Below are 72,089 nucleotides of genomic sequence, written 5' to 3' on the forward strand. Positions count from 1 at the left end.
CGCCAGGGGGGCCTGGCGCGCCCTAGTGGGTTGTGCCCCCCTCGGGGCACCCACCAGGTGCTGCTTTGGCCCATCGGGAGTCTTCTAGCCCATAAAAAATCCACAAAAAGCTTCGCGGTGCTTGGACTCCGTTTGATATTGATTTCCTGCGATGTAAAAAAACAAGCAAAAACAACAACTGGCACTGGGCACTGGGTCAATAGGTTAGTCCCAAAAAATGATATAAAGTTGCTATAAAATGGTTGTAAAACATCCAGGAATGATAGAATAACAGCATGAATACTTCATAAATTATAGATAAGTTGGAGACGTATCAGTGTTCCGCGCACACCCAACAGGGATGCCACGCGCACTACACTACGCCGGGGACTGCGCCGCCCGCCGCGGTGTAGCCTCCCAGCTGGAGCTGTCCTCTGATGACGGCGGAGTGGCTAAGCAACAACGACGGACCAGTGCCATTGGCGATTGTGGGAGAAGCAGACGAGATAAGCTACAGGGAGGGAGGGGAAATGCGACGCAGGACTCGCCTGCCATGAGGGTTTTCATAGCAGGCCGGTAAGCATTGGGATTTTGGGGGATTTCACTGAGTCGGGCGGGAAGCTTGCGCGAGAACCTGCAAGGTTGCGCGGGAACGGGCTCACCGACGATTCATTGGCTTCACCTTTTGGCCAAAAGAACGCCTCCGCGCGCTGCGCAAGCTTGCGCTGTAAGCCGTCTACGGCAGCAGGGTGACAAGACGTGCGAGAGGAGGACGAAAGGCCACGTACACATACGGTTAATAAAAATACGTTTGCGATTTAATGACCTACTATACCCCCGTCCTGGTTTAGAACTATGATTTAACTAATAAAATACGAATGCATGTCACCAAAGATTATATAGTTGGATTCGTATTTGAACATAGTTTCCAATTCTATAATTTTTATAACATGCATTAACATTTTCTGATTAAATTTGAGGGCAAAGTATGGCACAGAATATAAATGGGACTATAGACTAGACGGAGGTGGTAGCACACGACCGCTCTCTACGCAGTGACACAACTGTCGGCCGGTGATACGTCCATTTTGCATCATGCTTTTATATTGATATTTATTGCATTATGGGCTGTTATTACACATTATGTCACAATACTTATGCTTATTCTCTCTTATTTTACAAGGTTTACATGAAGAGGGAAAATGCCGGCAGCTGGAATTCTGGGCTGGAAAAGGAGCAAATATTAGAGACCTATTCTGCACAACTCCAAAAGTCCTGAAACTCCACGGAAGTCATTTTTGGAAATAATAAAAATATTGAGCGAAGAAAATACCAGAGGGGGCCCACACCCTGGCCACGAGGGTGGGGGCGCGCCCTACCCCCCTGGGCGCGTCCCCTGCCTTGTGGGCCCCCTGGCAGGCCTCCGGTGCCCATCTTCTGCTATATGAAGTCTTTCGTCCGAGAAAAAATCAGAAGCAAGCTTTCGGGATGAAACACCGCCGCCACGAGGCGGAACCTTGGCGGAACCAATCTAGGGCTCCGGCAGAGCTGTTCTGCCAGGGAAACTTCCCTCCGGGAGGGGGAAATCATCACCATCGTCATCACCAACGATCCTCTCATCGGGAGGGGGTCAATCTCCATCAACATCTTCACCAGCACCATCTCCTCTAAAACCCTAGTTCATCTCTTGTGTCCAATCTTTGTCCCAAAGCCTCAGATTGGTACCTGTGGGTTGCTAGTAGTGTTGATTACTCCTTGTAGTTGATGCTAGTTGGTTTATTTGGTGGAAGATCATATGTTTAGATCCATTATGCATATTAATACCCCTCTAATTTTGAACATGAATATGCTTTGTGAGTAGTTACGTTTGTTCCTGAGGACATGGGAGAAGTCTTACTATAAGTAGTCATGTGAATTTGGTATTCGTTCGATATTTTGATGAGATGTATGTTGTCTTTCCTCTAGTGGTGTTATGTGAACGTCGACTACATGACACTTCACCATTGTTTTGGCCTAGAGGAAGGCATTGGGAAGTAATAAGTAGATGATGGGTTGCTAGAGTGACAGAAGCTTAAACCCTAGTTTATGCGTTGCTTCGTATGGGGTTGATTTGGATCCATATGTTTCATGTTATGGTTAGGTTTACCTTAATACTTATTTTGTAGTTGCGGATGCTTGCAATAGGAGTTAATCATAAGTGGGATGCTTGTCCAAGAAAGGGCAGCACCCAAGCACCGGTCCACCCACATACCAAATTATCAATGTAACGAACGCGAATCATATGAGCGTGATGAAAACTAGCTTGACGATAATTCCCATGTGTCCTCGGGAGCGTTTTCCTTTATATAAGAGTTTGTCCAGGCTTGTCCATTGCTACAAAAAGGATTGGGCCATCTTTATTTACACATGTTACTTGTTACCCGTTACAAATTAACTTATCAGAAAACTATCTGTTACCGATAACTTAAGTGCTTGCAGAGAATACCTTACTGAAAACTGCTTATCATTTCCTTCTGCTCCTCGTTGGGTTCGACACTCTTACTTATCAAAAGGACTACGATAGATCCCCTACACTTGTGGGTTATCAAGACTCTTTTCTGGCGCCGTTTCCGGGGAGTGAAGCGCCTTTGGTAGGTGGAATTTGGTAAGGAAAAATTTATATAGTGTGCTGAAATTTACTGTCACTTGTTACTATGGAAAACAATCCTTTCAGGCTTTGTTCGGGGTATCTTCACCTCGTCCGGAACCACAATTAGCTACCCCTCAACCTACTGAACCTACTGAAAATGTTTACTTTGAAATTCCTTCGGGTATGATAGAGAAACTGCTAGCTAATCCTTTTGTAGGAGATGGAACATTGCATCCCGATTTACACCTAATCTATGTGGATGAAGTTTGTGGATTATTTAAGCTTGCAGGTATGCCCGAAGATGTTATCAAGAAGAAGGTGTTCCCTTTATCTTTGAAGGGAGAGTCATTGACATGGTATAGGCTATGTGATGATATGGGATCATGGAACTACAAACGATTGAAATTGGAATTTCATCAGAAGTTTTATCCTATGCATCTTGTTCATCGTGATCGTAATTATATATATAATTTTTGGCCTCGCGAAGGAGAAAGCATCGCTCAAGCTTGGGGGAGGCTTAAGTCAATGTTATATTCATGCCCCAATCATGAGCTCTCAAGAGAAATGATTATTCAAAATTTTATGCTCGACTTTCTCTCAATAATCGCTCCATGCTCGATACTTCTTGTACTGGCTCTTTTATGATGAAGACTATTGAATTCAAATGGGATTTATTAGAAAGAATTAAACGCAACTCTGAAGATTGGGATCTCGATGAAGGTAAGGAGTCAGGTATAACACCTAAGTTTGATTGTGTTAAATCTTTTATGGATATCGATGTTTTCCGTGAATTTAGCACTAAATATGGACTTGACTCTGAGATAGTAGCTTCTGTTTGTGAATCCTTTGCTACTCATGTTGATCTCCCTAAGGAGAAGTGGTTTAAATATAATCCTCCCATTGAAGTAAAAGTAGTTGCACCTATTAAAGTTGAAGAAAAGACTATCACTTATAATGATCCTATTGTTCCTACTGCTTATGTTGAGAAACCACCTTTCCCTGTTAGAATAAAGGATCATGCTAAAGCTTCAACTGTAGTCAACAAAAGTAATATTAGGACACACAAACCTCCTGAGCAAGTTAAAGTTGAACCTAATATTGCTATGGTTAAAGATCTCTTGGCTGATAATATCGATGGGCATGTTATTTAATTCTGTGAAGAGACTGCTAGAATTGCTAAACCTGGTACTAAAGATAAACATAGACCTGTTGTAGGCATGCCTGTTATTTCTGTTAAAATAGGAGATCATTGTTATCATGGCTTATGTGATATGGGTGCTAGTGCTAGTGCAATACCTCATTCTTTATACGAAGAAATTATGCATGATATTGCACCTGCTGAGATAGAAGATATCGATGTTACAATTAAGCTTGCCAATAGAGATACTATTTCACCAATTGGGATTGTTAGAGATGTTGAAGTCTTGTGTGGGAAGGTTAAATATCCTGCTGATTTTCTTGTTCTTGGTTCCCCACAAGATAGCTTTTGTCCCATTATATTTGGTAGACCCTTCTTGAACATTGTTAATGCTAGGATAGACTATGGAAAGGATGTTGTTACTATTGGTTTGGGTGATATGTCTCATGAGTTTAATTTTGCTAAATTTAGTAGACAACCCCGTGATGAGGAATTGCCTAGTAAGGATGAAATTATTGGTCTTGCTTCTATTGTCGTGCCTCCTAGTGATCCTTTAGAGCAATATTTGCTTGACCATGAATGATATGTTCATGAATGAAAGAAGAGCAATAGATGAAGTATTCTTTAAATAGGGACCTATTCTGAAACACAACTTGCCTGTTGAAATTCTAGGAGATCCTCCTCCACCCAAGGGTGATCCCGTGTTTGAGCTTAAACCATTACTTGATACTCTTAAATATGCTTATCTTGATGAAAAGAAGATATATCCTGTTATTATTAGTGCTAACCTTTCAGAGCATGAAGAAGAGAAATTATTGAAAACTCTGAAGAAGCACCGTGCTGCTATTGGATATACTCTTGATGATCTTAAGGGCATTAGTCCCACTCTATGTGAACACAAAATAAATTTGGAGAAAGACGCCAAACCAGTTGTTGATCACCAACGATGGCTAAATCCTAAGATGAAAGAAGTGGTAAGGAAGGAAATATTAAAGCTCCTTGAGGTAGGTACAATTTATCCCGTTGCTGATAGTCAGTGGGTAAGTCCTGTCCATTGTGTCCCTAAGAAGGGAGGTATTACTGTCGTTCCTAATGATAAAGATGAATTGATCCCGCAAAAAATTATTACAGGTTATAGGATGGTAATTGATTTCCGCAAATTAAATAAAGCTACTAAAAAAGATCATTACCCTTTGCCTTTTATTGATAAAATTCTAGAAAGATTATCCAAACATACACACTTTTGCTTTCTAGATGGTTACTCTGGTTTCTCTCAAATACCTGTGTCAGCTGAGGATCAAGAAAATACCACTTTTACCTGCCCTTTCGGTACTTTTGCTTATAGACGTATGCCTATTGGTTTATGTAATGCACCTGCTACCTTTCAAAGATGCATGATGTCTATATTCTCTGACTTTTGTGAAAAGATTTGCGAGGTTTTCATGGATGATTTCTCCGTTTATGGATCCTCTTTTGATGATTGCTTGAGCAACGTTGATCGAGTTTTGCAGAGATGTGAAGAAACTAATCTTGTCTTGAATTGGGAGAAATGCCACTTTATGGTTAATGAAGGCATCGTCTTGGGGCATAAATTTCTGAAAGAGGCATTGAAGTTGATAAAGCTAAAGTTGATGCTATTGAAAAGATGCCGTGTCCTAAGGACATCAAAGGTATAATAAGTTTTCTGGGCCATGCCAGTTTTTATAGGAGGTTCATTAAGGACTTCTCAAAAATTTCTCGGCCTCTGACTAATCTATTACAAAAAGATATTCCCTTTGTCTTTGATGATGATTGTGTAGAGGCATTTGAAATACTTAAGAAAGCTTTGATTCAGCACCTATTGTTCAGCCACCTGATTGGAATTTACCCTTCGAAATTATATGTGATGCTAGTGATTACGCTGTAGGTGCTGTTCTAGGGCAAAGAGTTGATAAGAAATTAAATGTTATTCAATATGCTAGTAAAACTCTAGACAATGCCCATAGAAATTATGCTACTACTGAAAAAGAATTTTTAGCAGTTGTTTTTGCTTGTGATAAGTTCAGACCTTATATTGTTGATTCTAAAGTAACTATTCACACTGATCATGCTGCTATTAAATACCTTATGGAAAAGAAAGATGCTAAACCTAGACTTATTACATGGTTCTCTTGCTACAAGAATTTGATTTACATATCATTGATAGAAAGGGAGCTGAGAATCCCGTTGCAGACAACTTGTCTAGGTTAGAGAATGTTCTTGATGACCCACTACCTATTGATGATAGCTTTCCTGATGAACAATTGGCTGTCATAAATGCTTCTTGTACTGCTCCATGGTATGCTGATTATGCTAATTACATTGTTGCTAAATTTATACCACCTAGTTTCACATACCAGCAAAAGAAAATGTTTTTCTATGATTTGAGACATTACTTTTGGGATGACCCACATCTTTATAAAGAAGGAGTAGATGGTGTTATTAGACGTTGTATACCTGAGCATGAACAGGAACAGATCCTACGCAAGTGTCACTCTGAGACGTATGGAGGACACCACGCTGGAGATAGAACTGCACATAAGGTATTGCAATCCGGTTTTTATTGGCCTACTCTCTTTAAGGATGCCCGTAAGTTTGTCTTATCTTGCGATGACTGCCAAAGAATTGGTAATATTAGTAGACGTCAGGAAATGCCTATGAATTATTCACTTGTCATTGAGCCATTTGACGTTTGGGGCTTTGATTATATGGGACAGTTTCCTTCCTCTAATGGGTATACACATATTTTAGTTGCTGTTGATTACGTTACTAAGTGGGTAGAGGCTACTCCAACTAGTAGTGCTGATCATAACACCTCTATTAAGATGCTTAAAGAAGTTATTTTTCTGAGGTTTGGAGTCCCTAGATATTTAATGACTGATGGTGGTTCACATTTTATTCATGGTGCTTTTCGTAAAATGCTTGCTAAATATGATGTTAATCATAGAATTGCATCTCCGTATCACCCACAATCTAGTGGTCAAGTAGAATTGAGTAATAGAGAGCTCAAATTAATTTTGCAAAAGACTGTTAATAGATCTAGAAAGAATTGGTCCAAGAAACTTGATGATGCATTATGGGCCTATAAAACTGCATATAAAAATCCTATGGGTATGTCCCCGTATAAAATGGTTTATGGAAAAGCATGTCACTTACCTCTCGAACTAAAACATAAGGCATATTGGGCTATTAAAGAGCGCAACTATGATTTCAAACTTGCCGGTGAGAAGAGACTATTTGACATTAGCTCGCTTGATGAATGGAGAACCCAGGCCTATGAGAATGCCAAACTGTTCAAGGAAAAAGTTAAAAGATGGCCTGACAAACGGATGCAAAAGCGTGAGTTTAATGTAGGTGATTATGTGTTGCTATATACCTCTCATTTATGATTTTTTGCAGGAAAACTTCTCTCTAAATGGGAAGGCCCTTACGTTATCGAGGAGGTCTATCGTTCCGGTGCCATAAAAATCAACAACTTCGAAGGCACAAATCCAAAGGTGGTGAATGGTCAAAGAATCAAACATTATATCTCAGGTAATCCTATAAATGTTGAAACTAATGTTATTGAAACCGTAACCCCGGAGGAATACATAAGAGACACTTTCCAGAACGTTTCAGACTCCGAAAAGGAATAGGTACGTGGTATGGTAAGTAAACCGACTCCAAAACAGTTCTAATGGCAATTTTCTCCGTTTTGGAATATTTAAGAAAATAGGAAAATAAGAAGTAGTCCAGGAAGGACACAAGGCTTCCACGAGGGTGGGAGGCGCGCCCTACCCCCCTGGGCGCGCCCCCCTACCTCGTGGGCACCTCATGTGCTCTCCGGACTCTGTTTTCTTGCACGATACTTCTTTTGGTCGGTAAAAATTCATTGTATAATCTCCTGAAGGTTTTGACCACCGTACCACGCAAATATCCTCTATTTTCGTTTCGAGCTGTTTCTGCCGTAGATTAGTGCAAGATGTCTTCTCAAGAGTCAGTCGGGGAGAGTCGGGTGTCTCATCCGACACCGGGACCAGGAACAAACAGCGATGCTGACCACTTTGGGCCAGCAACGGAGGAAGAGATGGAGGCCGATTTGAAAAGGATAGATGCCACGGAGGAGGATCAAGAGGTCACTTCTCGCTACCGGGCCGGATTCACGATGGGGGAACTACAAAGCTCGGCTATTCCAAACTCGGTTATCCCTTCCAATGTTAGATTTCTTTCTTATGAAAATATGAAGAAGAGTGTTACTTGTTCTCCCGCAGCTATGCAACATCCATGGGTGCAAGGAGCTTTAACCGTCACGGGTAAGCTCCGTAAGGAGATAATGGATCTCAAGCAGCAACTCAATAAACTCGAGGAAGAGAATCATATCCTGAGGAGTATCATCGCCAAGAATATCACGCCACCACCTCCGAAGAAAGAGATATAATCACATGGGTATGGGCACTCCCCTTGGCGACTGCCAAGCTTGGGGGAGGTGCCCCGGTATCGTATCACCATCACATCTCTATCTTTACCGTTTTTCTTAGTTCGATCCTTTTGGTAATATCTTGATCTAGTAGAATAAAGTTTTAGTATGATCTAGTTTTGAGTTTTGCTTTATGATCCTTCTATGTAATCGAGTCCGTGAGCTATATATAATAAAGATTAGTGTTGAGTCAAGGGCTTGATTATCTTGCTATGATCTCGAGGGAAATAAAGAAAAGAGAAAGAATAAAAAGAAATAAAAGAGATCATATTGATCTTATGGAGAGTAATGACTTCACATATAAAGAGTATGATGAATAAAAGTTGTTGAGAGTTGACAAACCCAGTTTTGGTCATCGTTGGAATTAATAGGAAGTAATAAAGAAAGAGAGGTTTTCACATATAAATACACTATCTTGGACATCTTTTATGATTGTGAGCACTCATTAAAATATGACATGTTAAAGAGTTGATGTTGGACAAGGAAGACAACGTAATGGGTTATGTTTTCTTATATCTGAAATAAAGTATATTGTCATGGATCATCCAACATGTTGAGCTTGCCTTTCCCTCTCATGCTAGCCAAATTCTTTGCACCAAGTAGAGATACTACTTGTGCTTCCGAATACCCTCAAAACCAGTTTTGCCATGAGTGTCCACCATATCTACCTATGGATTGAGTAAGATCCTTCAAGTAAGTTGTCATCGGTGCAAGCAATAAAAATTGCTCTCGAAATATGTATGATTTATTAGTGTGGAGAAAATAAGCTTTATACGATCTTGTGATGTGGAAGAAATAAAAGCGACGGACTGCATAATAAAGGTCCATATCACAAGTGGCAATATAAAGTGACGTTCTTTTGCATTAAGATTTCGTGCATCCAACCATGAAAGCACATGACAACCTCTGCTTCCCTCTGCGAAGGGCCTATCTTTTAGTTTTGTCTTATTCCTTATGCAAGAGTCATGGTGATCTTCACCTTTCCTTTTTACATTTTATCCTTTGGCAAGCACATTGTGTTGGAAAGATCCTGATATATATATCCAATTGGATATAAGTTAGTATGAGCTATTATTGTTGACATTACCCTTGAGGTAAAAGGTTGGGAGGCGAAACTATAAGCCCCTATCTTTCTCTGTGTCCGATTAAAACTCCGTAACCACAAGTATTGCGTGAGTGTTAGCAATTGTGAAAGACTAAATGATAGTTGAGGATGTGGACTTGCTGAAAAGCTCTTATATTGACTCTTTCCGATGTTATGATAAATTGCAATTGCTTCAATGACTGAGATTATAGTTTGTTGGTTCTCAATAAAGTTTCTGATTCATACTTGACATTGTGAATAGATTATTACTTGAGCATAAGAAGTCATATGACAATATCCATATATGTTGCTGTTATAAGAATAATCATGATGCCCTCATGTCTGTATTTTATTTTATCGACACCTCTATCTCTAAACATGTGGACATATTTATCGTCATCGGCTTCCGCTTGAGGACAAGTGAGGTCTAAGCTTGGGGGAGTTGATACGTCCATTTTGCATCATGCTTTTATATTGATATTTATTGCATTATGGGCTGTTATTACACATTATGTCACAATACTTATGCTTATTCTCTCTTATTTTACAAGGTTTACATGAAGAGGGAGAATGTCGGAAGCTAGAATTCTGGGCTAGAAAAGGAGCAAATATTAGAGACCTATTCTGCACAACTCCAAAAGTCCTGAAACTCCACGGAAGTCATTTTGGAAATAATAAAAATACTGAGCGAAGAAAATACCAAAGGGGGCCCACACCCCGGCCACGAGGGTGGGGGCGCGCCCTACCCCCCTGGGTGCGCTCCCTGCCTTGTGGGCCCCCTGGCAGGCCTCCGGTGCCCATCTTCTGCTATATGAAGTCTTTCGTCCGAGAAAAAATCAGAAGCAAGCTTTCGGGACGAAACACCGCCGCCACGAGGCGGAACCAATCTAGGACTCCGGCAGAGCTGTTCTGCCGGGGAAACCTCCCTCCGGGAGGGGGAAATCATCACCATCGTCATCACCAACGATCCTCTCATCGGGAGGGGGTCAATATCCATCAACATCTTCACCAGCACCATCTCCTCTAAAACCCTAGTTCATCTCTTGTATCCAATCTTTGTCCCAAAGCCTCAGATTGGTACCTATGGGTTGCTAGTAGTGTTGATTACTCCTTGTAGTTGATGCTAGTTGGTTTATTTGGTGGAAGATCATATGTTCAGATCCACTATGCATATTAATACCCCTCTGATTTTGAACATGAATATGCTTTGTGAATAGTTACGTTTGTTCCTGAGGACATGGGAGAAGTCTTGCTATAAGTAGTCATGTGAATTTGGTATTCGTTCGATATTTTGATGAGATGTATGTTGTCTTTCCTCTAGTGGTGCTATGTGAACGTCGACTACATGAAACTTCACCATTTTTTGGTTCTAGAGGAAGGCATTGGGAAGTAATAAGTAGATGATGGGTTGCTAGAGTGACAGAAGCTTAAACCCTAGTTTATGCGTTGCTTCGTAAGGGGCTGATTTGGATCCATATGTTTCATGCTATGGTTAGGTTTACCTTAATACTTCTTTTGTAGTTGCGGATGCTTGCAATAGGAGTTAATCATAAGTGGGATGCTTGTCCAAGAAAGGGCAGCACCCAAGCACCGGTCCACCCACATACCAAATTATCAAAGTAACGAACGCGAATCATATGAGCGTGATGAAAATTAGCTTGACGATAATTCCCATGTGTCCTCGGGAGCGTTTTCCTTTATATAAGAGTTTGTCCAGGCTTGTCCTTTGCTACAAAAAGGATTGGGCCATCTTGCTGCACTTTATTTACACGTGTTACTTGTTACCCGTTACAAATTACCTTATCACAAAACTATCTGTTACCGATAATTTCAGTGCTTGCGGAGAATACCTTACTGAAAACTGCTTATCATTTCCTTCTGCTCCTCGTTGGGTTCGACACTCTTACTTACTGAAAGGACTATGATAGATCCCCTACACTTGTGGGTCATCAGCCGGCTTGTAGGCGACCATTTCCTGCGTGTTCAACTGCTCTATGCGTGTGGTTGCTTGCGGTTCAGGCGGCCGCGACGCGCTCTGCTCGCGTCCCGTCACGCGCGCTCTGCTCTCGCGTACCTCCGGGCGCTCTGCCCTCATCCCTCCATGCGCGCTGCCAGTGTTTGGGGCCGGCGCACGATCACGCACGTTCGTGTGCATGCGGTTGCGCCGGGCGCGGCGCGACGATGCAGTTACCCGCTGCAAAAACTGCCATGCGGATGCACCGAGTATCCACGCCGCCCGGCCCCCTTTTATTCCTGTGGCCATTTACCTTCATCTCTCGTCTCACACGACACAATAAGCACACCCACGAGGACACATACAGAGAGGACATCCAGCGGTTCCAATGGCGCTCCCCGTGGCTCCAATGGCGCTCCCAGCAGCCGACGACGACAACGGCGAGCAGTTCACCATGCAACACGTCATGGACACCCACGTGAGGGGGAAGGCTCTATGGGTGGTGTAAACGAATGATCCAGTCTCGGTGGAGAGCTCCATCCAAACTATGAAGCAGTTCCTTGCCGAGGACAAGTACCAAGTGGTTGGCTTCGACCTCGAGTACACCATGGGTCGTGCCGGGCACGATCAGAAGGTTGCTGACACCCAGTTGTGAGTGCGACATGACGTCCTCGTCTACCACTACCACCTGGCCACAACGCCTTGCGAGTGTTTCTCCAGGTTTATCAATAGCTCCAACTACAGTTTTGCTGTGGTGGACACCACCAACGATCTAAAAGCGCTCAAGGTTTCGGGCTTGAAATGCCGGAATCTTGTCAACATCCAGTGCCACTACAAGGTCTGGGGCAGCGACAAAAACAAACTGAACTCCCTAGTTGACCTCGCCTCGGCCATCATCGACCCCTACTACATGAAGATGAAGAATGAGAGCAATAAGGACAAGAACGCATGGCACAGTGTGTGGCATGAGAGACTGGATGAACAACATGTCAAGTACGCGGCCATGGATGCGTACACAAGCTATGAGATGTACAGGCGGATCGTTGACATGAGGAACTGTCTTCTTCCTGACCTAGATGAAGGATCGAGCCACATAGCAGTGGCGGGAGCGTCACAAGAAGTAGATGACTAGACGATTGTTTCTCCTACTTTAGAATGCATGCAATTGTTTATTGAGGTGTGTGCGAATGATCTATATAGTCACTTATGTAATTGGATGTTTATTTTAGTTATATATATACATGTTATTCTACTATAGACAGAGCAAATCACACGGCTTATTAGCAGCAATCGTCTGTGTTATTATTGGTCTTCGCACACATTTCTGATTACGGACCTATTTGCCGCGTATCACACACATCTTGTTCAGTTGAACCATTTCCATTGTGTTGCCTAATCACATACAGTTCATCCTAGTGAACCGTATGCTGTATATCGCACACGCCTTCATCTGGCTGCCCGTTTCTTTTGTTCCTCCTCATCCCAAACAGTTAATTGAGTTGAACCGTATGCCCTGCATCGCACACGCAACTAAAATCTGAACAGTGTTTGGTGCATCCGCCATCGCAAACGTTTTGCACCTTTTTTGACGGTTTTTTACACCACCATTTGCGATTATGGCATCGCACACAGTTTTGTCGAAGGGTCTCTGATCATAGTGTCGTGTTTGGACCATCCTGCAGTAGTGCAAATTACTTATGTGCATCTTTGAAAAGAGTAGGCCAATAAAAACCAGATTGTAATACCTTGTTTGCAGTTCTGTCTCCCGCATGGTGTCCTCCCTAAGCCTCGGAGTGACACGTCCATAGGATTTGTTCCTGTTCATGCTCAAGTATACAACGTCTAATAACACCATCTACTCCTTTATAAAGGTGTGGGTCATCCCAAAAGTAATGCCTTAATCAAAGAAAAACTTTTTCTTCTGTTGGTATGTGAAACTAGGTGGCATAAATTTGCCAACAATGTAGTCGTTAGCGTAGTCTGCATACCAAGGAGTACTACCAGAAGCATTTATGACAACTAGTTGTTCATCAGGGAAGCTATCATCAATAGGTAGTGGGTCATCAAGAATACTTTCTAACCTAGACAAGTTGTTAGCTATTGGGCTCTCAGCTCCTTTCCTATCAGTGATATGTAAATCAAATTCTTGTAGCAAAAGAACCCACCTTATGATTCTAGGTTTAGCATCTTCTTTTCCATAAGGTATTTAATAGCAGCATGATCGGTGTGAACAATTACTTTGGAATCAACAATGTAAGATCCAAATTTATCATAAGCAAACATAGCTGCTAGAAATTCTTTTTCAGTGGTAGCATAATTTCTTTGAGCATTGGCCAGAGTTTTACTAGCATAATGGATGACATTTAATTTCTTATCAACTCTTTGTCCTAGAACGGCATCAAAGCATAATCACTAGCATCGGACATAATTTCAAAGGGTAGGTTCCAATCAGGTGGTTGAACAATAGGTGTAGAGATTAAGGCTTTCTTAAGTATTTCAAATGCTTCTACACAATCATCATCAAAAACGAATGGAACATATTTTTTCAAGAGATTAGTAAGAAGCCTAGAAATTTTAGAGAAGTCTTTAATAAATCTCCTATAGAAACCAACATGACCAAGGAAACTTCTTATACCTTTGATATATTTAGGACATGGCATTTTCTCAATTGCATCCACTTTAGCTTCATCAACTTCAATACCTCTTTAGGAGATTTTATGCCCCAAGACAATACCTTCATTAACCATAAATTATGACTTCTCCCAATTCAAGACAAGATTAGGTTCTTCACATCTCTGCAAACTCGATCAAGGTTGCTTAAGAAATCATCAAAGGAAGTTCTGTAAACGGAAAAATCATCCATGAAAACCTCAACAATCTTTTCACAAAAGTCAGAGAATATAGCAGTCATACATCTTTGAAAGGTAGCAGGTGCATTGCCTAAACCAAAAGGCATACATCTATAAGTAAAAGTACCAAAAGGGCATGTTAAAGTACTTTTTTCTTGATCCTCTTGTGAAACTAGTATTTGGGAAAAACCAGAGTATCCATCTAGAAAGCAAAAGTTTGTATGTTTTGATAGTCTTTCCTAGCAGCTTTGTTTAGTTTTCAAAAATCAATTACCATCCTATAACCTGTTATAATTCTTTGTGGGATAATTTCATTTTTATCATTAGGGACAACAATAATACCTCCCTTCTTGGGGACGCAATGAACATACTTACCCATCTACTGTCAGTTATAGGAACCTGCTTCCAGAAGTTTTAATACTTCATTTCTTACCACTTCCTTCATCTTAGGATTTAATCGTCGTTGATGGTCAACAACTGGCTTAGCATCAGGATCCATATTAATCTTGTGCTGGCATAGAGTGGGACTAATGCCCTTAAGATCATCAGGAGTATATCCAATAGCAGCACAGTATTCCTCAGAGTTTTCAATAATCTCTTTTCTTCATGCTCTGAAAGGTTAGAACTAATAATAACAGGATATATTTTCTTTTCATCAAGATAAGCATATTTCAAAGTATCAGGTAATTGTTTAAGCTCAAACAAAGGATCACTCTTGGGTGGAAGAGGATCTCCAAGAGTCTCAATAGGTAAACTGTGTTTCAAAACAGGCATTGTTTAAAGAATATCTCATCTATTTCATTTCTTTCATTAATATGCATGTCATTTTCATGGTCAAGCAAATATTGCTCTAAAGGGTCAGTAGGAAGCATGGCAATAAAAGCAAGACCAATAATTTCATCTTTAGTGGGTAATTCTTTATCACAAGGTTGTCTAAGGAATTTTGAGAAATTGAACTCATGAGACACATCACCAAAATTTACACTAATAGTTTCCTTAGTGCAATCAATTTTAGCATTAACCGTATTCAGGAAAGGTCTGCCAAATATAATGGGACAAAAATCATCTTGTGGGGAACCAAGAACTAGAAACTCAGTAGGGTATTTTATTTTCCCACACAACACTTCAATGTCTTTAACAATCCCAAGTGGTGTGATAGTGTCTCAATTAGCAAGCTTAATAGTAACATGAGTATCTTCTATTTCAGCAGGTGCAATATCATTCATAATTTCTTGATACAAATTAAATGGGATAGCACTCACACTAGCACCCAAATCACATAAGCCATGATAACAATGATCTCCTATTTTCACAGAGACAACAGGCATGCCAACAACAGGTCTATTTTTATCTTTTTCATCAGGTTTAGCAATTCTAGTGGCTTCATCACAGAAATAAATAACATGCCCATATCACCCAAGAGATCTTTAACCATAGCAACATTAGGTTCAACTTTGATTTGTTCAGAGGCTATAGGTGTTATTGTATAACTTTTGCGAACCACAGCTAAAGCTTTAGCATGTTCTTTTATCCTTACAGGAAGGGGGTTTCTCTATATAAGCAGAAGGAACAACTGGATTAACAGTATAAGTAATAGTTTCTTCACTAGCTTCAATTGGTTCTACTATTTTTACTTCAATGGGAGGATGATATTTAAACCACTTCTTAGGGAGATCAACATGAGTAGCAAATGATTCACGGAAAGAAGCTACTATCTGAGAGTCAAGTCCATATTTAGTGCTAAAATTATGAAAAGCATCAGTATCCATAAAAGTTTTAACACGATCAAACTCAAGCTTTATACCTGACTCTTACCTTTGCTGAGCTCCCAATCTTTAGAGTTGCGTTTAATTATTTCCAAAAGATCCCATCTGAATTCAATAGTCCTCTTCATAAAAGAACCAGTACAAGAAGTATCAAGCATGGATTGATCATTATGACAAAGTCAAGCATAAAAATTATGAATAATAATTTATCTTGATAGCTCACGATTGGGGCATGAATATAGCATTGAATTAAGCCTCCCCCAAGCTTAAGCAATACTTTCTCCTTCGCTAGGCCAAAAATTATATATATAATTCCGACCACGATGAACCAGATGCATAGGATAAAACCTCTAATGAAATTCCAATTTCAATCGGTTCCAATCCCAAGCTCTAATATCATCACATAGCCTATACCATGTCAATGCTTTTCCCTTCAAAGATAATGGCAAAAACTTCTTCTTAACTTCATCTCCGGGTAAACCTGCAAGCTTAAATAATCCACAAACTTCAGCCACATAGATTAGGTGCATATCAGGATGCAATGTTCCATCTCCTGCATAACGATTAGCTAGCAGTTTCTATATCATACCCGAAGGAATTTCATAATAAATATTTTCAGTAGGTGCAGTAGGTTGAGAAGCAACTCTTTGTGCTTCCGGTCACGGTGAAGATACCCCGAACAAGCCCCTCAAAGGATTATTTTCCATAGTGACAAGTGACAATAAATTTCAACATGTAATATAATTGTTTCCTTACCAAATTCCACTCACCAAAGGCGCTTCACTCCCCGGCAACAGCGCCAGAAAAGAGTCTTAATGACCCACAAGTATAGGGGATCAATCATAGTCCTTTCGATAATTAAGAGTGTCGAACCCAACGAGGAGCAGAAGGGAATGACAAGCGGTTTCAGCAAGGTGTTTTCTGCAAGCACTGAAATTATCGATAACGAGTAGTTTGGTGGCAAGGTAATTTGTAACGGGTAACAAGTACCAAGGGTAAAAAGGTGAAACAAGGTGTCCCAATCCTTTTTATAGAAAAGGACAAGCCTAGAGGAACTCTTATATAAAGCAAAGCGCTTCCGAGGACACATGGGAATTATCGTCAAGTTAGTTTTCATCATGCTCATAAGATTCACGTTGGTTACTTTGATAGTTTGATATGTGGGTGGACCGGTGCCTGGGTGCTGTCCTTACTTGGACAAGCCTCCCACTTATGATTAACCCCTCTCGCAAGCATACGCAACTATGAAAGAAGAATTAAGATAAATCTAACCATACCATGAAACATGTGGATCCAAATCAACTCCTTACGAAGCAACGCATAAACTAGGGTTTAAGCTTCTGTCACTCTAGAAACCCATCATCTACTTGCTACTTCCCAATGCCTTCCCCTAGGCCCAAATCATGGTGAAGTGTCATGTATTCGACGTTCAAATAACACCACTAGAGGAAAGACAACATACATCTCATCAAAATATCGAACGAATACCAAATTCACATGATTACTTATAACAAGACTTCTCCATGTCCTCAGGAACAAAGTAACTATTCACAAATCATGTTAATGTTCAAGATAAGAGGGGTAACAAATATCATTAAGGATCTGAACATATGATCTTCCACCAAATAAGCCAACTAGCATCAACTACAAGGAGTAATCAACACTACTAGCAACCCACAGGTTCCAATCTGAGGTTTTGAGGCAAAGATTGAATACAACAGATGAACTAGGGTTTGAGAGGAGATGGTGCTGGTGAATATGTTGATTAAGATTGGTCCTCCCACAATGAGAGGATCATTGGTGATGACGATGGCTTCAATTTCCCCCTCCCGGAGGGAAGTTTCCCCGGCAGAATAGCTCCGCTGGATCCCTTGATTGCTTCTGCCAAGGTTCCGCCTCGAGAGCGGTGGCGCTTCATCCCGAAAGCCTTCTGTTGTTTTTTTCTAGGTCAAAACCCTTCATATAGCAGAAGATGGACACCGGGGGCTGGCCAGGGGGCCCACAAGCTCAGGGGGCGCGCCCCCAGGCTTTTGGCCACCTGGTGGGTCCCCTTCTGGTCTTTCTTCACCCAATATTTTTTATATATTCCAAAATAGTTCTCTGTAAAGTTTCAGGACATTTGAAGTTGTGGAGAATATGTATCTCAGATTTGCTCCTTTTCGGTCCAGAATTCCAGCTACCGGCGTTCTCCCTCTTCATGTAAATCTTGTAAAATAAGACAGAAAAAGCATAAGAATTGTATCCTAAGGTCTAATAATTGCCAATAATGCAATAAATATCAACATAAAAGCATGATGCAAACTGGACGTATCAAGAGGGAAATTGTTGGAAGCTGGAATTCTAGACCTAAAAGAGCTACACTATTCTAAGGAGCTCCAAATGACCTGACACTTTACAGAGATGTTTTATTGAATATATAAAAAATATTGGAACAAAGAAATACCAGAGGGGGCACCTATTGCTTACAAGGCAACAGGGTGCGCCCTGATGCCTTGTGGGGCCCATGACAGCCCTCCGGCGCCCCTTCTTCTATATGAAGATTTTTGCCCTAGAAAAATAATAGAAGAAGACTTTCGGGACGAAGCGCCGCAGTCTCGAGGCAGAACCTGAGCAGGAGCAATTTGGCTCTTCGGTGGAGCGATTCCGCCGGGGATACTCTTCCCTTGGGAGGGGGAAATCGAAGTCATCGACATCACCAACAATCCTCTCATCATGGGAGGACCAATCTTCATAAACATCTTCACCAACACCACCCCATCTCAAACCCCAATTCATCTCTTGTATCCAATCTTTGTCCCAAAACCTCAGATTGGTACCTGTGGGTTGCTAGTAGTGTTGATTACACCTTGTAGTTGATGCTAGTTGGTTTAATTGGTGTAGATTACATGTTTAGATCCTTAATTATATTCAATACACCTCTGATCTTGAATATTAATATGATTTGTGAGTAGTTACTTTTATTCTTGAGGACATCGGAGAAGTCTTATATATTGTAAGTAATCTTGTGAAGTTGGTATTCATTCCATATTTTGATGATATGTATGTTGTTCTTCCTTTAGTGGTCTCATGTGAACATCGACTACATGACACTTCACCATACTTGGGCCTAAGGGAAGGCATTGGGGAGTAATAAGTAGATGATGGGTTGCGAGAGTGATAGAATCTTGAACCCTAGTTTATGCGTTATTTCGTAAGGGGCTGATTTGGATCCATATGTTTCATGATATGGTTAGATTTATCATAATTCTTCTTTCGTAGTTGCAAATACTTGCAAGAGGGGGTAATCATAAGAGGGTTGCTTGTTCAAGTAAGAACAACACCTAAGCACCGGTCCACCCACATATCAAATTATCAAAGTAGTGATCATGAATCAACTAAACATGATGAATATGACTACACAATAATTCACATGTGTCCTCGAGAATGCTTTGCTTACTATAGGAGAACTTTTCGGCTTGTCCTTTGCATTAAAAAGGATTGGGCCACCTTGCTGCACCTTTTCTACTATTTTTACTTGCTACTTATTATGAATTACCTTGCTACAAAACTATCTGTTACCGCTACTTTCAGTACTTGCAGAGAATACCTTGTTGAAAACCGCTTATCATTTCCTTCTGCTCCTCGTTGGGTTCGAAACTTTTACTTATCAAAAGGACTATGATTGAACCCTTGTACTTGTGGGTCATCAGTCCTTCGTGGACGTAAGCCATGATGGCATAGACAAGGTTGCTTCTTCATGGACCCTCCGTGGGTGGAGCACTCCGTGGACTCGCGCAACCATTACCCTAAGTGGGTTCAAGTCTCCATCAACGTGGACATATGATAGCACTGCCTATTGGAACCACGAGAAAAATCACTGTGTCCTCAATGTGTTCGATTAACTACAAACCCTTCCTCTACTTTCATGTGCAAAGTCTTTAATTTCCGCTACCACTATATTAGATTTGCATGTGTAGGGTGATACGTCTCCAACGTATCTATAATTTTTGATTGTTTCATGCTATTATATTATCAATCTTGGATGCTTTAGATGCATTTAGATGCTATTTTATATCATTTTTGGGAATAACATATTAACCCTGTGCTTAGTGCCAGTTCCTGTTTTTTTGCTTGTTTTTGGCTTTTCAGAAAATTAGTACCAAACAAATTCCAAACATGATGAAACTTTACATTGATTTTTTCTGGACCAGAAGGTACCCTAGAAGGTTTGGGAGGAGGCCAGAAGACGTACGGGAGAGCCACGAGCTCACAGGGCGTGCCCCCTGAGCTCGCGACTCCCACGCAACTCTATTTGACCTAATTCCACCTCCATAAATTCCCAAATATTCCCAAATCAACAGAGAGCCACCCGAAACACTTTTCCACTGCCGCATGCTTCTGTTCTTCCATGATCCCGTCTGGAGGTCTTTTCGGGTACTCTGCCGGAGGGGGAATTGATTGCGGAGGGCTTCTACATCATCCTTGCTGCCTTCCAATGATGCATGAGTAGTTCACCACAGATCTACGAGTCCATAGCTAGTAGCTAGGTGCCTTCTTCTCTCTCTTTGATCTTCAATACAATGTTCTCCTCGATCTTCTTGGAGTTCTATCCGACGTAGTCTTCTTTTGCGGTGTGTTTGTTGGGATCCAATAAATTGTGGGTTTACGATTAGTTTATTCATTGAAAGTAATTGAGTCTTTTCTGAATTTTATTATGAATGATTGTTATAGCTTTGTATTTCTCTCTAATCTATTCATTTGGTTTGACCAACTAGATTGATTTATCTTGCAATGGGGGAGGTGCTTTGTAATGGGTTCAATATTGCACTGCTCCATATCCCAGTGACAAGACACATATTTGTATTGTTGCCATTAAGGGGAAGACGAAGGGGTTTATTCATATTGGTTGGATTTACTTTGTCCGCATCATGTCATCTTGCTTAAGGCGTTACTCCATTTTCATGAACTTAATACTCTAGATGCATGCTGGATACCCATCGATGGGTGGAGTAATAGTAATAGATGCGGGTAGGAGTTGGTCTACTTGTCTCGGACGTGATGCCTATATACATGATCATTGTCGTGAATACGTCATAACTATGCGCTTTTCTATCAATTGCCCAACAGTAATTTGTTCACCCACCGTATGATATGTGTTCCAGAGAGAAGCCTCTAGTGAAAACTATGGCCCCCGGGGTATACTTTATCATATTATTAATACCAAAAAAATACTTGCTGCAATTTTATTATTTTTATTTTACTTTTATTTTTGTTTATCTATAATTATCAAAATTAATCCTTACAAGTAATGAGTTCAAGGGGATTGGCAACCTTCTTGCCCGCGTTGGGTGCAAGTATTTTCTTTTGTGTGTGTAGGTGCTACTAAAGGGAGTTTGCTTGGTTCTCCTATTGGTTCGATAAACTTGGTTCTCACTGAGGGAAATACTTATCTCTACTGCACTGCAGCTCCCCTCCTCTTCAGGGCATAGGTTGCTAGTAGACTTGCTAGAATTGCTAAAATATGCAAAGAACTAAATTTGGGAAAATGCTAGGTTTTTATTGGCCAAGTAGTCTAATCACCCCCCTCTAGACCTAATTTCGATCCTACAAGTGGAATGAAGCTTTGGTCTCCATTGCTTTTGTTTAAACACCAAGGGGAGTATGACGTCTAGTGAGGGAAATTATCAGTGTAAAGGTCCTTACTTTGATAGTACTAATTTTACTAATTGGAAGCATAATATGAAAATGCATATTCTTGGTCATAATCCCACCATTTGGGCTGTTGTTCATGTTGGCTTGCAAGGTGACTACTTTGAGGATGGAAAAGAAACGGATTGTGAAGCGACCACAGAAGAGTTGAAGAGGTTACAATACAATGCTCAAGTATGTGACATATTGTTCAACGGTTTGTGTCTCGAAGAGTTCAACAAGATTAGCCGCCTTGAGAATGCAAATGAGATTTGGGATACTTTGGTTGATACGCTCGAAGGTATCAAGTCTGTCAAGGAATCCAAGTTGGATGTGCTCTAGAGTCAACTTGAAAAGTTCAAGATGAAGGATGGTGAAGGAGTCATGGAAATGTATTCTAGGCTAGCTCTCATCACAAATGAGATTGCCGGCTTAGGAAGTGAAGAGATGGCCGACAAATTCATCATCAAGAAGATCCTTAGAGCCTTGGATGGAAAGTATGACACAATGTGCACATTGATTCAAATGATGCCAAATTACAAAGATCCCAAGCCAACGAAAGTCATTGGAAGGATTGTTGCTCAAGAAATGTCACTCGAGGAAAAAGAGGAGCTCCACAACAAGTCTAGTGGTGCTTACAAGGTTTCAAGTGATGCTCCAACAACCTCAACTGACAAGCTGGTGCCGACTGAAGAGATTAGCCTTATGGTGAAGACCTTCCACAAATTCTAGAAGAATAGAGGCAAAGAGGCATGCTCCAACTCAAGATACAATGAGAATAGATCTTCAAGTCGTGACCAAAGTTGCTACAATTATGGAAGACCCGGGCACTTCTCAAATGAGTGCACGATACCTCCCAATGAAATATATGAGTCGCCAAGAAGAAAGAGTAGAATATATGAGTCAGCTCGTAGAGAGAGAAGGAGGTTAGAAGATAGATATGAACGAAGACCTTCTCAGAGAGGCAATGTTTTGGAGAGGAGAGACAATTCCACCAAGAGATACGCAAGAAGAAGACCCCAAACTCATGTCGGTGAATGGATATCTGGTTTTGATTTCGACAATCAATTCAAGAGAAGCTATCACTCCAACTCTAACTATAGTCAAGATGAACGTGTTGCTAGACTAGCTCTTGTGTCCTCCAAGTCCTATGATCTATTTGATTCACCAAACATCTCAATGGGTGACTTCCAATGCACAAATTAAGATCATATCTGGTCCCAACACAAATGCATGGTTCTAAGCATTAAGACCTCATACTTGTACGACTGTACCTCTTTTTGTTATAAGTGTTTTATTCCAAGTTGCTTGATTTTGATCCAATCAAAAGCTGGGGTTGTTTCTTTAACAAAAGATTGTAGAGACCCAAGCTTCAAGGGGACCTTCCTCTCACGGGTTCGATAACCCATGTCACTTCTGGGGAAATAGGTGTGGGGTACTTTCTATTCCATTTTTGGATGACTAAAAGGAAGTATCAACTGGAGCAACTGCCACTACCAAGTACTTCAAAGTAATTTCTTTCAGATTTGTAGTTCGCAACACTAAATTCTCACCAGAAATCTAAAATCACCACAATTGATATTACAAGCTATTAAAATGCTAATAAAATTCAGAGATATCCCTCCTCTCTCCTTTGGATTTGCTAGCCCCTTCCCTTTCATCTCAATCTTCTGTTGGGGATGACATGATGCTGCCCTGTGCCCTGTTGGGTACTGGCCGTGAAGGACACGAAGCTAGGCAGTTGGCTATCATTGTGCCATCGCTCGCTGCCATGCTTGCTCAACGCCTACAGCCGCCATCGACCGTCCCCTTGTTCGCATCGTCCTACCCGACCGCCCTACTTGCTTGACCCCTACAACCGTGTTTCCTCGTCCTGCTTAGCCGCCGCCACACTATCTAGGGTTTAGAGAGCTTGAAAGAAGCAGTTGGCTACATACTTGCGTATGTGTGCGTCCCCGGGTGTGCTAGGATGTTGGGCATCCCGTGTGTGTCATGCATGTACTGTGTGTGTGCTAGGGCATCTAGGCGATGGCTCGATCCAGTGGTTCATTGACCAACTGAGTATGTGTAGAGTGGCCCATTATGCAGTGAACAAATTATCCCTCTTTTTAGCAAATTTCTTTCTGATTGAAGTGACGTGAGAGCGAGCGTGCCAGCCGAGAAATGCATATGAGTAGGTATAAAAAAAATATCACTGACTCAAGGATGGCGGCCGCCAGACCTTGCCCACCAGGTCCTCCACTAGTGGCCTTCTGGTCCGAGCGAATATACTAAATGTTTGTGAGTATAGCATTAGGGAATTTTGTGTTCCAACCATCATTAGTTAATACATGGCAAAGCTTCTCCCTTATGCCGCCTATTTGCCATGTGAATTTATTGCCAATATAGATAAAACCATTTAAGTACAATCTTCAAGAGCTTCTATAAATGCTTGCATGTATTGATGTGTTCCATTTCTTTACTCTTCTTGAACATTCAGCTAGCCATTCATCTAGATGTGTCTCCAAAAAAGTATAAAACATCTGTACCTGTTTGCTTCTAGATGCCCAAAAGCGCCCTGACTGTCGTTTCTCACTATAATACCAATTTAAGAGTTTCACTGTGCCTAGTAAACCCCCTTGTCCAAGGTTGTCAATATAGTTAGGATTTCACCATCCCCTTCCCTCTCAATACATTTTTTGTTATTGCACCTTCCTTGGAGTGCTATCACAATTTCATTGGACTGCCCTTTGTTCTCTCCATCTTTGAATTGACCCACAATATGAGCCACCTTTGGTGGAACTTCTTTCAACATAGTAAGTTTACTTCTGGATTCTCCACAAAAAACAAACCCTTACGACTGAGCGAATCCCTATCTGGCATATCCAAATCTTCATACATCCCACAACTACCACCTTTGGCGCCATAGCCTCGAGGGTAGTCATTATACCACTGATCGACAAATCCAAAGCCTCTTATTCCATGACCTATGAAGGGTACATGTTCCCTTGCCATGCCACATCCTGACCACAACCTCTTTCCCTAACTCCATCAACTAGTATAAAGTCTTCCCATTCTAATTCCTTATGCTAGTGTCCCAGTAAACCATAATTACCACATAAAATAGGTATTTTTGTATTTGACCTCATATAACTCATTTGCCACTCTTTGTAATAGAGATGGATCTATTCAGCTTCTTGCTAACATCCTATCATACTCGAATTCTTACGAGCTCACCTATCAAATCTACTAGGAGCTTTATTTTAACCTCAAGAATGGTACACATGGTGCAAGACATACCTTTGATGATAGGAAGCATCAGCACATGCGCCCAAACATCAATTTATCAAGCACCATAATTCTAGGATTCTCAAAACCATAATACCACTTCATCGGTACGACCTGGTTCCAAAAAAGCCAAGACCAGGTAATCATTGCTTTGTTTCATCCCCGAAGACAACCAAACTTAATAGTAATCAAATTATCATTCATTTCCTCCAAGCGACTACACTTGTCGGATTCCATGCTAAACACATATCAAAGAAAAGAGCACAAGGGCTAAATCCCTTTCTCGTATGAACCATCGTTATAGCCAACCACTTATCTTTCTTGGGCGGATCCATGACTTTGTTTTCTCATATGGAGTCGTCAACCTCATACTCATGGAGATTTAGTCTTCCAAGAAGATTTTCAAATGATTCACTTCTCTCTCTCTCTCGCATGCTGGCTTAGTTCTTCCTTACCCCCCATAAGAGATCGCAAACCAGTCAACAACACCTGCAAACCCTAGGTTTCCACACATGTCAAGTCCCGCTAGAAGCGACAACAGACCTTGACGGAGCAACACCCAATAACGAAGAGACTTCGTAGGGGAGGAGGTGTCGCCCAATCCTAACCAAATAAAAACTTCTATATCTTGATCATTTAAGTGCACCATATATCTACTCGAGGCCGCAGATGCCATGAGGATATTGACAAAGGAATCCTAGTCTAAATAAATAATTCTAAAGAATCTCCATTCAACCATGTCGTATGCCTTATGCATATGTAGCCTTACCGCATGGTAACAATCTGATAGGGTAAATGGTCATCGGTGGATAAAATACCCATGTTTTGAACACATCAACTTGAGTAGCACACAGTCATAAACAACTACATATGATCATAATTTATAAACAACGACACATCATAATAGCAGCACAAACTTATAAACAACAAAACATCAAAAATAAAAACACATTCTCACAAATAGCAACATCTACTCGTAGGCAACAATACTTCAAAAAAAATGGGATGCCCACTTGTCGCATTTTATATGGGTACATGGGTACGTGGGTATGGGTCATACGATCCCATAACCGTACCCGCTCTACTGGATGTGTTTGAAATTTACCTATTCATATACCCATGGGTAAATTTTGTCCCATACCCTTACTGTAATAGGGTTTTTACTCACTGAGTATGCTGGTAATGGGTACCCATTGCCATCCTACTAACGTCTCTTCCCCTTCTTCATGTTCTTTTCTATGCATGTTTTCGTAGGAAAGCAAGATATTTTGCGCTATCGGACACCCATGGAAACAAAAGCACTTTGCACAAGATGTGATTTCATCAAACACTTGTTTTAGGGTGAAATCTATCATCTTGGAAATCACTTGATAAAGAAAATTACATAAACTAATTAGGCTATACCGAGATATTACCTCAAGGCACTCCACCTTCGGAATAAAAACAATAAATGTGCCATTCCACCCAAAAGGTATTGACTTATTATTAACATCATCTTGGATCTCCTTCATCAAAAGTTCACCTAATATATGCCAATTTTTTAAACAAAATTGCATGTAGGTCATCCGGACCTGGAACTTTCATGTCTATGATGGAACATAATGCCTCGTTAACCTCACCCACAGTGTACACCTTATTAAGGGCATCGTTCATCTCAAACGTGACATGTGTCATAACATTCTTCAAAAATAGTGGATTTGTATCATCAACCTGAGAGGTAAGAGACCAACAAAATAACCCAACACCATTGGATTTAAGTAAGCGCTGTCCTCAAACCAATTGCCATGTTCATCATTTAAATGCTCAATATTATTATGTTGATGACGTGCATTTGCAAAGTTATGGAAAATTATTGTATTTCTTTCCGCCAAATTGAAGCCAATTAATCTTACTTCACTACACCCAATGCATCTCTTTTACCTCTAACACATTTTCAATTCCTTGTGTTATCCCCTTTGTTATTTCAAATTTCCAGACGATAATCTTCTATTGCACCCTTCCTAATTTCCGCCCCTTGCAGTCTCTTCTTTGTATTTTTTAAAACAACTTTATCCCACCGGCGCAAGTGTGCATGCACCGTGCAAATATTCCCCCAAGATCAACTTTCTAAACATGAGGCTCCAATTATCCTAGGCCTCTAAAATGAACTCATTGACGCAAGCCTCTATTAAACACCTCACATCAATGAAGCAAATCACCACCCCATGTGAATCCTACATTTCTTGCACCTCCATATTCATAAGTAGGGCCAATGGTTCGAGTGACTATACTAAAGATTTTCTAGTATTGCATCAGGAAATTTTGAGTCCCAACCACCATTAGTTAATGCAGGGTTGAGCCTCTCCCTTATGGCTCCTTGCTGCCAAGTAAAATAATTCTTAACATGGCTAAAATCAGTTAACTGACAATCTTCAAGAGCTTCTATAAATGCTTGCATGTATTGATGTGGTCCTTTTCTCTGGACAACTTCCTTGAAATCCATCGTTAGTCTTGTTGTTGGACATTTAGCCGACCACTCATCAAGATGTGTCTCCCACAGAAATAAAACATCCACTCCTCTTTGCATCTGGACGTCCATAAGCGCCCCGACTACCATTTCCCGCCACAGGCCATGGCATTACCAACTTAAGGTTTTCATTTTGCCCAGTCGACCCCCTCGATATAATTAGGGTTTCATCATCCTCATCCTTCTTCGTACATTTTATGTTGTTGCACCTTCCCTGGAGTGCTATTCATCATTTCATTGTTCCTTCCTTTGTTCTCTCCATCTTCAAATTGACCCACAATATGAGCCACCTTTGATGGAACTTCTTTAGACACAATTATTTTCCTTTTAGGCTCCTCCACAAACGCTAATCTCTTACGGTTGAATGAATCCCTATCTAGCATATCAAAATCTTCATACATCCCACAACCACCACCTATGCCATAGCCATGAGGGTAGTCATTATACTTCCGATCGGCAAAGCCGAAGCCTCCTCTTCCATGACCCATGAAGGGTGCATGCTCCCCTGCCATGCCATGTATAGAACCACGACCACGACCTCTTCCCTTGCCTCCATCATCCAATATAAATTCCCCCATTCTAATTTTGTTTCATCATGCTCGCCTGACCGACATTCTTGATGGTAGTGTCCAACTATACCAGAATTACCACATAAAATAGTTTTTTTATTTGACTTGGTAAAACCCCTTCTTGCCACTCTTCATGATGGAGATGAATCTTTTCAACTTCTTGCTAACCTCCTATCTTACTCGAATTTTTAAAAACTCGCCTATGGAACCTCCTAGGAGCATAATTTTAATCTTAAGAACGGTGTCCATGGTGCGACAACATCTTTGATGATGGGGTCATGCAAAGTCTGATAGCTTCACCTCATGCGCCCAAGCATCCAATTTTTCAAGCAACATAATTCTACCATTCTCAAAACCATAATACTCCTTCATTAGGATGGTTTGGTTCTGGAAAAGGCCAACGCCCCATATTCATTGCTTATTCCAATTCGAAAAACAACCAAACTAAATATTAAACCAAATTATCATTGATTTTCCTCCAAGTAACTTACTTGTCGGATTCCATGCTAAATGCGTATTACAGGAAAGAGCATGAGGGATAAAGCCACCTTGGCTATAGCCAACCACTTAAATTTCTTGGGCAATTCCATGACATCGTTCTCCCAGATGGAGTCGTCAACCTCATCCTCATGGAGATTCAATCTTCCAAGAAGATTTCAATTGGTTCTCTTCTCTCTCTTGCTTGTTGGCTCGGTTCTTCCTTATCCCACATCACAAATCAAAATCAGTCACCAACAACCAATCCCTAGGTTTTCGCACGCGTCAAGTCCCGCTAAAGGCGTTAGCGGACCCCGATGGAGCATTGCCCAGGAACGAAGAAGATCAAATGGTCTGGGGGTAGACTACGCTCAGTGGGGGGCTAGGTGGGGTAGCGTGTCCAAGGATGAAAACCCTAACCAAATAAAAAATTCTCAGAACCCATAGCCAACTTTAGTCCTTGGGTTTTGATTTGTGCTGTTTTGATCTAGGTAGGAAATTGGGTTGCCTCTAATTTACCTGGCCCATAGGAACAAGCCCAACTCAAAAATTGAGAAGGCGAGTACTAGGCACCAGCGCGCTGGCCCAAATTTGGGTTGGACGCACCGTGCCCGCCCAATGCGCTGCGTTTCAATCATCATATCAGGGTGTGCTTCATCCTCAAACATGCTTTTTGCCCCCAAATCACATGAGCGCGGTGCGAGACGAGAGCCGGTCTTCGAAGCTCGCCAGGCCATCACCGCTTGCCGGACCACCACCGCTCGCGGGATTGCCGTCGCTAAGCGGGTTGCCGCCACTTGCTAGATCGCCACCGCTCGCCGGCTTGCCGCCCTCGCTACCGTGTTGCATGAAACGTCCTCCTCCCCGGGACCGCCGTTCTAGCAGCCCCGACGACCTTGCAGTGCGCCTTGCCGCGGTGACCCGTCACAGCTCTAAAAAAGCTTCGATTTCACAACTTTGGAATCGCTCGTTCCAGCAAAATTAGATACTGGTTGAAGCAAATTTTCTTGTCCGTTTGTATCAAAACTTGCTCTGCATCTTTGGAAAACATAGGGTCTAGCAAAAAAATCCAATGGCTCCAACAAAAAAAGATGCTGGTTGAAGCAAAACTTGTCGCCGGTTGTATCAAAAATTGCTTGCTGATCCATCCAAGAAAAAAGCCATCACCACCGCCGGTGGATGTAGCAAAATTTGTCTTCAGTCCCAACAAAATCATGTTGTAGCAAAAAAACCGGCTGGAAAGAGACGATGTCATGGAGATGGATGTAGCACAAATCCACAAAACACCGGTAGTAACAAAAACCAAAAAGGGTTGTAGCAAAATGGTTCGCCGATTCTAGTAAAAATTAACGTGGTAGCAGATTTTGGGTGTGGGAGGGTGGTAGCAAATACATGGGCTGGTTCCAGCAAAAAAGCATGGTTGTAGCAAATCCTACTGCAGCGGCCATGGAGAGGAGCGCAACCAGCTGCAGGCGGCCATGGCGATGAGCGCTGGTTGCTGCACGGTCACGCCGGTGGATGGGCGGTCGCTTGCCGGAGCAGCGCGAGGCGGGTGGATAGTGGCCGCTCGCAGGAGCAGCGAGGGCAGGTGGTGGTGGGGCTCGCTGGAGCAAGGATGCGGCGATGCGAGCGAGAGGCAAAGGCGATGCAGGCAAGACGCGAGCGAGAGAATGAATGGATGAGATTTGTGTGGATGGGCGATTGTTGGGATAAGGACGTGGGTGCCTGGGTGGTGCGCGTGGGACCCATGGACACATGTTGTGTGTGCGACACTGCAGCCGTTATGCTGTGCGCGATGAGAGCGGCGCGACCGGCCGAAAGTTCGGCCAACGCGCCGGATACAAGCATTTCCCAATTGAGAAAGGGAAGCCGGTGGTGCACATATAATGAGCAAGCCCCTGACGCCACGATGCTGGAAACAACCCAACCCGCCGCTGTTATTGCGATGGGTACCATACAAAACCCAAAGCTCCCCGTTGGGAGGAAAAAGCAAAACCCTAAATTTTTTTTTGGAAAAAAGACAATTCATGCAGGATTTCTGAAAGGGAAACGATTCCTGCCAGGCGACCGTCTAGGCATTGCGCCGGTTGCACCGACGTCATCTAATCGCACGGAACGATCTGTGCATACACACGTCTGATGGTACGCGTTCCCCTTTTTCAACATGTACACGTGCACTGAGTCCAACCCAACACGACCGACCATCCACACTTTTTCCTTATCCTCTCACATGGGTCGACCTCAACCATTCATTTTTCCCTTTGTCTTTCTTCATCGCCCCCAACAACCACATCACAACTTTCTAGCAGCGAGATATGTGGGTGGGTGGCGCGGGAGCAACAATGTGACGGTCATGTGCTGGGCGCTAGGACAGCACGGTGGTGCCGATGCGCATGGCCATGTCATTGCTACCACCACCATTGTTGATGGAGACGATGGCCACTGGGCACCATCGAGTTGCGCCCCCCCCCCCTCCACGAGAAGTTGTGACCCTTGAACCGAAAAAGGCTTTCGCCCCGTTTTATAAATAAAGCACCCACCAAGCACAAAGTATCAAGGTAACGACAGAACACAGCACACACCCACGCACAACGCCACCGCAAGTCAGGTACCACACATACACGCACAAACAGACACACACAACCCCAAGTTCCGCTGTGGGCACAGCACAACACGCCCAACACAAATGCCCGACGAAACAACCCAAGACGGCGGCGGTGGAGGCGACGACATGACAATCTAATCTGGTTCCGGAGGTGGTGGGGGCAGCGGTGGCGCCAAACGGAGAGCCATTGCACGAAGCTGGGTGATGATGGAGGTGATGGCGTCTCTCTCCCTGGGCCGGCTAAGCGGCCGCCAAAGCTGCAAGTAACCAGACCATTTGAACAAAGTGTCAGTAGCACGACGAAGAGGGATATGCTGAATCACAAGTTTATTCCTAACAGTCCACAGCATCCAGGCCAGGACCCCAATGGTCAGCCACCTAGTGTGGCGCAACGCGGGTGGGATCGCCTGGAGTTCGGCAAAGAGAGCGGGGAAATTGTTATGGTCCCAGTTTCCACCCACAATCTCGTGGAAACAGCTCCAAAGGAACTGCGCGGACACGCAGGTGAAGAAGATATGGTTCAAATCTTCTTCAGGCCCACAGAGCGGGTAGCGCCCATCCCCAGGGCCATTGCGTTTCAGAACCTCAACGCCAGATGGGAGGCGGCCGCGAATCCATTGCCACAAGAAGATCCTAATTTTCAGGGGGAGGCGGATCTCCCAAATGGAGGAGAGCACCTCATGGCCAAGCGGAGGGGCGATGGCCAGGTATAGAGATTTGGTGGAGAATTGCCCAAAAGGCTCTAGCCGCCATCTAGCACGGTCATCGTCCGTCGAGAGCTCAGGTTCGTGGAGTGCAATGCAGTCGAGCAGCTCTTGCCAGTCCTCGATCTCAGCCGGGCCGAAAGGTCTCCGGAACGCTAGTTGCCCTAAGTCAATAAGGGCGGTCTCCACGGAGATCTGTGGCGCAACCGCCATGGAGAAGAGGTCCGGAAAGCGGGCCGCAAGGGGCAAGTCGCTAGCCCACCTATCGAACCAGAACAGCGTGGCGGTGCCGGAACCAATCTCGATCGAGGTTCGATCCGAAGGACAGGGAGGAGCTGAATGATGGACTGCCAGAACTGTGATCCCCCAGAACGCTGGCAGAAGGCGAGAGGCTGACCACGGAGGTATTTCTGCTGAATCATGCGGAGCCACAGTCCACCTTCACCATTAGCGATCCGCCATAGCCACTTAGTCAGAAGGGCAATGTTCATGCGTTTGGAGGACATGATACCCAGACCGCCGTGGTCGCGGGGTTTGCAGATCTCCGACCACCTGACCATGTGGTACTTCTGCTTATCTCCCTCGCCTGCCCAGAAGAAACGCCCCTGGACGGTGGCAATATCATGATGGAGGGTCTTGGGAAGGCTGTAGAAGCTCATGATGAATAACAGTAGGCTGGAGAGGGATGAGTTAATGAGCACCGTGCGGGCCGCTTTCGAGAGCCATCTACCTTGCCACGGCTCGATCTGGTGCTGAAGCTTTCCCACCGTGGGGCGCAGCTCGGCCACCGTAAGCCTGGAGTCGCTAATGGGGATCCCCAGATATGTCGTGGGGAAGCACCCGAGGTGGCAATTAAGCCAATCCGCAATGCTCTTGCACTCTTCTTGGGTGTAGCCCAAGACCATCACCTCACTCTTGTCGAAGTTGATCTTAAGGCCGGCCATTTGCTGAAAGCACGGCAGGAGGAACTTGAGGTTGGAGATATCACTCTCCGAGCCCTCCACCATGATAATGGTGTCATCTGCATATTGGAGGAGGGAGACTCCATCCCCCCCCCCAACCAGATGCGGTACTATTCCCTTAATGTGGCTAGCCGCCTTGGCGTTATCTAGGATGGCCGCCAGGGCATCGACCACCATGTTAAATAGGAACGGGGAGAAGGGGTCGCCCTGACGCACCCCACAAAATGTGGGGAAGAATGGGCCGAACTCCCCATTGATGTTCACCGCTGTGCGACCCGAGGAAACCATCTGCATCACTCTGGTCACCCACCGATCATCAAAGCCCTTACGAAGGAGACATTCCCGAAGGAAGGTCCAACTGACCGTGTCATAGGCCTTGTGGAAATCCAGTTTCAGGAAAACTGCCTTGAGGTGTTTGGAGTGCACCTCATGGAGCGCTTCGTGGAACACCAAGACTCCATCAAGGATATAACGGCCCTGAATGAAGGCTGACTGGTCCGGGTGGGTGATCCGGTCGGTGATAGGGGCCGCCCTAATGGCGTACCCCTTGGCAAGGATGCGGAAGATGACATTAATCACCGTAATCGGGCGAAATTGGCGGATGTCGGACGCCCCAGCCACCTTGGGGATGAGAGTGATTACCCCATAGTTCAGTCGGGCAAGGTCAATGGATCCAACAAAGAACTCGTCAAACAGGGCCATCACCTCAGGTTTGATCACCTACCAGAAAGTTTGGAAGAACTTGACTGGGAGTCCATCCGGGCCAGGAGCCGAGGATGGGTTCATGCCCTTAATTGCCGCCCATACTTCAGCCTCAGAGAACGGGGCCGTGAGGGCCGCGTTGTCCATAGGCGTGACGCAACAGTGGGCCGGCCAAATGTCTTGCGCTAAGGCAAGACCTCCCCGAGGGGAGGCAGAGAATAGGTCTCTGTAAAAGCCGTCTACATGGGCCCGGATCTCCTCAGGCCGCTGAAGGAGGGTCGCTCTGTCCCACAGGAGGGGGATGGAGTGACGGCGTCTGAGGCCATTAGCGATGGCCTGGAAGTAGGCCGTATTGGCGTCCCCTTGAGGACCCAATTCTGCGTACCTCGTAAGCGCCAGTATGCCTCCTCGTCAGGTAGATGACCATGAGCTGATCTTCCAGGTCGTATCTAAGCATCCATTCGTCCGCCGATAGGCCGGCGGCATCAGCCCGCAGGTCAAGGGCCTGGATGCCCTCAAGGAGGGCTTTCTTCCGCTCACAGATATCCCGGCCCACATTGGCGCCCCATCCTTTCATGAATTGTCGTGACCGTTCGGCACAGAAATGCCATGAATCAACGGCGGAGAGGGCCCGGTGGGGGGCATCTCGCGCCTCTCGCCATCTGGCAACCACCACGGCAGTAAATCCAGGTTGGCGTAGCCAGAAGGTTTCAAAGCGAAAGCGGGGCCGTAGGGGTGGGCGTTCATCCTCCGAAGAGAGGAGTAGGGGGACGTGGTCTGAGCCAATCCGCGTAATTGCCCAGAGCGACGCTAGGGGGCAACGAATGTCCCACTCAGGGTAGGCGAAGACCCGATCGAGGACCGAGCGAGTCGGATCAACTTGGCGGTTTGTCCAAGTGAACCTGGCCCCGACTCGATCGAGCTCTCGCAGCCCCATGTTAGCAATGTAGTCATTGAACATTTGCATGCGAGGGAAGTTCACTAAATTATTGCTCTTGTCTTCTTCCGTCCTGATGAGGTTGAAATCGCCGCCCACTACCACCGGTAGCTGGGCGGAGGTTACCTTCCTACGGAGCTCCGCTAGGAAGGCCTCAGACCGGCGGTGATCGGCAGGGCCATAAACTGCAATGATTTCCCATTTGAAATTTAGAGCCCGCTCAAACACCTCCATGCTAACGAAGAACTCTCCCCGGTCCATGCTTCCTACCTCAAAGGTGGCATCTTTCACGCCTAGGAGGATGCCACCTGAGTGGCCCGTACTCCCACTAGAAGGGAGCCAATGCAAAGCGAACAAGTCGAAGCTCAGATGCTCAAGTTCCGACAGGGAGAATTCGGTACGCATCGTTTCTTGGATTGCCACAATGTCGATTCGCTCGGTTCGCATGTATTCTATGAGTTGGCGGCGTCGACCATCTTGGCCGAAACCGCGGATGTTCCAGAAGAGGGTCCGCATCACGCATCCATCGGGGGGCTGCTTGACCCCAAGACACGTGAGGCGCTCTGGGCGTGGAGGGCTGCGATACGCGAGCGGGTGCGGCCCCGGATCTCACCCGGGGCGGCCGCCGCGAGGGAGGCGGCGCTCGGAGCAGCCCCGGAAGGGGCTGCCAAGGAGGGGGGAGACGTGCATGGGCCTCGGCCGGACGACCATCGAGGATTTCCCGCGCACGTATCACCTCGATCTGAACTAGAGAGGGGCAACCTCCCCCCTGAACACTATGGCCGAGTCCGCTGCCACCTTAGCTAGGTGGCCAAGCGGAGCCGACTCCAAAGCAGAGAAGGAACAAGTAGCAAAGGTGGCCGGAATGGACGGGGTACCTGTCTCGAGGTTCCGGGAAGCGGCCCAGAGCGCAGCCCGCTCGGGAATGGGCAGAGCCGGGCTACCCGCCGGCCTGGCCGCCTCAATCTGAGCGCTGCGTCGCGAGGAAGTCACCGGGGTCGAGGTCGACCGGCCCCTCCTGGAGTACGCCGCAGACCGAGGCGGGAGTGGGGGGGCGGCCACCGGGGTGGCCACCACCGCCGACAACCCACCGAGGGCGATGCACGAGGAGGCCGAGGGGCGGGTCGGCAAAGAGGCGGGCGCGGCCGGGACCAGAGCCATCGGCGCCGGGGTCACGTCCAGGACAGGGGGGACGCAGGCATCCCCAGGTCCGCCCGACCCGGGGTGGCGCGGGGAGTGGAATGGGGTCGATCCCCTTCCGGAACCGGCCCATCCCTCGCGGGAGGTGAAGGAGCATCCGGCGAAGGTGGGGTAGCAGGCGAGGAGACGATCCCGGTGAAGAGCTCAGCGGTGATGGAGGGAGGAATACCGTCTGGGGAGCGGGGGGACGACACCGGGAAAATGGCAAGGCTCGCGTCGGAAGCAACACTCCCGTCCGAAGGGGGTGGGGGCCGCCCCGTGGCCGCGGTCGACGCCCGAACCACCCCTGGAAGCTGTTGGGGGAGGAGGAGGATCGCGGGTGCTGTCCTCAGACTCGTCGTCGTCGTCCTTCGATCCAGAGTGCCGGTCATGGTGGGGACCACGATCGCTGCGATGTCCCCCTGGGCCCCCACCATCGGGGCTGCCCAAGAGGCTGTCGTCGGGGATGCGAGGGCGGCCGATGTGGTTCGGCGGCTCGGGAGAGATCCAGAGGTCGAACCCCTGGTCGTTGAAGAACACCCGGACCGTGACGCGAAGCTTGGACGAGTCAAGGCATTTGACCTTGACCCGCACCTCCTCCTCCTTGCGGAGCGAGAGCTCGTCCACCACGACCACCTTACCGAGGAGGCGGGACATGTTCCGAATGACCCGCTCCGAGCGCGCGATGTCGGGGAGGCCGCCGACGAGAATCCATGCCGTGTCCAGGACGGCCGCAGCCAGGGGGTCCCGGACCGGCACAGAGATGTCCACTACCAGCTTGTTGAGCGCGAGGGTGATGTCGCCGCTGCGGGTGCCGTAACTGACAACATCGGGGAAGACCACCGAGAACTGGTTGCCAGATAGAAGAGTGGCCTGCCAGTCCCAAGTGCAGTGGTAGAGGTGGTTGAGCTCGGCCTCGATCATCTCGGGGGACGCCACCCCGTCCCGGACGGTGACGATCGCGAGGAGCGAGGGTGAGGGAGGAGGGAGGTCCGGGACCTCAATGTGGAAGAAGTCGAGGCCCTCGATCCCATGCCCGTACATCATCAACTCCTCCGGCATCGGCCGGTCGGGGCAAAGGGCAGCCAGATGGCCAGGGCCGGTGCAAACGAAGCAACACTGGGGGCGGGAGCATGCCACCTGGGAGTGTCAAGCGATGCCGCAGTTGAAGCACTTGACGAGGTCGGCGGCACGGTCATCGGGGAGGAGGGCGGTCGGCGCGGGGATGGTCGGGTCGCGCGCCCGAGGAGTGGAGGAGGCCGGGCCGGTGCCCCTCCCCAGGCCCCTCTTCTTCTTGCGCTTGGGGCCTGTCTTGCCCCGACCGGCACTGTTGGTGCCCGACGGGAAGCTAGGCTCACCACGAGGGGGCTGGTAGCGGCGCGGCTCCACGAGAGGCGCTGGGGGATGCACACGGGCAGGGGAGCGGGACCGCCCGCTGCGGTGCGGCGAGTGGTCGCCATCACGGCGGCGAGGTGGGGATGGGAGCGGTGGCGCTGAACCCTCCAGTCGGCGGCCTGTGCGGGCGAGCGGGACCGGGAGCGGTCCCTGCGTTCAGCCCGGACCGGCGGAGGCGGAGAGCGATATTCAGAGCGTGAGGGCGAGCGGCGGTCGGAGCGGGGAGGGGAGCGGCGGCCATCTCGAGCTGACAGCTGACGACGGAGATCAGCCTCATGGTGACCCTTGAAGCCGGGAGCTGGAAGCCTTCCGACAACCCACACACCTTCGCGTGGGAGGAGTTGCAACTGCCCATTGGAGGAATTGTAACCGTTGTTTGGCGGAGCTGCAACCGCATGTTGGAGGGCTTGCCACCGCAGAGAGCAGCCTCGCCGGCAAGGCGCGTTTCCCAGTGCTACGAGTGGCCTAGGGTGGTTTATTTCTAGGGCGAGCGGGAGACAGATGCACGTTGTAGCAGATGTTGGCTAGAATTGAGACGAAGGGGAGGCAGACGACGAGAAGGGGCACAGGATCTGATGGCTGTAGGAAGTTTAATCATGCGCTCGCGCGGTGACCGGCCCAAATTTGGGCCGGCTGACCGGCGCCTAGCGCTGCCCTTTCCAAAATACAAAAGACTCGCCGCCGCGCTCCTCCAAAAAGCCCCCCCCCCCCCCCCCCCCCCCCCCCCCCCCCGTCTCTCGCATCTCTCGCGGACTCTCGCATCTCTCCGCTGCGCCGGAACGCAAACCGCACCCTCCGACGCAGGGGATGGACGTAGAAGGAGGAGGAGGAGGAGGATCCCGAGCGGCGAAACGACGGGGAAGGAGGAGGATCCCGAGCGACGACCGGGGATTCACGTCGGCGGTGAGGCCCTGCGACGAAGGGCGCGGCATAGCGGCCGGGAACAGGCCGCAGAGGAACAGGAGGACGGCGCCGGACACCTACCGCGAGCCCAGCTCCGATGATGAGGTGGGGATCTCTCGTTAATCCTTACTTCCGGTGTACTTGTGCGCCACTTCGTGGTTAACGCGCGCGGCGATCGATCGCTCCTCTTCGAGGGTTTAGGATTTGCTTGTAGCGGCACCCATCGCACTATCTTATTCCATTTCATAATTTCCTTCCGGTCCTTCCCGTTGCTGTTCCTATTTTTTGCGATCGGGCGAAGTAGTTTAGCTGATCTGCGATTCATCTCCCTTTCTTTTTTACTTATTTCTGGACAGGTGTTTTGGTTTGGGTTAGATGATACAGTAGATCTCGCCATCTTGGTGCAAGGAAATTGCAGGGATGACCATCTAGGGTTCTACTAGTGTGATACGATTTGCCTTTATATCTGGGCTGAAGATCGTTGTCTTCTTGCCACCTTTTGCAAATATTTGTGATGCTTCCCATTTTGGTCTAATAGACGCTGTGATTTTTCGTTTAGGATGAGCTTTGGTTGGCTAATTTCATTTTACTTTTTAGTACACAGCACTACTGCAGTGCACACGCTAGTAGTCTTCAGCCTTCTGCTGCCGCTTTGGTTGGCTAATTTTGTATGTTGCAAATATAGGATGGTGAGGAACCCGTGAATAATCGAGCTGTTCAGCCTCTGAACATACCCAAGAGAAGTGATGCAGGGGAAAAGAGGGGGGCCAGAAATAAGAAATCAGATCAAGATGGCAGCAAGGCCCACTCCCCAGATGGGCAAAACCACGGTGGAGACAATACGGTAAATTACTTCACTTAGATATGTTTCAAATTTTATTTCTGCAATGGTTTTATGGACATTTTATAATTAACAAGACAAAATTTTGACATTCCTCAGCTATTTCTTTATTTTGTTTTGCAGACTAGCGATGATGAGGATTTCAAGCCTGCAAAGAAACGGCGAAGAAGAGATGCAGCAAAGTGGAAGGGTTCCACCGCAAAAAGGTTGAAGGAAGAGGAAGAAGAATATAAGGTCACATCCTCCAAGAATAAAGTTTCTCATGAAAGATATAATAAGGCAAGCTACTCATTATCTGGCATAAGTTGTTTACGGAATGACTTTATGTATTTATTTTCGTGAGTCTCATGACTTTTGTTGTTTCAATCATCTAGAATGGGAAGAAGATGTTGACCGGGGAAAATGCTCAAATGTGCCACCAGTGCCAAAGAAATGACAAGAAGAAGGTGGTCTGGTGTAAGTCATGCAATAACAAGCGATACTGTGGGAAATGCATCAAGAGATGGTGCGTGCATGTGTGAATATGTCTCCATATTGATTTCTGTTAATGGAAGTGCCAACCATTTACTGCTTTCTTCTGTAGTCCAAATTATATACACCTTTTGGTTAATCTGTAATTTTATCGCGCTAATACTGAAATTAACGCGGACATATGTGGACGCGGCGGAAATGTCCGCCTGCATCTCTATATTGCATGCACCGTTGCTTTTGTGGTATACAAATGTGTGTACCAGTATCTCACAATTTTGATGTTTATAATTAATACTGTTTTTCCTATCTATCATGGCACAACCGAAACTTTGAAATCTTCCCTTCAAATATTTTTATTCCATTGGTGACTCACAGAAAACAGTGGCTGTTGGTCTGATGTATTTCATAACGCTGCTGTTTTTGGGCGTGTAGGTATCCCAATTTGACAGAAGATGAATTAGCTGCAAAATGTCCGTACTGTCGCAAGAACTGTAATTGCAAGGCATGCTTACGAATGATAGGAGTTGAAGAGGTTTGCACTTAGCACATACGCTCTTCTTCACAGTATCTTGTTTCATGTTGATTTTGATTGTGTTCAAATGATTCTATTCTGCTTTTTCCCTCAATGATTTGTTTCATTTTTTATGAACCAGCCTCAACAAAAGGAAATTTCTGAAGAAAATCAAATTAGTTATGCATGCCATATCATGCGCTTGTTGCTTCCTTGGCTAGGAGAGCTGCAAAAGGAGCAGATGGAAGAGAAGAAATTAGAGGCTCGTATACTAGGTATGGTGTTCTAGGGCACAACAAGATAGAATTCAATGTTCATGTAGATTTTCATCTGGTTTTGTTTACAGGAGTTTCGATGGATGAAATGAAGTTGGAACAGATCAAGTGTGGTCCTGCTGAGCGTATCTATTGGTTAGGACGTTTCCATATTTACTTTCAACATGTGACTGTAGAAAGCATCTGATCCTGTTTCATTCCTCTACTGCAGTAACAGGTGTAGAACTTCTATATTCGATTTTCATAGAAGCTGCAAGCATTGTCTCTATGACCTGTGCCTCATCTGCTGCCGGGAGCTTCGCAAAGGTGAGATCCCCGGAGGAGAAGAGGTGGAGAATGTGCAGTATGAGAACAGAGGACAGGACTATATTTTCGGCAAGAATTTTCATTCAAAGGGTGAGAATCGAAGGGACTCTTTGAGGAGGAGGATTGACTCCCCAACTGGTGGTAGCAAATCTTGCTCTCTGGTACTATGGAGTGCAAATAGTGATGGTGGCATACCTTGCCCACCAAAGGAAATGGGGGGATGTGGTGGTTCTGACTTGGACCTCAAATGCATGTTTCCGGAGAAAATGCATGCTGACTTACAAGAGAGAACTGACAAAGTTGTGAGGAGTGACATATTTGAAAAAACAACATTTAGTAGAAGTGACCAGTGCCCTTGTTTTGATCATTCGGGCACGGTAAGAAATGACATAAAGACAGTACGGAAGGCTGCAGATAGGAAGGGCTCAAGTGATAACTACCTTTATTGTCCAGTCGCCACTGGTCTCGGTGATGATGACCTAATTCACTTCCAGATGCATTGGGCAAAGGGTGAGCCAGTTGTTATCTCTAATGTTCTTCAATCAACCTCTGGTTTAAGTTGGGCACCGATGGTTATGTGGCGGGCATTGCGTGAAAGAGCCAAGGGCAAGGCAGAAGATGAGAAGATTGATGTGAGGGTAGTAGATTGCCTTGATTGGTGTGAGGTACCGAACTCTGTCCACATTTTTATTGGATGTCATAGTTGTCGATTTCTTTGATTTATTTTTAGTAGTAAGCAGTGATTGTGCCTTACTCTTGCCATATTTAGATGATGACAGTTGTTTTGCACTCTCGTGTGCTTGCTCTGCTTGCACGTCAGAAGTTCAAGCAGAAATACTCATGTCAGAACTTCAATCAGAAATACTTATGATGATACTTTAGCGATTACTTATAAAATTACAGAACTAATTACATATACGTACTAAGTTCCAGAAGAAACGGTAAATTATGTTTTCCATTTTATAAGGATCATTTTGGTACAGGGGTTTAATCAAGCAATTAGTATTAGAAAAATGACCGTGGTTCCCACACTGTATTATTTGTCAGGAGAGTGAATAGTTAACAAGCCATCAATTTTACATGCATATATCTTATATTTATTTTGAAAGAAAAGTGCACAAAATGTTGGCCTTATATTTTAAATTGGAAGGGGTACTAGTTTTATGGAATTTTATTGATTCATCAGTGAACTGAATTCCCCACTTTGAATAATGATGTTTACCGGAAAAGGCTTTCGCACACTTTATATGTGAGTCCCTTTGAATTTCGAAAATTTTGGTTTAATATTTAGGCGCTTATTGTGCTATGTTTGATGTTGCAGGGGTCACTTAAAATCAGCGAGTTCTTTAAGGGATATAAAAATGGCAGAAGTCATCGCAGGCCTCACTGGCCTGAGATGCTTAAGTTGAAGGACTGGCCTCCTTCTAGTACATTTGACAAGAGATTGCCTCGCCATTGTGCTGAATTTATCAGCGCGTTGCCATTTCCTGAGTACACCGATCCAAGATCTGGTCCACTAAATCTTTCGGTTAAGCTTCCTGCTGGTGTCATGAAACCAGATCTTGGGCCGAAAAGTTACATTGCTTATGGATTTTCCGAAGAGTTAGGCCGGGGTGACTCAGTGACCAAGCTTCATTGTGACGTTTCTGATGCGGTATGTTGCTATTTTTATAACAATAGAGTTTTTTTTTTGCCTCGGATATGGTTAAACTTTTGCCATGAAATGCTGGTCTCTACCTTGACGATCTGCATGCCACTTTGGTTATCTTGATTTCCTAGCAGATTTCCCTGTACTCTCTCGCTGATTGTTGCATAGTTGTTTTCTTATTTGTCTGTTGCTCTGGTTTAACTGTAACAGATGTCTAATTTAACCAGGTAAATATCCAAACACACACTAACGAAGTGCCATGTGAGACATATGATCTTTGTCGGATTAAAAAAGTCCAGGAAAACATGAGAAAGCAAGATCTTCAGGAACTGCGTGGGGATTTGAATTCATGCACTGAGCTTAGGGCACAGCCATCTGTTGATGGATCTTACGAAGCCGCGATGACTTCATGTAGTATGGAAAGTTATAAAAATAGTTCTAATGGTACGTATCATTACTTGTTTTGGGGAAATTGATTTTAGGTTTTTCTCTCATGTCATGTTTGTGTCTTGTAGGTTTGCACATAAATGCTCCACGTCGCGATGCTACAGACGACGTTAAGGATAAAGTGTCACCTCATAAATCTGTTACCAAATCCGATGAGATCCGCAACGGAACTCGTTTGTACTATCAACGTCGCGCTAACAGAAAGGTGCATCAAGATAAAGCCAGTGATCCTCCCATTCCTGGTAAATCTGATGAGATTGGCACAGGAATTCGTCGAAAGGTGCATCAAAATAAAGCTACTGATCCTCCCAAGCCAGTTCCTGAGAAGACAGAGAAAGATAAAGCTGGTGGTGCTTTGTGGGATATATTCCGAAGAGAGGATTCAGAGAAATTACAAGAATATCTACGGAACCATGCCTCGGAGTTTCGCCACATCCACTGCAATCCTGTGAATAAGGTATTTTAAAAGAATCTGTTCCATTCATAGAAGTTACTTTTTGTAGTTTTCCTATCCTACATAACATATTTTGTTATATATTGTGCAGGTTATCCACCCAATTCATGATCAGACATTCTACCTGACAGAAAAACATAAGAAGAAGCTGAAGAAAGAATATGGTTAGTAAACCTTAGGTGTTAAATCTTCCCAAACAGTGTGCCTCATTACTTGTGATGTCATTTCCTTATGTGTTGGCTTGCTTGCTTTAGGTGTTGAGCCATGGACTTTTGAGCAGAAGCTTGGCGACGCAGTTCTCATTCCTGCCGGGTGTCCTCACCAAGTCAGGAATTTGAAGGTATGAAACCTCACTCTCTTTTGAATTTAGCACGGTGCTCAAGACTGTACCCATTTCCTTCTGTGCAGTCTTGCACCAAGGTTGCGATGGACTTTGTTTCCCCTGAAAATGTGGGTGAGTGTGTTAAGCTGACGGACGAGTTCAGGGCACTTCCATCTGCCCACAAGGCTAAAGAAGATAAGCTAGAGGTTAGTAGCACATATTCACGAAAATCATGCTTACTACTCACTCCGTCTCAAAATAAGTGTCTTAAACTTATTTTGGGACGGAGGGAGTATATTGTATGCGAGGAAAATTGATGATTGGTCTGAAATTGGTTTGGTTATTTATAGATCAAGAAGATGGCTTTATATGCGTTTCTCGATGTTCTCGAATTCTTGGGACGGCACGTGGAAGGGTAAGAGACTTAGAGACACTAGCCGTAATATTTTGTTTGTCACTGAGCTTTCAGTCAATGTGTTAATTTGGTGTGTGATGTATCAATCAGGTCAAAGAGCGGGGATGTCCAGCCCAACCAGTCCAGCGATGGTACTGCAGAGGAAAAACCTAAAAGGAGTACCCGCGCAAGAGGTGGCTCTCGGTCTCGGACGTGACTGGTTTGTCATCAGACTGCTCTCTGGGGCTGTGACTGAAACCATTAGAGCTCCTAGTTCAGTTAGGCATCGTTGGTCAGGGTGTCTACTTTGTTTGTAACGAGTAGATACGGGTAACAATTGACAAGTTGACTGCACATGCCGTTGGAGTTTCTTTCACTTAGATTTCAGCTGTGCTGTTGATATTCAGAGATGCAATTTATGGTTGTTTCAGACTTGAAATGATGCCTTATTTAATGCCGTGTGCTAACTATGTGATCCCCAATCCTCACAACTTGTTGAATTTGCATCGCAAATCAGTAGGAGCCTCATGCATAATTTAGCAATAAGACTGTACAATCTTATGCTATGTGTGTCAATTTAGAGCAGATAAACATATTATACAATGGATTATCTCAGTGTTATCTCTAACAATAAATTGTTTGCAAGCTCTGAAACTGGTGGGGCGATTAACAATCAGTAGTGATTTTTTTTTTTTTTTTTTGAGGAAGCACCGGGGGGACGAAAAGCCCCACCTGAATATATTTCTCATAGCTGCATAGCAGCAGGAAAAAAAACCCACGGCGCAGGGGGAACACAAGAGTTGAGTTTTCAGATTACAGAAGAATCACAAGTTCAGGGATTCTAGGTAGGTGACCCAGGCCAGCATGCCTCCTTGTTCATGGTTTTGCAGTCAAAAAGACCAAAGCATAAGATCGGCAGTAGCAGAACGTACAGCAGGGCTGATCACCGGCCTGTTCCCGCGGAAAACGACGCCGTGGCGATGATTCCAGATGGTCCACAGGAGCAGCAGGCGCACTGTGTCCCAGTGCAAGGCCGGCGCCGGCGCAGGCGGCCGGACCTCCCTGATGGAGCAGCAGCTCACACCGTCCCCGACCCCGACGGCGCCGCCATAAGTGGGCGACGCGGCAGCAGTCAAAGAGGAGATGATGCGTTGTTTCCGAGGACCTGTAGCAGAGCTCGCACCGGTCCTCATGCCGGAAATGTTTCCTGAGCAGGTTCGCCGTTGAGTGGACGCGGTCCCGGGCCACAAGTCACCCGAACAGCCGCACTCGCGGGTCGCGGCGGCACGGCGGCCTACCAGATAGACTCCTGTACAGGACAACGCTCGCCGGTGAAGGTAAGAAGTTTGTACACCTGAGGAGGAAGTAGCTTTGCCGTCGATAGACTTGACGAGGGAGCGGTCACCATCCACACCGGCTGTCGCAGTGGCAGCAGCTTCAGAAAGATGGGAGAAAAGTGCCTGTTGAGAGGGCCGCCCTCCGCACACCAGCTATCAACCCAGAATGTTGTCCGAGCCAGTGGCGGAGCCAGGAAATATGTATTAGGGGGGCCAAGTGCTGCTAAAACAAGTAAGGGAGGGCCAAATTATAGCAAAATAGATTTTCAGCAGCAAAAGATTACTAATTATGTCACTGTTCATAGCAGATTAGCAGCAAAATCCGGATGTTAGGGGGGCCACGGCCCCTGCTGGTCTCCCCTGTCTCCGCCACTGGTCCGAGCACCGTCTATGGATGCGAACGCAAGATAGGTCGCAGTAGAGAGGGAGCAGGGTCGTGGGCGCCTTCCAAACGGCCGATGCGAGGGCGCGCTTGTCGTCCACGTTGTGGTATTCTCACCAGAACCACACCGCCCAGGCCGAGCTCCGCGGCTGGTGTAGCCGATGTAGAAGTTTGACAAGCAGGCTGGCATTCTAGGCTGCCAGCTCGCACACCCCAAGACCAGTAGTGATTCTTTTTTGAGTGGGAACATAAAGGTAATGTGTTCATTATATAAGATTTACATGGGTATGACATACTATATTGCACCAGTTGTATCACAAAGTGAGTACCGAATGTGAACCGTGCAAGAATCTGAACAAGCCAGGACGTGTACATAACTGCGATGAAAATGCAAACACAACACATTCTTATTTGGGGTGGAGGTTGACATAATCACCAGGACCATAAACCTCCGACAACTCTGCGAAAAAGCCGTTCTTCCTTCTAGGATTGCACCCCATATCCTTGCATAGTTGGTCGTTGTACCAAATGTTAAGGATTCCAATGCAGGACCTACGAAAGTAGCCACGAGAATAGCGCTTCATGAACTTGTCCCACTCAAGGACATCCCTTTGCATTGCTTGAACAGATGGTAATCTAAAGCCACCATCCATGAAGTGTGTTAGCCACTTGACCCGAAGTTCTGTTGTGTACAGGTTTGCTAAGCTCTCTGAATATCCGATGACTGCGAGCTGCGGAATCTTAGGATGGATGCATTCCCTAAATACCAAAGAAACGAAAAAAAACATTATAAATCTGAAACTCGTAATTCATTAATATATACAGACAAATGTTAATGTGGTAAACAAACCTGTAAAGAGGCACAGTTGTGGATGTTGACCCAATCGCAATCTTCTGAAAGTATTCTGATGTGAACATATCCTTGATCTTCTGATCCCCCTTGAATCCAGTTCCAAAGATCACTATATCGCTTTTTGTCGATGAAGATTCACCTTCAAGAAGCACACCTTCCTTGCAAAAGCTAAAGGTCTTGGACTTCTTGAGAATAATGCTACCTTCCTCTAGTCTCTTGTAGTGATCTTTGGGCGTGATGGCAATCAAGCATGTCACCAACGCCTCAAAAAGGCTATGGTCAGGTACCATGTCATACTTCTTCATTGGAATGGAGTAGTAGCTCTCAGCGAACTTTGAAAATATCCACCGCTGCTCATAGACAACATCTAAGAATTTAGTTGGAAAAAAATGCATAAATTGAATTCAAATAAGAGTGACATGTTCGGTTGCACTACCAATGGAGTCAAGGTGGTGGCCAAGAGGCTCAGGAGGAAACCTTCACCGGGCTTGTGAATAAGGAGTTCAGAGAAGCGGTTCAGATACAACTTTGATATGTGAACACCCCAAGCGTAGTAGTCAGGTATGATCCAATGCTTTGTTCGGACTATCATCGTACACGGTTGCTCCGTGCCTACGGTACCGAGAAGTATAACAAAATTCGTAAAGAACATAAATCGATGTTTAGTTAAGGAAATGAAAAGGCTTAATTTGCACACTCGTACCATTCACTTCTGCACATTCAGCAGCAATGTCGAGTGCTGATTTTAGGTACCCAACTACGGTCACACGCTTGCCCGCGATCATCTCCTTAGCTTTCGTGCTGCCCATTTTGGAATAGTCCATTGAGTGGATCACCTTCCCATCAAATGCTTCTGGACCTCTTCCGGGGGGAAACTCGGGTATGTTGGGCACACCACTAAACCTCCCAATGCAAAGGACCACGAAATCTACAACGTGTGTCTAGAGAAGAGAAAATATTAGGAACAATGTAAATCTAATAACCTTTTTTTTGGGTACTATCCTAGGGTGGGACATATAATTCCAGTATTATATACTCAAAAACCAAGAGGCTAGATTAATTATGTATATGATTATGCTTTGATGTTCAGAGAGTTTGGATCTAAAACTAAGATTATCTATAAATAAGTCCCCAACAGTGAATGTACGTCTGTAGTTTATCTTGATTGTTGAATTCTGTGACAGGTGGCATGCTGCATGCTATTTGTTTTTGTCGAACCCGCTATTTTAAAATCGTGTGGTAACTTGTCACTTTCAACTCGATCAAGTCGTACGTCATCAGATCTAAAATCGCACAAAATAATAGTACTAATAATGTGCAACCCTAAATCTAGAACACGGAAAATTAACATGATTTCTGACATGCAGCTATCTACTCCCTCCGTTCCGAATTACTTGTCGCAGGTATGGATGTATCTAGATGTATTTTAGTTTTAGATACATCCATTTCTGCGACGAGTAATTTGAAACGGAGGGAGTACTACTCCAGCTAGCAGCTACCGTGAAGAACCAACAACCACTAGTAGAAAAAGGGTCTGCCATTCTCGCTGTGTCAAGCTTGTGACTTGCGTTGTATCAGGTTGGTAACAGCTTGTATCTCGATAGGACTGAATGTAGCCAGGAGTTGTCTTAGGTTAGTCTAATGTGCAGAGACGAGAGCGGGGCCCTTTTGAAAATCAGAAATAAAAGGGTGCCACTAGACTCTGACAGAAACATAGCTCCCCATATCACCCATAGCCACCCAAATCTTTTTTTTGCCTCAAACTCTGCTGCCCTATCACTCCTCGATAAGTGTACTTACTCAGGTTGAGATTCAAGTTAGCCCAGTTTGGTTCCTTGGAAAAGCTGTTCAAAGCAAAGGGTTGACGGGTGGTGGAGTCCCATCCCAGGTTTAGTGCTTTTGAGCCGGCACTAATGTGTGCATTAGTGCCGGTTCCAACGGCTAGCCAGCCACTTTCATTAGTACCGGTTCGTAGCCGACCTTTAGCACCGGTTCGTGCCACGGACCGGTACTAAAGTGAGTGGAGGCAGGATGTTGTCAGTCCGGGGCCCCTCCAGCACCTTTAGTACCGGTTCATGGCACGAACCGGTGCTAAAGGTCGTCCTACATAAACCCTTCGTCCACCCGAACTCGCTCTGTTCTTCCCCTTTCCCCTCTCCTCTCTGTTCTTCCCCTCTTTCTCTCGAGCTCATCACACATTTTGCCCAAAATTTGTCAAGATTTGAAGGCCCCCATTCATTCAAATGATCACAAAGGTTAGCAACTTTGTCCTTTCATCTCTCATTGCTAGATTAGCTCTTGCAATGCTTTGTATAGTGATTAATTTATGAGTTTAGTAATTTGGTAGAAAATATATGTGCTAGTATTTGATTTATATGCAATTTGTGGTCAAAACTAACACTTAGTTTGCATATGTAGGTGTGGTTTACTTAGTGCCTTCTAAATCTCCGTCGTAACCACAGTCGATCGCCCGCACCGTTCCGTCGCCGGCACCACCTTTTGGTGAGCCTCTTGTTCATGAATGTTTTACATTACCAAATTGATGTTTGTGTGATTTGGATATATAGTTACTCGTATAATTATCTTACCCGTACGTTGTTTGTTATACATAGTGCCATGGTTTTGATATCCGTCCCCGTCGGCCCTCGTCCTTGTTATGATTCGGATGTGGTATATTCTCTTTTAAAACTAGTTGTTGCATTTCGTGTTTATGACAAATTATGCCCATCAAGTTGACATAGATATTTTTGTCTAGGAGGTTTGTGAACCGGAAATTCCAACCGACCCTATTGTCGAGAGGTTAAATTTAGTTGAAAGAGAAAACGTGTATTTGAAAGAAAAATTGAAAAGAATTGAGGGGGAGAAGATGGAATTGGAGTTGCATGTTGCCGATGTCGTCGATGATCACAAGATCAAGATAGAGAAAATGCGCTTGAAGATTAGAAAGATTAGAAAATATGCCATTGATAGTGAGGCTTGGTATCATTATGTTGTTGGATCAATTGTTACCTTAGTTGCGATCTTGATCGCATTTGTTGTTGCATTTAAATTCTTTAGTTAGAGAGTTATTTGTTTGTTGCATTTAAGTCTTGTATGAACTTGTATTAATTTGGTCTATTCGGTGTTGTGTAATGAAGATGAGCCGACAATGGATGTACGATGACCGATGCTCTCCCGAGTTCATTAATGGCGTGCAAACTTTTCTGCTTGCGGCTGAGGAAAACAAGCGGGCGGATGGTTTTATGCCTTGTCCATGTTTAGTCTGTAAGAATGATCACAATTACTCTACGTCAAGAACCATTCACGTCCACCTGTTTAAGTCCGGTTTCATGCCCGACTATAATGTTTGGACCAAGCACGGAGAAAGAGGGGTTATGATGGAAGACAATGAAGAAGAAGAGGACGACGACAACTATCCTGGCCATGGATTCCCTGAATACGATGATACAACAATGGGGGAAGAAGCTGAGCCGGCAATGCGGGAAGAAGCTGAAGAAGAGGCATCAGATGAGCCCGCTGATGATCTAGGTCGGGCCATTGCCGATGCAAAGAGAAACTGCGCAAGTGATTTGGAGAAGAAGAAGTTGCAGCGCATGTTAGAGGATCACAAGAAATTGTTGTACCCGAATTGCGAAGCTGGCAAGAAAAAGTTGGGCACCACACTGGAATTGCTGCAATGGAAGGCAGAGAATGGTGTATCTGACAAATGATTTGGAAAGTTGCTGGTAATGATAAAGAATATGCTTCCAAAGGACAACGAATTGCCCGAGAGTACGTACGAAGCAAAGAAGGCCGTCTGCCCTCTAGGGTTAGAGGTGCAGAAGATACATGCATGCCCTAATGACTGCATCCTCTACCGCGGTGAGTACGAGGATTTGAACGCTTGCCCGGTATGCGGTGCATTGTGCTATAAGATCAGGCGCGATGACCCTGGTGATGTCGAGGGCGAGCGCCCCAGGAAGAAGATTCCTGCCAAGGTGATGTGGTATGCTCCTATAATACCACGGTTGAAACGTTTGTTCCAAAACAAAGAGCATGCCAAGGCGATGCGATGGCACAGAGAAGACCGTAAGAAAGACGGAAAGTTGAGAGTACCCGTTGACGGGTCGCAGTGGAGAAAAATTGAGAGAAAGTACGGGAAGGAGTTTGCAGATGATGCAAGGAACGTATGGTTTGGTCTAAGCGCAGATGGCATTAATCCTTTTGGGGAGCAGAGCAGCAACCATAGCACCTGGCCTGTGACTCTATGTTTGTATAACCTTCCTCCTTGGTTGTGCATGAAGCGGAAGTTCATTATGATGCCAGTGCTCATCCAAGGCCCTAAGCAACCCGGCAACGACATTGATGTGTACCTAAGGCCATTAGTTGAAGAACTCTTACAGCTGTGGAATGGAACAGGTGTACGTGCGTGGGATGAGCACATGGGGGAAGAATTTGACCTAAAGGCCTTGCTGTTCGTGACCATCAATGATTGGCCTGCTCTCAGTAACCTTTCAGGACAGACAAACAAGGGATACCGCGCATGCACGCACTGTTTGGATGATACCGACAGTATATATTTGGACAATTGTAGGAAGAATGTGTACCTGGGACATCGTCGATTTCTTCCGAGCAGGCATCCCGTAAGAAAGAAAGGCAAGCATTTCAAAGGTGAGGCCTCGCCACCGTACTGGTGCTGATGTACATGATATGGTCAAGGATTTGAAGGTAGTCTTTGGAAAGGGTCCTGGCGGACAACCTGTTCCGAATGACGCTGACGGACGCGCACCCATGTGGAAGAAGAAATCTATATTTTGGGACCTGCCCTATTAGAAAGATCTAGAGGTCCGCTCTGCAATCGACGTGATGCATGTGACGAAGTATCTTTGCGTGACCCTGCTTGGCTTCTTGGGCGTGTATGGGAAGACAAAAGATACACTTGAGGCACGGGAGGACCAGCAACGTATGCATGGAAAAGACGGCATACATCAAGGTCATGCCAGCTACGCTCTTACCAAAGAAGAGAAGGAAATCTTCTTTGAATGCCTGCTCAGTATTAAGGTACCGTCTGGCTTCTCGTCGAATATAAAGGGAATAATAAACATGGCAGAAAAAAAGTTCCATAACCTAAAGTCTCATGACTGCCACGTGATTATGACGCAACTGCTTCCGGTTGCATTGAGGGGGCTTCTACCGGATAACGTTCGATTAGCCATTGTGAAGCTATGTGCATTCCTCAATGCAATCTCTCAGAAGGTAATCGATCCAGAAATCATACCAAGGTTAGAGAATGATTTGGTGCAATGTCTTGTCAGTTTCGAGTTGGTGTTCCCACCATCCTTCTTCAACATCATGACGCACGTCCTAGTTCACCTATGCGAAGATATTAGCGTTTTGGGTCCTGTATTTCTACACAATATGTTCCCCTTTGAGAGGTTCATGGGAGTCTTAAAGAAATATGTTCATAACCGTGCTAGGCCAGAAGGAAGCATCTCCAAGGGCCATGAAAATGAGGAGGTCATTGAGTTTTGTATTGACTTTATTCCTAACCTTAAGCCGATTGGTGTTCCTGAATCGTGGCATAAGGGCAGACTGGATGGAAAAGGCACGCTAGGAGGGAATCAAAAAATATGTATGGATGGACATTCTCGCACTGAAGCACACTACACAGTTATACAGAATTCCGCCTTGGTGGCTCCGTATATGGACGAACACAAGAATTTTCTACGCTCCAAACATCCGGAGCGGTCTGATGACTGGATTACACGTGAACAAACCAGGAGTTTCGCCGGCTGGTTGCAGACACGTACCATGCATGACGACTCTATTGAAGATGACCTGTACTCGCTGTCCCAGTTACCATCTTCGAATATAATGACTTCCAAAGGGTACGAGATAAATGGTAATACATTTTACACGATCGCCAAAGATAAGAAGAGCACCAACCAAAACAGTGGTGTCCGCTTTGATGCAACAACCAAGACGGGAAAGGAAACATATTATGGTTACATAGAGGAGATATGGGAACTTGACTATGGACGTGATTTGAAGGTCCCTTTGTTTCGGTGCAAATGGGTCAATATGACACGATATAGGGTAACGGAAGACCCGCAGTATGGAATGACAACAGTGGATCTCAACAATCTTGCGTATGCAGACGAACCATTCGTCCTAGCTAATGATGTGGCACAGGTTTTCTATGTGAAGGATATGTCTACCAAGCCGAGAAAAAGAAAAGATAAGGAAGCGAATGCATCATATGATGAGCCAAAGCGCCACATAGTTCTTTCTGGGAAGAGAAACATCGTGGGAGTGGATGACAAGACAGACATGTCAGAAGATTATGAAAAGTTTGATGAAATTGCTCCATTCATAGTGAATATTGACCCGAGCATCCAGTTAAATGATGAAGATTTTCCATGGCTACGGCGCAAAGGGACATACGCGAAGAAAAAGTTTCACACCCAAAGATCTGGGATGTGATCGGCTTCACTATCATCAATTTCTTCTGTGTTTCACACCCAGGAGGGAATCTCTATAATAGTTAGGGTAGTTATGTGTTTTGGCATTTGAAACGCGAAGAAATTTTATGTGCAAACAAATTCTTTCATGCATTTACTGATTTTTTCCAGCTAAATGACCCTGAAATTGAAAAGCATTTCAAATGAACTCAGAAAAGGTTGAAAGTTGGCATGGTATCATAATTTCACCCACATAGCATATGCAAAAAAGTAGAGAGGGTTACCGCAAAAACTGGATGCACTTCGTGTATAAAATGGACAATCTTTTTCGAAGTATCAGGGTTTCGGACGAAAACTCATCCGTTACAAAGGGATTTCATTTTTTAAATAACCTAAGCATTACCAAATTGAATATAGTGATAAAACACACTAATATTAAACATAAGAAAAAAAGAATCACTGAAAATCTATTTTCAAAGTTAAGTTATTCACAAACTAGTGATTCACACAAATTTCAAATAATTCAAAATGTAAACTATTCAAATTTGTAAACTACCGGCACTAACAGAAAGTTTGTAATTTTTTGTACCTAAAGCAAAAATATTCCCAAAGAAACTCTAAATATAGCAAAAAACAACTCAAAAATAAATAAAGCAAAAAATAAGAAAATAAAAAAGCCCACCTACTGGGCCAGAGCGGCCTGCATACGACTAGAAACTCAACCTGTAGTTGGGCCAGGATGCAGGCCCGCAAGCCCAGTAGGCCCACAGGCAGAGTAGGAGAGGTAGGCCCAGAAGGCCTGCTATTGAGAGGAGCTCAATGCAGTGCCCACGTCGGGGCTTATAAACTGGTCCTGGCGCTCCTCAAGTAGCGAGGTGGGACTAAACTTCTGCGCCCCTCGCCTGGCAGCGCACACCCTTTAGTACCGGGTGGTGGCTCCAACCGGTACTAAAGGGGGGTCTTTAGTACCGGTTGGTGCCACCACCCGGTACTAAAGGGGTGCGCTTCCCGCCGCTTGGGCTGGCCAAATTTGACCTTTAGTACCGGTTGGTGGCTCCAACCGGTACTAAAGGCCCATCCTATATAAGCAGCACTTAGAAATTTCGTCAGTTTTCATCTGCTTCTTCTCCTCTGCCCCGTCGCCCCCCCCCCCCCCGTCGCCGCCCCCATCGCCACCCCTCGTCGACGCCCCCGTCGCCGCCCCGTCCCCGTCGTCGCCGCCCCGCCCCCGTCGTCGCCGCCCCGGCCGTCGCCGTCCCCGTCGTCGCCGCCCCGTCCCCGTCCCCATCGTCGGCATCCGCGTCATCGCCGCCCGTCGCCGTCCCCGTCGCCTCGCCTCGCCGGTGAGCGCCTGCCCCGGCCGCCATGTCCACACACACACACATTGTTAATTAGTTGTAAAATTGTTAGTAATTTTTATGTTTTTAGTTATAGAAATATTTATAGAAATGTTAGAATTTTTTTTGTTTTTTAGTTATAGAAATATTATTAGAAATGTTAGAAATTTTTCTGTTTTTTAGTTATAGAAATATTAGAAATGTTATAGAAATGTTAGTTATATAGAAATGTTATAAATATTTCTGTTTTTAAGTTATAGAAATATTTATAGAAATGTTAGCAATTTTTCTATTTTTTAGTTATAGAAATATTAGAAATGTTATAGAAATATTAGTTATATATATAAATGTTAGAAATTTTAGAATTAGTTTTAGTTAGATGAATTAGATTAATGTCAAATTGTTAGAATTTGCATGTAGAATTTTAGTTATCACAATCCAATCATTTAAAAAATGTTAGTTTTTGCGGGCATATAGTATTTGTTCTCGACGATGCCCGGTCCGCATCCTCGCCGTCGACCTGTTCGCGACGACGTCCGGCTGACCCATGTCCGGGATCGGGCTCCGCCGGGCTGGCACTGGGAGGTGCTACCTGGAGGGGCGCGCCGCTTGGTGAGGAACCCGGCCTCGGGTCCCGTCGTCGATCCTGATCTCCTTTGGTGGCGTTCGCGTGGGCCACATTCGGTGCAGAGGGAGTCGGCCCCGCCGGAGGTGGTGCGTCGTCGTGTTAGGGAGGAGGACGAGCACGTCCATCGCTACATGGCTGCTATGGACGTCAGGTTCTCCAATACCTGGCAGGTTCTTTGGGCAGATGACCGGAGATATGATCCTGTGATGGTTCCTTGTCTTTGGGTGTCCACCGCCCGCGCCCCAGGAACCGCGAGTGGCCTAGATTCTTCTATAGTATTCGATATTTATTAGCTACCTAGCCAGTGATGTATTCGAGATTATATATTATTCGAGACGATGTATTCGAGATTATATATTATTCGAGACGATGTATTCGAGATTATATATTATTCGAGACGATGTATTCGAGATTATATATTATTCGAGACGATGCATATTATGTACTATATGATTCAGTTTTTCCTTATTGATTGCATCCATGCATTGTAATTTGAATACTAAATTGTTTTGTATTTCTTCTGTATTAGTTAAATAAAAGCTATGGCGGACAATACCGGCAGAGAGGGAGAAGAGGCCCTGTTCGAGATCATACGCAGCCCTAGCAGGCCAGATGATCTGAATGAAGCAAATGGCGGCTCCCAATATCTGAACAATACCGGGGAGGGTGATGATAAGATATTCGATCTCGACGACCGAGCTGATGAAGTCATGAACTACGATTATGATTATGATGACGCAGACAATGATTATGATGACGAATACAATGTTGATCTTGAAATAACAAAGACTACCGGCGAGGTATATTTATATAAGCAGGCATCTAGTGATCATCACATGTTTTTTTTATTTAAAGATATATTAACGAATCGATCTTTCTTCTTTCAGCCCTCCGGATCGAGCAAAATTGCTTCTACAGACAGCAGGACAAAGCGCGGCCCGAGCAAAAAGTTGAAGGAGGGTGTAAAGTACAACATCGATTCCATCAAAGCTAGTGGCGAACCCCTCACGCCTAAGAACATTGCGAGCAAGTTCGTTCGTCAGTGCGGAGTTCTTGTGAAGGACCAACTCCCGATCTCCATTCAAGAATGGAAAGAGCCAAAAACTAAATGCCCAGATGTTACTTGGGTCGACGACAGAGCAAAACAAAAGCTTTGGGAATCTCTGATGGAACATTTCACCCTACCAGATTATTTCACTGATGCAGATGTGCAGAAAGTCAAGGACGCTGCTCTTAAGAAGATGGCAATTGCATTCAACACCCACAAAAAAACTGTATGGGCCAACTACCTCGCTGCAGAAAGGAAGACTCCAGAATTCAAGGGAACACTGGAGAAGCAAAGAGAACACTGGCCCGCTTTCATGAAATTCAAGGAATCAGAATTATCTAAGGAACGGTCGAGAAAAAACAAGGCCAATGCCGCAAAAAAGACGCAGTTCCATAGGCTGGGTCCAGGTGGCTAGCCGGTGGCAATGCCTAAGTGGGATAAGTCTGAGCAAGAGATGGAGGATGCAGGGGTCACTCCGGTTACTAGGAGCTGGCCCCCCAGGTGCAGAACTTGGTTCTATGCGCACGGGAGGCGTTGGACCCGAAGACAGGCCTGGTTTCGAAGAAGGCAAGTCTAAACGGAGCAGAACAAAAGTTACTTGACGCAATAGAAGATGCTTGAATGGGGGTGTTCACGCCCAATAGAGAGAACGACGAGATTACGCGCGCCATGGGAAATCCTGAACACCCGGAAAGAACACGAGGCAAGGGCGTTATTCCCTGGTATGAGGGCTTTTCGGAATGGAACGACGACTACAGGGCCCGTGCAAGAAAGAAGATGGAGGAGGAGAAGAAGAGGAAGCTGGAGGAGGAGCAGAGGAAGCAGGACGCGGAACGCCTTCAAGGCCTAGAAGCAAGGCACGCGGACTTGGCATTCAAATTCCAGCAGCAGCAGCAGATCGACTCACTTAGCCAGGAAAGGGGGTCTCAGCAGCGGCAGCAGCAAGCGGATGATCATCCAGCATTGGATAGCATCGTCCCATCCATGCCGAGAAGCAGCGTTGGTTCCGCCCCGGGCGACGCACTGCTGGATACATACCCTGTGGATGACATCATAGAGAACACTAACTGTGAGCTACACTACAAAATGAAGAACATATCCATGAAGGTGGCGAACGCCGTTGCTTTTACAATTACCCCCGAAGCAACCTTCCATTGCGCCCCGATTCCAGAGGGCTATGCTCGTGTCTTGGTTGATGAGGTGGTGGGCCCATATTCCGGGCTAGAGCTTGACATTTCTGGAGGTGACGACGAGCAAACACTGGGAGAGGCCATACATCGTTTCATCCTATGGAAAAAGGATTGCATCATCATTCGAAGTCCACCGACACCGCGTCTGCCGACTCCTCCTTGAAGTCCGCCACCGTGTCAGCAGACTCCCGCTCCTCCAAGTCCGCCACCATGTCAGGCCACACCTCCTGCTTCAAGTCCGGCACAGCGTCAGGCCACACCTCCTGCTTCAAGTCCGACACCGTGTCAGGCCACACCTCCTGCTTCAAGTCCGGCACAGCGTCAGGCCACTCCTCCTGCTCCAACTAAGCCACGTCAGCCGTCTCCGCTGCCTAAGCAATCGCAGAAGAGACACGCCGCAGCTATGGTGCGTAGCGGTACGAGTCGAGGTAGTACAGAAAGTACAGGCGGAGACAAGCGATATAAATATGGTCCAAGCAGCCTCGCTCCTCTTCCTCAGAGGCCTTACGACATGACCGAGGAGCAAAATGATGCAATAGTGCGGGCTGAAGTGGATGCTCATTTTCGACCGAAACCGGCAACGCCGCCGAGGGAGAAAGTGCCTGAGGAAAAGATTGACCACTTCATTCGTATGGCTAGACCACCAGCTCCCAAGCCTGTTGACTCAGACTATGAGCGCCAAATCAAGAAGGCACATCAAGCACGACTACAGAAAGAAGCGAGCTCGAGCTCGAGCCAACAAGCAGCTGTCAAAAATGCGGGAAAACCGTTCCCCAGCTGGGAGAACAGGCGGCGCAATCACCCCCCTCCCCCCCCGCTTGTTGTGCCAACAACACATGAGAGTACGCACGCCCAATATTATTGTGGGCAAACCGTTTACGTTCCCGAGCTGGGCGATGTGGTAATAACCGAGGAGCATATAATGCAGGCTGAAATGCTCAAGATCACTGTTGGACAACTCCTCGAGATCGAGCCCATGCCTCCTCTTAGAGAGGAGGAAATAAAACGGAAATATGTCCGGGGCCAACCTTTGATCGAGCCCGAGGAGGTCAAGAACCTCCCAACGAGAATGCATGAATTGCATGATTGGTACATGAAAATTACCAAGATTTCCAATCGAGAGTCCCTCATGGTGCAAGTCGAGGAAGATCATTACTTCCATAAAAAAGCTCTGGCCATTGAGTATTCAGAACTATTTCAGTTATTCAATCAAGATGCACTCAACAAATCTATCGTCAGTTGCTATTGTCTGTAAGTGATTTCTTTCTGTAATTTAAGTCTCAAGCTAGCTCTAGTGCTCATTGATTGATCATTAATTACCTGTAATTATATATCCTCACTATATATTCTTTTCTGTTGTATTATGCAGGATGAAGATGTATGAAATGAAAAAAGCTGGACGCTATGGCATTGGGTTCATTGACCCAAATACCGTTAATGAATACACATGGAAATTGGAATGGTGTAGACAAGATGTAGAGAAATGCATGCTAGAGTTCTTGAAGCGCCTCAATAGCAATGAAGATATATTACTTCCTTACAACTTCGAGTGAGTCACACTGTCTTGTATTACAAATTCTGTTTTTGCTTACTAGCTAGATGTTAATAAGTGTATAGGGTTTAGGGTTATAGTTGATTAGTGTTATGCACATGCCCGCTTAATTTATACATGCAAATGTATGCGCATGCAGCTTCCACTGGATCTTGTTAGACATTAAAGTTGACGAAGGAAAAGTTGAAGTACTGGACTCACTACTTAAAAAAATAGTGACTACAGCATCGTGAAGGGAATAGTCGACAGGTTATTTCAATCATTATTAACTATATCTCGGCCTATTAATTCGTCATTTCCTGATATGAACTATTTTAATAACCCCTTTATTAATTTTCTTTGCCGACGGGCAGGGCTTGGGCAAAGTACATCAAGGTGACTCCAGGAAAATGGCGACAAAAGCTATGTTGGTATCGACCCAAGGTAAGTAATTAAGTAGTACTAGCTAGCTAGCTACCATCTCTTTAATTCTTGTTTCAATACCATTAATTAATTAACATGTTTGATTAATTATTATCTGATTAAATTCTATTGTCGTAAAGGCCCTGAAGCAGGCGCCGGGGACTGAAGTGTGTGCATACTACGTTTGCGAGAACATTCGCATGATGGCGTCCGAAATGAGCAGTCTGATAAACAGGTCTGGGTACGTTTGCTAGAACACTATTCACAAATCTTACATGATTGTCGATATCTAGTCACACAACTAATACACATGCATATTGATCTCCTTCTTAACAGTTCAAAGAGGTGCGGGACAAGCTCCTATCAGAGGAGCGCATACGAGCACTTCAAGAGGAAATAGCGGGATTTTTGTTCGACCAGGTCATAGATCCCAAAGGAGAATACTATTACTCGCTACCGCTCCCATGAACCACTTGTCATCGTGCTCCGAAGGCACCAAGGCAACATGTAGGAGAAATTGTATATATATATATATATATATATATATATATATATATATATATATATATATACACACATGTGTATGTGTGAATAATTAATGGTGGTTGTGAGACATTTGATTATATATATGATCGGTTCTACGAGAAAATCTATTTATATATATATGCATAACGTGTACAATATGTAGTATCGTAAAATACCAGCAAACAAAAAAAAATTAAATGGAAAACACAAAATTAATGAAAAAATAAAAATTAAAACCAAAACCCCAAACATTTAGTACCGGTTGGTGCTACCAACCGGTACTAATGGTCTACCAGCACCCAGGCCTGGCTCGTGCCACGTGGTGGCACTTTAGTGCCGGTTCGTGCCGAACCGGTACTAGGGGGGCTTGGCTTTAGTCTCCACTCCATAGTGCCGGTTGCAGAACCGGCACTAAACACCCTTACGAACCGGTGATAAAGGCATGTTCTGCACTAGTGAACAATTAGGATCCTAAGCCGAGAACTAAAAGTTTCCAAGTCAGATTTGTACCTACATGAACCAAATTCTTACCTCGACACCACGCGGTCAGAGTGGTAAGCAATTGCAAACCAACCTCAATAAAAACAAAAATATTACCTCGACGTGGTCATCGCCGCTGGCCACCTTGAGTCGCCACTCGCCATCGCCAGAGCCGAACGCCTCGCCGCTCCCGCCCCACTCCTCCCACGCCGCCAGCTTCTCCTCGCTGACGCCAACGTACTCCATCCCGAGCACCCGGTGGCCGAACCTGACGCAGTCGAGCACACCGAAATGGCGCGCGTAGGCGTCGAGATAGTCCATGACCTGGCGGTGGTCCGGGAAGACCTCCGTCACGGACTCCGGCCACGGGAAGTCGGAGTACTGGTACATGGGCCGCGGCGTCTGCAGCGCGGTGCACTCCGGCGGGTGCGCCCACACGCCGCCCAGGACGGTGTCGGCCTCGAAGACGACCGGCCGGCAGCCGCGCTCCAGCAGGTGCTTGCACGCCGCCAGGCCGCTCACGCCGGCGCCGACGATGGCTACACGCTTTGTTTCCATCGGCTCTCTTGGTCTGTATACGAGCAAGAAGAAGGGAGGTGACTGGCTGACGGCGGTGTGGGTTTTTGATAGGCGAGGTGGGGTACTTATAGCAGGTGGCCAGAGACACAGAGCACGTCTTACTACTCTCTGTCAAATATATTTTTTATATATATAGATGTCAACTCACCAGCTGGGGCGGTTGTAGATAAGTTGCAGAAAACCTCATTATATGTTATCTATGCTATTTTAGGAGATGCCAATCGCTGCATGTTATGCGGGCGTCCAACGTCCAAATTAATTTATCAGAGGCTCATCTCTGCATGTTTTTTTGTTTATACGCGCGCCCAAAGTCCAAACTTCTGGGGGCTAGCTCTGGCTAAGCAGAAGGCCAGAGAAGTAAATAACGTGCATCTCACCCGGACATCTCATGGAGTTTCTACACTTTGAATGCATATGCAACCGGGCAAACAGTAACATCGAAACAAATAGGAAAAAAATAAAAAAAATAAAAAAATTGAGACAAAAATTGTTGAATGTTTTGTCTCAACATGCAAAATTTCATGATGAAAGAACATTCGCGGAGGTCTGACAAAGAAAACAAAAACGATGTTCCAAGAAGAACAACTTTTTAAAGCATTTTGGGACATTGATTTTGGGTTTTTGTACAGACACGATTGTTTTTTCATCACAATACTTTGCAAGCTGGTAAAATATTCAACAATGTTTCTCACAAAATAATCAAAATATTCCTATTTCTCAATATCTACTTTTCATCCCATGTGCATATGCACCAGAGAACATAACAACACTTCCGCACCTCACAGCGTCTTTTTTACGAGTCGTCTAACTTACAATTTGGGGGTAATAGATTCTACATTTTGTCTTTATTGATATTACCTTTTTATTCTTTTTCACCATAGATTGGTGCTTTACTCCACATTTCAACAATTTTTCATGGACTGGAGACTTCAGTCCAGTTTTAAGACTCGTGTCCTGGCCACAAATAGTTTGGAAACTTTTTATAATTAATAACCATGGTTCAAAAAAACCTTAATAACCAGAACCGTTACGCCTGGAAAAAACTCACTTGCTGAACTCTGTATTGGGTTATACTTTGCAAACAAAAAACAACTATGTTGAATATTATAGTGCTATTGAACCTCGTGACTCCCCCCTCCTCCCGCGGTGCTCCCACGAGCGTCCGGGAGGCTAACCCTAGAACCGCTGCCTCCCCTCCCCCTCCCTCGCCGCCGCCAGGGGGCGCAAACGGGCGAAGCCCGGTCGTTGCCGACGGCGGCAGGGCCCCTTCGTCTCCTTGCGCGGGGGGTGCGACGCGGGCCGGATCTTGCATGCCGGGATAAGGCGCTAGATGCCGGGTGCGGCAGCGCGGCGTCGCTCCAGAGCTGACCGATGACGATAGCGTGGTGGCGGTGCGACGGGCGGCATGGTGGTGGTGCACGCCGTATAGTGCTGATGTCGGCGACTGCTTCGTCGCGACGCGTCCGGATCCGCCTCGGCTGTTGCGGGTCGCGGGCGGCCTTCCTTGCCATGGCTCACTAGTGGTGGGGTGGTGGCACGGCAGTGGTGGAGGTGTGCGGTCCCTGTCTAGTCGGGCCCTTGCGGCTGGACGACGGCGCTCCGTGCGGGAGGGCCTCCCTGGTGGTCACCCATGGCTGTGGCGTCGACTATTCTGCCCCCTCCTGTTCAGCATCAGGCGGCTGTCGGTGCTATCCCGCTGGTCCGGCCTTCGGCTTTTGGGTGCGAAACATGGTGGTTTCTGAGGGAAGGCTGGTAGGAGGGACGGGTGTGCCGTCGCGTTGCCCGTCGCCGGCATAGAGGGTGCCGATCGTGGCCGTGTGCCGCTCCTCCCCCTCTTCCTCCCCCCGCCCCCGCGTTTTTGGTCACGGTTCTAGTGTTCTCGCGGCAGGGTGGTCGTCGACGGTTCCAGAGGCGGTTGAGGTCGTGGATCTAGCCAAAGTCGCGACCTTTGGTGGTTCTTGGGGTGGTTTGGTGGTTGGGCGGCGGCCCTGGCGGCGGTCGGAGGCGCATTGGTCGTGGGTGGACTGTGCGGCTCGGATGCGGACGGGCAGCCATGGCCGCTCGAGCAGCATGGCTTCGGGTGGTTGGTGGAGTGGGAATGCGACGAAGGGTGGAGCACCAGGGTACAACACTGGCTCAGTCCTTGCACTGGTTGACGGTGATGGCGTCCTCGTACGTCGTGTTCCTCCTTGCAGGCTCTGTCATGGTGCTCCCACTCCTTTCGTCTTGCTCCGGGTGAAAAGTTGATCTTTGGATCGGATGGTGGCGGAGTGCCATGGTCGTGCCCTTCTTGAAGGCATCGTCTTGGAGTCCTCTCGGTCCGGCGTTGTCCGGCTCACATATCTCCGGGCGATCGCTCATTGGTGTTTGTCTTCATCGGCGCTAAGCGGGTCTAATTTGTGCTTAGTAGTCATTAGGGTTGTGTGTCGTTGCCCGGCATCTTTGTATCTTGCCTTGGGTGTGTGCCTATGAAGTGTGTTTGTATTGGGTTTGTGAATGTAAGTGATGGTTGCTTCGTAATGTAATATAAAGCGGGGGGGGGGGGGGGGGGGGGGGGGTTATCAAATTATAGTGCTATTATTTCAACTTTCGGAGTATTCAAATGCAGTGTTTTAAACTAACTAAAATGTTCTTAGAATCCTCAAAACATACATTTGGAGTTCAATTTTAGTAGTTTCTTACCAAAAAACTATATTCTACATTTATGTTGAGCATGCAATAACAAGACTTTTGATTCTAGCCATTGTCAAAAATGCTTTGTTATTAATTTTTGATTCTAGGCATTGTACTCCATAATAAAATCTACATGTTCATAGAAAAGCAATGCTCATGGAAAACCTCTACAAAATCTTAAACAATGAGAATCTTCCTTAAGTAAACATGATCCAGAAAACATTATTCATCTAAGCTCCTAGGAGAAAGAATGGTGGATTCAAGCTGGTGGAAAGCATATCTTAAACTCCTACCATCTTTAAGAACGACACCTCTTGTAGGGTTGGCATTGGTGGCACAATTAAGCTGGCTTGATTCTTGGATGGACAAAGCTTTGCTACAGAAATTCCGTGAGTTGCATTCTTTTGCTTTGAATGAAAATCTGTGTTTGACACAACTGGTGAATTTTGTGGACATCTTTGAGTTTTTTTCATACCCCACTCTCAACTCAAGCTTTTTCCCAACTTAATGAACTTCAACTCTTACTTGATCATCATACCAAAAGCCAGGCTCAAGATAAATGGATTTCTAAGGGTAATAGCAACAATTACTCCTCTATCTCAATGTATGCACATTTCATGGCTGGAGTAGAAGCACACATTCTTTTCCAATTGATATGAAAGTGTGCTACCAGAGTAAGACACAAAATCTTTTTTTTGGCTGCTGCTCCATGACAGAGTCAACACAAGAAATCCACTAAAGAGGGAAGCTATGCACTTAGAATGCTATGAATGTGTTTTCTACAATAAGAAAATTGAAGAAACTTCTCTACATCTTTTTTGGGATTGCTCCTTTACACAAGATTGCTAGCCACTATCATCCCCTCTAGGCAAAGAGGAATTCCAATTTATGATAACATTCTGCTGGCTCATCAAAATTTACCAAGAGCTATTGCAAGACATCACCATTCTGGGTTGTTGGAGTATTTGGAACCAAAGAAATGGGAAAGTGTTCGGAGAGAAGTGCAATGCAGAAACATCTAGAAATATATGCTCAAGAAAGATCTATCTCTTTTGGAATACAGGATCAAGAAAATCATCTGACAATCTCAATGAGTGGACAGGTGCACATCTTGGATGGTGATACTAGATTCTTAATTTTCTTCTTTTAAGATGATACCCATAACTGAATTTGGATAAACTTTTAGCTCTTTTCTTTTATTTTGTGTGGACATGTTACTTTTATAAATTAATGAAAATATTATAAAAAGTTGTTCTATGGTTTGCCCTTCAAACAAATAATATCTATAAAGATGATTGTACGTTCTACATGCTTGTTTCTGTGATCATCATCATTGTTATCCCTTTTCATCTCTAGTGGTGCCCCTTCTGGACGCTACCGGTAGCCGACATCCATTACAACCTATGTGAGAGAAACTGAGAGTGAGAGAGAGCGTGAAAAAAATCAACACGGTAAAATGAGAGGGGGGAGGGCAGCGTTTTGGGTGCCCAGGAGCATCTAGAGGCGCATGTGAACATTAAATTCAAAAAACAAAATTAAAAAATGGAATCCAAGATGCTCGAGTTTGCAATGAGCATGCAAAGGTTCGTTGAAACGACTTTCGAGGAGCTTTACACAAAAAAGGAACAATATTCGGCTCTCAAAGAAACATTAAAATTTTGGAAACGTGATTTTGGATTATTATTTTTGTGTGTAGAGCTCCTCGGAGGTCCTTTCACCATGAAATTATGTATGCTCCTTGAGAATCTAGCATCTTGGATTGTTGAAAAAGTCTGGATTTTTTTGAAATTGTTTTGTTTATAGGGAGGAAATGAGCATGGGGCTTATCTATGGATTACCGAGAGAATCATATTCCATTGGCGCTGCCGAGGCAATATTTTTTTACATAAAAAGGCATAAAATCTGCCTGAATTTAAATTAATAAACCCAACAAGGCCAATGTCATATACAACACATGTTCTAATTATAGACTAACCAAATGAAAAACATGCAAGTTCCAAACAAGTGAGCAACAAAGGAAATTTAGAGGATCAAAACTCAAGGGGCGTTGCATCTATTGATCGGATGGATGCCCTTGATTTTGGACCGGTCCTGGCTGCGTCAATGTCCATCTTATTCCCTAAGGCACTCCACTACTGAAAAAATAAAGATCATTTGAAGATATAATCAGCAGGTTGGCTATGGCAAGTCCACAATGCTCAAGTTAAAGCTACGAAAGCATGCCAGGCTAACCTACGTTGTTGGTCCTAAGTACTGGCTAATGATAATACGATGTCGTTAAACAATTGGGGGTTCTAGGTGCATCCAAAAAGCAATCTCTAACGTAACTCCATAAGAATCTAGGTGGAGCATAGTGAAAGAAGATGTGGTCGCCGTCTTCAGGATCTCCACACAAGGCGCACATGCCGTTCCAAGGGTTGTCGTGCTTTTGAAGGTTAACCGCGGTGGGGAGAGGGTCTCTGGTAGCTTCCCAGAAGAAGGCACAAATCTTGAGAGGTACCGTTGTGGCCCACATCGCATTAGCAAAGCAGATTTGAGGACCAGGAAATAGTTTCGCATAGGTCAATTTCATCGAGAAGTTACCCGAAGCTTCGAGATCCCAAGTAATAACGTCCCTATTGTTAGATAGCTGGCAAGGCCCCGAATCCCGAAGAAGCGTCTCCACGATGATCTCTTAGTGGGCGAAGATTGCGTTTGAAAGTCATATTGAGGTTGCCGTCAAAAAATGCATCGTTAACCAAGATGTCAGGATCAGAGGCTATAACAAAGAGGTCTATGTATTTGCCAAACAGGCGAAGGTTAAGCACCCACTTGGCTAACCAAAATTTGGTGTTGGCTCCGTTTGCATGCTTCTTCTCTCAGGGAAGCAAGTGGACAACACGAATACATGAAGGCCACCATTTGGTTGTGTTCGGATGCCATGCCATGGACCCTCTTGGGTTTTTATCGCTACTTTAGCTTTTGAGTTTCTACCTTGTTGAGGGCTTGTATTAGTACCTATAGTTTTCTTTCATTTGTTCGTACTTGTTGTAAATTTAAGGGACTTCAGTTCACTGAAGTCAGGCAAGTGCCTCATTTCTAGAAAAACTCAGCACCCACGAGGAAAATGTCTAGTCATTTTTGGATTATTTTCCAGAATTGAGAACCACTTCTTAGTTGGTGCAAACAATGATAAGTTGGGGAAATACTTCGCCCTGAGGATTTGCCCCTGCACTCTCTTCGTTTTCAAGATATTCCAAATCCATTTTGTAAGCAATGCGCGGCACATCTTCTTTGAATTAGTTTTTTTTTTTTTGCAAAATCTTTGAATTAGTAATCGCCAAGCTTCACTTCGATTTTGTTCTCTCTTTCTTGCAAAGATATTACAAAAATATCAGAAATCAAAACAATAATGTAGAAAGTGCTTAAACAAAACTTCGATTATAGCCATTTGTTACACACTGCCAGTCGACGTGATCTATTGCAGCCTATGTGAGATAGCGGACAAAATCGAACTAGTGAAAACGAAAGAGAGGAGAGAGAGTGTAACTTTCCTTAGCCGCCGGACGCCGGCGGTGTAATATACTCTTTCTTTCTTGGTAAAGCCCGGTTGATGCTGACTGTTTATTTAATCCGGCCTGGCATCTCAGCTAGAAACACACTTTGTACATGGCAGGTTGTGATAGTCGTAGCATTTACTCCTTAGAGCATCTTCAACCCATTTTTTCTAAAAAAAAGGTTAAAATTCATGTCTCTGCATCATTGTGCTACACACAATTATTTTTATTAATGATTAAACGGAGTAGATTGTTAAACCTCCTTCTTGTTTAATGAATGGGGCAAATCTTTGTTGGGGAACGTAGCAATAATTCAAAATTTTCCTACGTGTCACCAAGACCAATCTAAGAGATGCTAGCAACGAGAGAGAGGGAGTGCATCTTCATACCCTTGAAGATCGCTAAGCGGAAGCGTTATAAGAACGCGGTTGATGGAGTCGTACTCGCGGCGATTCAAATCGCGGAAGATCCGATCTAGCGCCGAACGGACGGCGCCTCCGCGTTCAACACACGTACAGCCCGGGGACGTCTCCTCCTTCTTGATCCAGCAAGGGGAGAGGAGAAGTTGAGGGAGAACTCCAGCAGCACGACGGCATGGTGGCAATGGGGCTCGTGGTTCTCCGGCAGGGCTTCGCCAAGCACTACGGAGGAGGAGGAGGAGTTGGAGGAGGAGAGGGCTGCGCCAGGGAAGAGGTGCGGCTGCCCTCCCACCCCTCCACTATATATAGGGGCAAGGGGAGAGGGGGAGGCGCCCTAGGGGGCGGCGGCCAAGCAGATTGGATCTCCCTAGGGAAAATCCTAGGGAGACTTGCCCCCCAAGCCAAGCAGGTGGAGGCTTGCCTCCCAAGCCAGGTGGAGGCGCCCCACCTCCCTAAGTAACGTGGGAAAGGGTGTGGGGGGCGCACCACCCCTTAGTGGACTGGTTTGCCCCTTCCCCTTTGGCCCATGAGGCCCTCCAACACTTGCCGGGCTCCCGAAACACCTTTCGGTCATGCTGGCCATAGCCTGATACCCCCGGAACACTTCCGGACTCCAATACCCTTCGTCCAATATATCGATCTTCATCGCCGGACCATTCCGGAACTCCTCGTGATGTCCGGGATCTCATCCGGGACTCCGAACAACCTTCGGTAACCACATACTATTTCCCATAACAACTCTAGCGTCACCGAACCTTAAGTGTGTAGACCCTACGGGTTCGGGAACCATGCAGACATGACCGAGACACCTCTTCGGCCAATAACCAATAGCGGGATTTGGATACCCATATTGGCTCCCACATGTTCCACGATGATCTCATCGGATGAACCACGATGTCGGGGATTCAATCAATCCCGTATACAATTCCCTTTGTCTATCGGTATGTTACTTGCCCGAGATTCGATCGTCGGTATCCCAATACCTCGTTCAATCTCGTTACCGGCAAGTCACTTTACTCGTTCTGTAACGCATGATCCCGTGGCTAACTCATTAGTCACATTGAGCTCATTATGATGATGCATTACCGAGTGGGCCCAGAGATACCTCTCCGTCATACGGAGTGACAAATCCCAGTCTCGATTCGTGCCAACCCAACAGACACTTTCGGAGATACCTGTAGTGCACCTTTATAGCCACCCAGTTACGTTGTGACGTTTGATACACCCAAAGCATTCCTACGGTATCTGGGAGTTGCACAATCTCATGGTCTAAGGAAATGATACTTGACATTAGAAAAGCTCTAGCAAACGAACTACACGATCTTGTGCTATTCTTAGGATTGGGTCTTGTCCATCACATCATTCTCCTAATGATGTGATCCCGTTGTCAATGACATCCAATGTCCATGGTCAGGAAACCATAACCATCTATTGATCAACGAGCTAGTCAACTAGAGGCTTACTAGGGACATGTTGTGGTCTATGTATTCACACATGTATTATGGTTTCCAGTTAATACAATTATAGCATGAACAATAGACAATTATCATGAACAAGGAAATACAATAATAACCATTTTATTATTGCCTCTAGGGCATATTTCCAACAGTCTCCCACTTGCACTAGAGTCAATAATCTAGATCACATCATCATGTGATTAACACTCAAAGTTCACATCGCCATGTGACTAATACCCAAGAGTTTGCTAGAGTCAATAATCTAGTTCACATCACCATGTGATTAACACTCAATGAGTTCTAGGGTTTGATCATGTTATGCTTACGAGAGAGGTTTTAGTCAACGAGTCTGCAACATTCAGATCCGTGTGTGCTTTACAAATCTCTATGTCATCTTGTAGATGCAGCTACCACGCGCTACTTGGAGCTGTTCCAAATAACTGTTCTACTATACGAATCCGGTTTACTACTCAGAGTCATCCGGATTAGTGTCAAAGTTTGCATCGACGTAACCCTTTACGACAAACTCTTTTACCACCTCCATAATCGAGAAAATTCCTTAGTCCACTAGTTACTAAGGATAGGTTCGACCGCTGTCATGTGATCCATTCCTGGATCACTCTTGTACCCCTTGACTGACTCATGGCAAGGCACGCTTCAGGTGCGGTACACGGCATAGCATACTGTAGAGCCTACGTCTAAAGCATAGGGGACGACCTTCGTCCTTTCTCTCTCTTCTGCCGTGGTCAGGTCTTGAGTCTTACTCAATACTCACACCTTGTAACACAGCCAAGAACTCCTTCTTTGCTGATCTATTTTGAACTCCTTCAAAATCTTGTCACGGTATGTATTCATTTGAAAGTACTATTAAGCGTTTTTGATGTATCCTTATAGATCTTGATGCTCAATGTTCAAGTAGCTTAATCCAGGTTTTCATTGAAAAACACTTTTCAAATAACCCTGTATGCTTTCCAGAAATTCTACATCATTTCTGATCAATAATATGTCAAAAACATATACTCATCAGAAATTCTATAGTGCTCCCACTCACTTCTTTGGAAATACAAGTTTCTCATAAACTTTGTATAAACCCAAAATCTTTGATCATCTCATCAAAGCATTCATTCCAACTCCGAGATGCTTACTCCAGTCCTTAGAAGGATTGCTGGAGCTTTGCATACTTGTTAGCATCTTTCAGGATTGACAAAACCTTCTGGTTGTATCACATACAACCTTTCCTCAAGAAAATCGTCGAGGAAACAATGTTTTGACATCCTATCTGCAAGATTTCATAAATAATGCAGTAACTGCTAATATAATTCCAACAGACTCTTAGCATCGCTACGAGTGAGAAAGTCTCATCGCAGTCAACTCCTTGAACTTGTCATAAAACATCTTAACGACATGTCGAGCTTTCTTAATGGTGACACTTACCATCATTGTCTGTCTTCCTTTTAAAATCCATCTTCACCCAATAGCCTTACGACCATCAAGTAGTTCTTCCAAAGTCTATACTTTGTTTTTATACGTGGATCCTCTCTTGGATTTTATGGCCTCGAGCCATTCGTCGGAATCCGGGCCCACCATCGCTTCTCCATAGCTCGTAGGTTCATTGTTGTCTAGCAACATGACTTCCAAGACAGGATTACGTACCACTCTGAAGTAGTACGCATCCTTGTCGTCCTACGAGGTTTGGTAGTGACTTGATCCGAAGTTTCATGATCACTATCATAAGCTTCCACTTCAATTGGTGTAGGTGCCACAGGAACAACTTCCTGTGCCCTGCTACATACTAGTTGAAGTCATGGTTCAATAACCTCATAAAGTCTCCACCATCCTCCCACTCAATTCTTTCGAGAGAAACTTTTCCTCGAGAAAGGACCCGTTTCTAGAAACAATCACTTTTGCTTCCAGATCTGAAATAGGAGGTATACCCAACTGTTTTGGGTATTCTATGAAGATGCATTTATCCGCTTTGGGTTCGAGCTTATCAGCCTGAAACTTTTTCACATAAGCGTCGCAGCCCCAAACTTTTAAGAAACGACAGCTTAGGTTTCTCTAAACCATAGTTCATATGGTGTCGTCTCAACGGAATTGCGTGGTGCCCTATTTAAAGTGAATGCGGTTGTCTCTAATGCCTAACCCATAAACGATAGTGTAATTCGATAAGAGACATCATGGTATGCACTATATCCAATAGGGTGCAGTTATGATGTTCGGACACACCATCACACTATAGTGTTCCAGGCGGTATTAGTCGTGAAACAATTTCCACAATTTCTTAATTGTGTGCCAAACTCGTAACTCAGATATTCATCTCTATGATCATATCACAGACATTTTATCCTCTTGTCACGACGATCTTCAACTTCACTCTGAAATTACTTGAACCTTTCAATAATTCAGACTTGTGTCTCATCAAGTAAATATACTCAGCATCTACTCAAATAATCTGTGAAGTAAGAACATAACGATATCCACTGCGTGTTGGGGATCGTAGCAGAAATTTAAAATTTTCTACGCATCACCAAGATCAATCTATGGAGTCATCTAGCAATGAGAGAGATGAGTGCATCTACATACCCTTGTATATCGCGAGCGGAAGCGTTCAAGTGAACGGGGTTGATGGAGTCGTACTCGTCGTGATCCAAATCACCGATGACCGAGCGCCGAACGGACGGCACCTCCGCGTTCAACACACGTACGGAGCAGCGATGTCTCCTCCTTCTTGATCCAGCAAGGGGGAAGAAGAGGTTGATGGAGATCCAGCAGCACGACGGCGTGGTGGTGGAAGTAGCGGGGATCTCGGCAGGGCTTCGCCAAGCTCAGCGAGAGGGAGAGGGAGAGGTGTTACGGGAGGGAGAGGGAGGCGCCAGGGGCTGTGGTGCGGCTGCCCTCCCTCCCCCCTCCTATATATAGGCCTCCTGGTGGGGCGCCGGCCCTGGGAGATCTGATCTCCAGGGGGGGCGGCGGCCAAGGGGTGGCTTCCCCCCCCCCCCCCCCCAAGCCAAGTGGGGGGCGCCCCCACCCCTAGGGTTTCCAACCCTAGGCGCAGGGGGAGGCCCAAGGGGGGGCGCACCAGCCCACCAGGGGCTGGTTCCCCTCCCACTTCAGCCCATGGGGCCCTCCGGGATAGGTGGCCCCACCCGGTGGACCCCCGGGACCGTTCCAGTGGTCCCGGTACAATACCGGTAACCCCCGAAACTTTCCCGGTGGCCGAAACTGGACTTCCTATATATAATTCTTCACCTTCGGACCATTCCGGAACTCCTTGTGACGTCCGGGATCTCATCCGGGACTCCGAACAACTTTTGGGTTACCGCATACTAATATCTCTACAACCCTAGCGTCACCGAACCTTAAGTGTGTAGACCCTACGGGTTCGGGAGACACGCAGACATGACCGAGACGACTCTGCGGTCAATAACCAACAGCGGGATCTGGATACCCATGTTGGCTCCCACATGTTCCACGATGATCTCATCGGATGAACCACGATGTCGAGGATTCAATCAATCCCGTATACAATTCCCTTTGTTAATCGGCACGTTACTTGCCCGAGATTCGATCCTCGGTATCCCAATACCTTGTTCAATCTCGTTACCGGCAAGTCACTTTACTCGTACCGTAATGCATGATCCCGTGACCAACCACTTGGTCACTTTGAGATCATTATGATGATGTATTACCGAGTGGGCCCAGAGATACCTCTCCGTCATACGGAGTGACAAATCCCAGTCTCGATCCGTGTCAACCCAACAGACACTTTCAGAGATACCTGTAGTGTACCTTTATAGTCACCCAGTTAAGTTGTGACGTTTGGTACACCCAAAGCA

General features: G+C 45.3%; 3 protein-coding genes across 3 annotated transcripts; 1 reads left to right on the forward strand and 2 right to left on the reverse strand.

Moving 5' to 3' along the window:
- Positions 1-31,098: 31,098 nt before the first annotated feature.
- Positions 31,099-34,674, reverse strand: LOC141027752 (uncharacterized). The gene is made up of 3 exons (XM_073505113.1): positions 33,718-34,674; positions 31,995-33,350; positions 31,099-31,863 (listed from the first exon to the last, which is right to left on the reverse strand). Exons 1-3 carry the CDS (start codon positions 34,672-34,674, stop codon positions 31,099-31,101), a joined length of 3,078 nt encoding a protein of 1,025 aa, XP_073361214.1.
- A 2,912-nt stretch (positions 34,675-37,586) lies between these two features.
- Positions 37,587-43,882, forward strand: LOC109751030 (lysine-specific demethylase JMJ27-like). Its single transcript, XM_040399686.3, has 16 exons — positions 37,587-37,851; positions 38,432-38,590; positions 38,711-38,821; positions 38,962-39,092; positions 39,491-39,590; positions 39,712-39,844; positions 39,916-39,979; positions 40,056-40,815; positions 41,472-41,804; positions 42,026-42,242; positions 42,314-42,702; positions 42,791-42,863; positions 42,954-43,039; positions 43,108-43,227; positions 43,372-43,436; positions 43,527-43,882. Exons 1-16 carry the CDS (start codon positions 37,651-37,653, stop codon positions 43,630-43,632), a joined length of 3,048 nt encoding a protein of 1,015 aa, XP_040255620.2. The 5' UTR covers positions 37,587-37,650; the 3' UTR covers positions 43,633-43,882.
- A 1,553-nt stretch (positions 43,883-45,435) lies between these two features.
- LOC109751035 (probable flavin-containing monooxygenase 1) lies at positions 45,436-60,180 on the reverse strand. Its single transcript, XM_020309947.3, has 5 exons — positions 59,707-60,180; positions 46,691-46,928; positions 46,424-46,599; positions 45,985-46,337; positions 45,436-45,893 (listed from the first exon to the last, which is right to left on the reverse strand). The coding sequence occupies exons 1-5, from the start codon at positions 60,145-60,147 to the stop codon at positions 45,542-45,544; spliced, it is 1,560 nt and encodes a 519-aa protein (XP_020165536.1). The 5' UTR covers positions 60,148-60,180; the 3' UTR covers positions 45,436-45,541.
- Between the last annotated feature and the right edge of the window lie 11,909 nt (positions 60,181-72,089).

Source organism: Aegilops tauschii, chromosome 1 (genome assembly GCF_002575655.3).
Source record: "Aegilops tauschii subsp. strangulata cultivar AL8/78 chromosome 1, Aet v6.0, whole genome shotgun sequence".
Lineage (NCBI taxonomy): Eukaryota > Viridiplantae > Streptophyta > Magnoliopsida > Poales > Poaceae > Aegilops > Aegilops tauschii.

Bases quoted from the DNA above. Each gene is read 5' to 3' on its own strand.
- LOC109751035 (XM_020309947.3), bottom strand. From the start codon at position 60,147: ATGGAAACAAAGCGTGTAGCCATCGTCGGCGCCGGCGTGAGCGGCCTG. The intron at 46,600-46,690 runs GTACGAGTGTGC...TCGGTACCGTAG, and splicing joins TGAATGTGCAGAAGTGAATG to GCACGGAGCAACCGTGTACG. The intron at 45,894-45,984 runs GTTTGTTTACCA...TTTGGTATTTAG, and splicing joins ACAACTGTGCCTCTTTACAG to GGAATGCATCCATCCTAAGA.
- LOC109751030 (XM_040399686.3), top strand. From the start codon at position 37,651: ATGGACGTAGAAGGAGGAGGAGGAGGAGGATCCCGAGCGGCGAAACGA. The intron at 39,591-39,711 runs GTTTGCACTTAG...TTTATGAACCAG, and splicing joins GAATGATAGGAGTTGAAGAG to CCTCAACAAAAGGAAATTTC. The intron at 41,805-42,025 runs GTATGTTGCTAT...TAATTTAACCAG, and splicing joins ATTGTGACGTTTCTGATGCG to GTAAATATCCAAACACACAC.
- LOC141027752 (XM_073505113.1), bottom strand. From the start codon at position 34,674: ATGCGTACCGAATTCTCCCTGTCGGAACTTGAGCATCTGAGCTTCGAC. The intron at 33,351-33,717 runs GTACGCAGAATT...ACTTTCTGGTAG, and splicing joins GGCATACTGGCGCTTACGAG to GTGATCAAACCTGAGGTGAT. The intron at 31,864-31,994 runs GTCCTTCGGATC...GTTGCGCCACAG, and splicing joins CCATCATTCAGCTCCTCCCT to ATCTCCGTGGAGACCGCCCT.